At 38.4% G+C, this 60957-nt stretch overlaps 2 protein-coding genes across 7 annotated transcripts; one reads left to right on the forward strand and one right to left on the reverse strand.

Annotated features, from left to right (window-relative positions):
• Window positions 1-6814: 6814 nt before the first annotated feature.
• On the forward strand, window positions 6815-29908 carry SPINT1 (serine peptidase inhibitor, Kunitz type 1). The gene is made up of 10 exons (XM_072427822.1): window positions 6815-7807; window positions 17118-17272; window positions 19028-19172; window positions 20282-20452; window positions 21828-21860; window positions 22410-22535; window positions 23818-23868; window positions 25187-25357; window positions 26973-27032; window positions 27656-29908. The coding sequence occupies exons 1-10, from the start codon at window positions 7411-7413 to the stop codon at window positions 27850-27852; spliced, it is 1506 nt and encodes a 501-aa protein (XP_072283923.1). The 5' UTR covers window positions 6815-7410; the 3' UTR covers window positions 27853-29908.
• Window positions 29909-31917: 2009 nt separating this feature from the next.
• On the reverse strand, window positions 31918-52343 carry LRRC71 (leucine rich repeat containing 71). 6 transcript variants are annotated; one of them, XM_072428178.1, is made up of 17 exons: window positions 52286-52343; window positions 48491-48582; window positions 48057-48092; window positions 46859-46993; window positions 46022-46159; window positions 44382-44457; window positions 43256-43330; window positions 41737-41805; window positions 41072-41231; window positions 40877-40960; window positions 40709-40798; window positions 39761-39892; window positions 38698-38812; window positions 36209-36291; window positions 34623-34731; window positions 33384-33505; window positions 31918-32125 (listed from the first exon to the last, which is right to left on the reverse strand). In XM_072428178.1, exons 2-17 carry the CDS (start codon window positions 48561-48563, stop codon window positions 32012-32014), a joined length of 1611 nt encoding a protein of 536 aa, XP_072284279.1. In that variant the 5' UTR covers window positions 48564-48582; window positions 52286-52343; the 3' UTR covers window positions 31918-32011. The 6 variants fall into 6 exon arrangements, with proteins under 6 accessions (XP_072284279.1, XP_072284277.1, XP_072284275.1 ...); XM_072428176.1 differs by lacking the exon at window positions 52286-52343 and adding an exon at window positions 49230-49309; XM_072428174.1 differs by lacking the exon at window positions 52286-52343 and adding an exon at window positions 49142-49255 and having other exon boundaries at window positions 46022-46156.
• Between the last annotated feature and the right edge of the window lie 8614 nt (window positions 52344-60957).

Genomic DNA, 60957 nt, shown 5'->3' on the forward strand with positions numbered 1-60957 from the left:
CTAGTTTTCTTTATTCAATATATTTTCTATTTGGTGTGAATACCTTTTTCTAGGGAATGCCTGGCAGCATACGCCTAGCTGTGCATGTGCAGCACAGTGTTTTTAAAAGAGTTTTTAAAAGAAGACAGCAAACAGGCAGATAATACTTTAGTAGAGACGAGACATGTCCTGTCCCTTTCTGCAATAAAGACCTGCCTGATTGTTTGTTTGCAAAGCAATAGTTCCGCTTTAGAGGAACTTGGCACCATTCCACTGCAGACTTTGGATGTCTCACCTACTTCTCTCTGTGCAAGTATTCCTGAACTGGAATAATTATGATATGAGGAAAAAAAACGCATATCCAGATGCTAGAGAAAGACATGGGATGACTATGAAGAAGGCACAGCGGGGAACTTGTGGTTTGGAACTGGTTGTCTATTGCCTAGTTTTTTTTTATATGCACTATTTCTGTTTTAGTAACAACTTCCATCCAACCAACACACTGGGTTGATTTACTAAATGTCCAGAACTTGCTAACCTTGCAAAGCAAATTCCCACTTATTCTAATGAATGAGGTGAAGAAAAATGTAAATGGCAAAGATTATTAAATCATCTGCAAGCAAAACAAAAGAAAAACAGGATCTGTGCTCACATGTGATTAGATGGTTGATGATGATGATGATGTGTCAGCACACATTTGTCATTCACTAGGCTAAGTGCATTTTCACTTAGTAAAGAGGAATAGCAGATCAACCCATTGAAATGAAAGTTTAAGTGATGCTCCAGTGAATTTTTTTTTTAAATTTTAATTAGATTGGAGCATTGTTTAGACCTTTGTCAGGTGATTGTTGGCATGTAGAAGAAAGGTGCACAGCTGTAGATCTCTTTAAAACAGTAGATTTCCTGGGATTAGAGAGAAAGCTTCTCCTTAAACCTTGTAGTGTCATTGGATTACAGTCTTTCAATTTCTACTGATAGATGAACGAATGAGCGCTGTACACCCAGAGGGGAGGGGAAGCGGGAGGACAAGTGAATGGCACCGCACTGTCCTCCCCTCTATAGGAAAGCATGATGGTTGTTCTCAAATGGTTGTTCATCAATCTGTCAGGGTGGATTGATGAACAAAGGCAGCAGACAGCTGTATACGTACTACATTTTCAATCATCATTAAACATTGTGTGTACATAGCTTAGGTGGAATAGCAGAAGAAGCCCTTGTATCAATAGGGAACAAAATTGCCGATTTCACACCTGTGTAGTGAGATCAGCAAGATTTTTCCCCATCTACTGATTTTGAGCCTGCACAGTGCGAGATCGGGGGACTTAGGAAGAAGAACATGAAAGAAGAGAGGAGAAGGAGGCCAAAGACGGATACTGGGATGACATGGAAGTCTGATCTGCGGGATTGAAAGTTAAGCTGCGTACACACGGCAAATTTTTCTCGCCCGATAATCGGTATCGGCCAATTATCGGGCGAAAATCTGCCGTGTGTACAGTCGGTCGTCGTCCATCGTCCGACGACCGTCCTGGCGGATCCATGGACGATGGACGACGACCGATCCTAATGAAAGGGAAGGGGAGAGCGCGCAGCAGGGTGCCGCTCCGTCGCTCTCCCCCTCCCCTCTCCATAGAGCATGAACGGTGCTGTATGTACAGCATCGTTCATGCATCGTGCAGTCTTTTCTCGTTGGAAAGGATCGTGAAAGATCCTTTCCAACGAGAAAAATTGCAGGTGTGTACGCAGCTTAAGAGTCATTTGTTTTTTGTTTTGGGTTTACTTCTGCTTTAAGTTTATTGAGGTTTGTGACCAATCATTTATTAATTGTGCTGTTGCATTACCTGATTTTGGGCAAGTTTTGGGCAAGCAGAGGTCATACACAGGTAATTAGTCTACAAGTCAAGGTATCCAAGGGTAAAGAAAAGCAGTCTGGAGCTAAAGGCAAAGGTCAGTCCATGCAGCATACAGTCAGCAACAGTAAATCATAAAGATAACCACACCAGCTGCAAGTCTGTCAGGCCAAATGCAACAACAGACCAGTGGGGACTGTAAGCAGAAAGGGTATACATTTCTGGCAGACAATACCAGGGAAGGATTGAGCCAGGGACTAATCTGCTCCTAGAATCGCCTTTAGCTGTGCACATATATATGCTGGGGATGCTGAGAAGGTACATCTTAAACATCTCATACTGCATGGCTAAAAGGATTAAGAGGATGCTGCGGGTGCTGAGCATGACAACTAATTCATTGATCTCCTTGCTTCTCGAGCACAGCACATGATTGGCCTGGTAAGTCTCACCTAATATTACGCCCCTACAGTGGTGTAGCCTCCAGATCATCCACCCATGTTATTTCAGGATTATCAATTTGAAACCTTCCTTATTGCTCAGAAGCCTGCTTTATATTCTGCTGAACGTGAGACCAGATTTGTTGAGAATGGGCAATGGCTGGAGATTTCCAGCTGAAACTGTGCAAGGAGTTTTACTACAAGCACATATCCTCCGAAAGGGAGAGCACCAAATATGGCATGCTAATAGTACCAAAGTCTTCTCCCCTGGGTGTCCAGTGGCCTTAGTTACATAGAACTGTTGGAGGACTCACAGAGGCACAATGGCACACAGAGGGACAATGGCATAAGCGACCTGGGGGTTTGCCTGGAGGATGTACTGAATGGTGGGGTCCTAAAAGGACAGATAGGGCTGGTTAGAGCTGATTTGTTGACAGAACCCCAACCACACAGTTACTAGGGCAGATAGACTTGTAGCAATATGTTTTATGCTGTGTATGGTCTCTCGGGGTCTCACTATTGAGATACTGGTACAACTGTATTATTGCATCTCATTGGTGGGAGTTGAGGAAGTAGTTATATACATATGTATAGATTTATGTAATGGCAGCAGGAACACCGAATAAAGATGTCTGCTACTAACTACTGTGTGTGAGCATCTGGAGCAGGACCAACTAACTGAACAAGACTGAGGAATGGAATCCAAATACGATCTTGCGAGAAAAGGCACCTGTGACCTGCAGTTAATGCCAAGTCTGGGTTTGCATACAGAACCTCCATTGTCTTGAAAAAAATGTCCACTGAGGAGAGAGCTGGGTCCCTCTCAGACAGGTTGAAGACCCATGTCTGGGAATCACCTTGTAGAAATGAAATGACTAGGCCAACTTTCTGAATGCTGGATGAGAGTGTCCACAGCCAGAAATACAGCTTGCATGCATTCATGAAATTGTCAAGCTTGTGGCGGTTACCTGATAATTTCTTTGGCAAATAAATCTTGGGTTCCATAGAAGGGGCTACCACAGCAGTAACAGAATTCTGTCTTTAAATCTCCTGAGAGGATACACATTGTTCCAATTGGTTTACAGCATTCATCAGCAGCTGGACTTCAAGGAGATCCTCTGTGGCTGTAGGCAGTTTTTGTTGGCCTAACAACTTATTCATAGGATCGTGCATGCCCATTATCACCTCACCCCAAAATGCATAATTTACATAAAATAACATAACACTAGAAACATGATAGTGGAAAAGTTAATATACATATTATGTATCACCAACAATCTTAGTCATTTAAGACTCAAGCACCACAAATCAAATGGATCTGACTATCCTAAATCATATAAAATACCATCCACCGACAAAGTGGGTGACAATACATCCAAAAAACTATGAGAGGGTGGTAAGCTGGCAGCTTGCTGTTACAGATTAAACTGCCAAAGGCCCAAACTACCAACTCTTTGAAATGGCTAGGGGACTTTGTGATGGGATGCTGACTTTTTCACCAAAATATTATCAACCAATCTGATGATTAGCTGTGGTTCACTCTGCTTAACACAACCACCTCCCTCTCCGCTTCTACCCAGCAACTCCAGTCAGACTTTAGCCTGAAAGAGAAAAGAAGAAAGCCAACAGACTGGTAAAAAATGCTAACTTTCTGATGTACTATAAATTACATTTCAGTAAAGAACAAAAAGGGGTTAGGTTGGTGGTGACAGTCCCATTGGGCAAACTCTTTATTTTTCTGTTGCCCTCACATTGTTTTTCAAATTGCACTCTCATTAAATTTAAAATTTATTTGTGGCCTGTAGAGTCTGAGGGTTTTTGCAATTTGCTGATCTTGGGGTGAATTTGCTGTGATGTCTGCTCCTGGAACGATTGGCAACTGTCTTGAATATTTTCCACTTGTGAATGATCTTTCTCACTGTAGAACGATGGACAAATGGAAATGGCCTTATAACCCTTCCTATATTGATGGGCACCAACAATTGGTTCTATAGGATCGTTGCTGATGTCTATCCTTCTTGGCATTGGCACGCACCTTAATGCTCCAGACCAGTAAAGGTGGTCACACTTGCCAATGATCATTTATTCATGTGCATTTGATTGGCAGCACCTAGCTACTGTCTAAATTCTAAGGAAGTGATAAGCATGTACTTATTTTTTCACACGCTGCTTTTGCATTTTGAATTAGTCTTTGGTAAATAAACAATGACACAGTGTAATATGTCATGTGTAGTTTATTAGAGGTTGTATTTACTGTATTTTAAGACGTGCTAAAGACCTGATGATTTTTTTGATGGTGGATGAGTTCCAGTGCTGCACAGAGTGACGCCTATATGTTGAAATGTTGTGGAATGGTAATTTCACCAAGCAGTTTTGGCTCACAGATAGATCACTATACAGCCTTTGCTTCCAGTATAGACCTGAACAGAATGCAGCATTACATTGTGAACCTGTGATGAGCCCAAGGCCCAGGCCTTTGATCAAATTACTTACTGCAATCAGCGAATCCCAGGCTGTTTCGATTTTCCATCTTCTTTCCACTGCTTATTTTAATGTCCATGCTGGCATCTTTTTTCTTCAGGATTCCTGATGGCGTTGCCCAATGTAGCAATGCACATGGGCAAGATCTGGTGACGTCTTTCAATAGGGTCTCTAAATGTAAACCATTAAGATCTCACCCTGCGTATGCATGAGATTGTGAGCTTCATTTTCATTTGAGGCGCACCCCTGATAATGCAGTACGGAATCTTGAGCATACATGTAGGGAGCAGCCTGTAACCTCCTGAGATATGCAACAATCCCAGGAGGCTGTCGGTTTCCTCTTCAGTCTTTATGGTCATAATGGTGTAAATGAAAGGGGCAGGAAAATTTGTAACAAAAAATAGAAAGATAGGTTTATAAAAAATAAAATACAACTTTTTTATTACATAAAAGAGAAAACAACCCTTTTATAGAATGTTTATATGTTAATGGGAAGTCCACCCTTTGGGGTTTACCTTTTGTGTACTGTGTTATAAGTGTGGTGTATATTGTGTGTATTAGTTAAGGCAATTGTCAAGATCAATCAGGGATCAATCACCATCTACACTCCACACACAATTTTCCATTGTTTGAGACACTCAGATAAGCGAGATAAGTAACTTCCATTGACATCCACCTGAACGAAGCCTTAGCGTTATTTTCTTTTTGTGCAGCAGCTGTGGGATTTGTCATTATTGGAAACTGGTCAGCGCAGACCCTTGGAGGAGATTGCACTGCACATTGTACAATACTCACCTTGTAATATCGGCTCAGGTAACTCACAAATGCGTGAAATCTGAAGCTACACACTGACATTGCATTTGGATCTGTCTCAACAGCTTACTACTGCTTTTGTTTCCTATGGAGGAGAGGGCGTCTCCTCCTCAACCGTCTTTCTCTACAGAACACAGCAGTGATTGTTTATTGCTACTGTTACTGGAAATGTTGACAATCACTAATGTGCACCTGTAATAGGTTTGAATATCTCTGCATGCAATTCATGAATAAAAAAAAAACAATCATGCTCATGTCCCCCTGATTCAAAGTGGATTCAGCCAATAACTGACCTCTTAAATTGCAAATACACTATTTCTCAGGTGGCAGACGACCCCTATCCAGCTCCTCACTGTTCATTAAAGTGTGATAAAAATCAAGGTGTACAATTGTGTCATATTACAAGGATAGACAATGGCACTGACATAACGGGAAGCATGTGTGATGGTGTCACCGACTACCCCACCCTACATGTGTAGTCACAAGGAATTCATCCAGGAAGGACCCCCCCCCCCCCAAAACACACCTTTATTTAACCCTTTCTATACCCTCCCCCCATACTCAAGAAAAGCTTCTTCTTAGATTTGTAAAAAGATCTATATATAATATCATTCTAAAAACTACACAAACACACACACACACATATATACACACTCCACCCTTATTTCACACAGAATAGAGATGCGTTAAACCTTACACTCATTTTTCCTCTCCTCATATTTTTGAAATGTTTAAAGCACAGCAACTTTAACTTTCTCTGTCCCACAACTCCATCTTCAACTGAATTCAACTATTGGAGTACCCCACTTGTTTATGTCTTTATATATTTATCCCTAACTCCACCTTAAGGCTATGTTTAAAAAAAAATAGAGGAACATTCAATCCATGCGGTGTGACGACCAGACGCCGGATCTCAGAACTTCTTCATTTGCTCCCATGTTAAATACAGATACCGGCGCTTACTGAGTATTGCTTTGTGATCACAAACGCCTGCGATCGTCTCAGGTGAGTGTGCACAGCTGTCCCTGGTGCTGCTCAGTGGTTCGCTGAGCGACCAACAATCATTGACTGCAGCTGTTTCCTGCAGAGAAGGACAAGTCGCCTGTTCATACAGCGCCGAGCACCGCCTGTGTGGGGTTTAGTCGTTTCTGCAATCATTTCCATCGTCTCATCCAGTATAAGGAGTCATACACAATCATCCATTCTCCAAGGCTGGTGTGAGGTTGGTTCCAGCTAGTTTGTTTACATAGTAATGTCACCTGATCCATCTCCCAGGTAACAGTGTCCATGTACAAGTGAAAGAGCTGACCATTCTCCTACTCCACACCTCCCTCTCCTCCTGTGACTCAGATCTAGGGGGAGGGGGCTCAGGTGTACTATTTCACTTCCTGCCTGGCTCCTCCTTGGCCACTAGCTGCAGGTAGACGGCACACCTGGCTGGCAGGTAAAGGGTTAAAGGTGGATCCCTGGAGATCAGGAACACCCATTTTAGTTTCATCTGAAACCTACAGAGGACACAGCAAGTGGTGGAGGGATTGGTGAGTCCTGGGAGCAAACAGAGGGCATGAGAAGAGAACCCACCAAACATAGGAACTGAAAGCTGTGGAGGCCTGGGACTATAGGAGTTGTCACAAAAGGACGGTTGTACAAAAACCGATGGACTTGATCAAATCTGTGTAGAGCACAGGTAGGGGGACAAAGCTTCTCAGATATCTTGAATCAGTGGTAAAGTTCTCCTTGTTGTGAATTTCCCTGGCTATGATGTGTTCCAGGTTTAGAGCTCTTCTGTAGGGATCATCTGAAGGAATAAAGAGGCAGCCATCACCAGTGTTCAGAGACCTCCCAGCTGGACAATGTACGGCCTGTGCCTCCTCGCTGCTCTCCTAGGAGCTCTACCATTGGGGTGGACTCAGTTGAGTGGCCAGGCCTGCCTGGATGGTTTCACCAAGAGCAAGTCTGACTTTGTGCTTGAGCTCAATGACTCTGTGACTGCTGGGGCCACCTTCCTCTCCTCACCCACCCTGGACAGAGGCCGGGACTGTATGGAGGCCTGCTGCAGGACGCTGGGGTGTAACCTGGCCTTGGTGGAGCTGGTGGAAGGCCATGATGACCTCATTAACTCTTGTTTCCTGATGAACTGCCTCTACAAGCAGGATTTTGTCTGTAAACTGGTCAGGAAAAAGGGATTCCTCAGCTATGTCCTATTGGATGTCAGCAGCAAATACTTACAGCGATGGGATGAGATCGAAGGTAAGTGCTGACTCTATATCCAATGTGGAAACAATGTCCTCCTTGTATCTCTGTCTCTATTCAGCCTGCGCTTTGCTAGGCACCACAGCAAACTTTCAATCACTTGATGAGGTGCCAAGCTTTGTGCTGTCATTCGTTCCAACTCGTCCAGCAACTTGTGGCCCATGTCTCCGCTCAGAACTGAATTCACACATTCAAATACCACATTTCACTTTCTTTTAATGCTTGGTATTTATACACCCTTTACACTGAATTTTCACAATAAATATGTTTTGTGTCTAGTGGGACACAACAAATTCCTTTTTTTAAGTTGAAATTAGGAGTTTATATTTCAAGCAGAGGTATTTATTTGCGCATTTCTGGAAATTTCTTTCCAGAGGTAGACCCTCCCCATTGTTTTTTTTTTTTTTTTTTTTTTTCCTCTCAATGCTCTCAGACTGTAATTCCCTGAGCCTACTGAACACCATTTGGGATGAACTGAATTCCCTTTTCAGAATAGAGGGTGGGAAGGGGGTACATACATACATACATACATATGGTTTGAGCACTTAATTTTAATGCCAATTGAGACAGGCACTGCATACTAATGCCCATGGTGGGAGATAAAGCCACTCCATATCCATGCTTGTGGTGGGCATTCTTTATTGTCTATGGTAAGGGAAAACTCTATAAAAATGCTCATGATAGGGTGCCTCTACATCCCTACACACATCAGTGCCATTGGTGGTGGACATTCTATATTTATGTCAATGGTGGGCACTCCATATGTCCTTTATAAAGAGGGCACTTCATATCAATACCCTTGGTGGTGGGGTCGCTCTAGATTAATGCACATGGTAAGGGAACTCCATATTGATGCCCATGATTATGGTATAGGATGTCTCACATTTCCCTCTAGGTGAGATGGTCAGGTGCCCACTAAGATGTAGTGCCCATCTTATAAAGAATGTGCTGGAGTGCCCTCAATAATTCAGGAAGAACATCATAAACAAACAATGCAATACTTTTTTATATATGGACATCTAAAAAAGTATAAAAGTCACAAAGTATCTCTGCACTTCATAAACTCCCCAACACAAATTTGAGATGATTCCATTTGGGGGGCAATATAAGGGTCGCCCTGCAACATTGACCCCATTCCCCTTCTCATTCAGGTATAGACCTAGATATTACTGACTTTATCAGAAGCTCAGAAAATAAGACATTGGACCCAATTTCTGAAATTTTCAAAACCTGTGTCGAGACATTTAAATGTTTAGAATATTTATAAATTCAAGAGAAAGTGGAATTGGGAAACCTAGTAAAATTCCCAGCTGATGTCGTGTACATCTGTAATGCAATAAAAAGAATGGTGAAGGGTGGAGTTTGGGTGAAAAAATGGGATTTAATACATCCAGACAGCCCTTTATTCATCTCCTGGAATGTAAAAACGTCCACTGCAAGAGGTAAAGACTTGTTTGGGTCTGAAGTAAGGGGGAAATGTTAGGGGTTCAATGATTGTTTGGGTGGAGGAGAGGGGGGATGGAAAGGACTGAATGTTTGTTTTGGTCTAGGGAGGAATGTAGAAGGTGGAATGCTTGTTGGGTCTAGAGGGGGAATTTAAAGGGCATGTCTACTTACATTATCCCTTGCTTCTTTTGGGACCACTCCCCTGACCCTTCCCTAAGGCCCAGGTCACAGGAAATGATGTCATTCCCTGTAATCCAGGACCAATAACCCCGCACTGTAAACAAGGAAACTTAAGGCCTAGGCACAGCCTTTAAGTGGGGCAGGGGACAGGGAGCAAGAAGGGCAAGGTATACTTTTCATTGCTATCCCCTTACCCCAATAATGAATTTGTAACATTAATAAGGATGATGTTAAAAGGTTCTTGTGACGACATGTAGGGTGCAGCAGTTGGTGATGTCATAACACATCAGCATATGTGAGTAATGCGGAGATATGGATAGAATTACGAACTCTTTATTCCACCTGCACAGTTTAGTTCTCTTACAAGATGCCACCTGTTGATCCTGCCAGTGAAGTCCCCCTAATGCAGCTTCCTGTGATAATGTGGAAATGATGTTGCACAGTCCCTGAACTCGGAGTTCATGGTAAATTTTAGGTTAAATTCGTTGACTTTCGTTGAATTCGTTGAGAAATTAATTTAAGGTGTCCAGAGGGCCTGACCAGAGTATTAAGACATCGTCAATAAATCTTCGCCATCAGATGTTCATTGAATTTGGTTAGGGATTCTGTGACTCTTATGTCGGCGCATGTCTGTCGGCGCTCTCCCTGCTGAGCTGCAAGCTCCTGTCACTCAACACCTGGCCATACCCAACTCTACCCACTGCTTGGTGGACTCACAGCACTGCCTGTTGTTGACCCCCTCCCATTATAATTTGAAATGTCTAAAGGGTTAGAGGCTCTGTCAGGTTTTCATTGCTGTGTCCATTTGCTAAGCATCACCTTTGCTTCTTTGGCAGACAGAAAATGATCAGAGATTCATTCAGCTGGGACACATACAAAGCTCCATTATTACTGGGGTGCAGAATGGTTACTGCTATTGTGTCCTTTTGCTGTCTCTGCCTTCCTGGTTAGGTGACAACTACTATCCTATCACTTGTAGTGGTGTCACGGGCAGGGTAAAAGGGTGAAATCTAACTGAACCTGTCCTATACTTGCCTCTCTGGCTGCCCAGTTTGTCTACCTCTTCTCCCTTCCAGTGCTAAAACCTCTGTGGCAATGGACACTTCTAGGATATTGGGTGCTTGTGTACACCGCTGCATGCTGGTCTTCACTGCTGAACTCTCACACAAAAAGAGTATATCCTACCTTCTATAGAAAAGGAAGTGTGTGTGTGTGTGTGTTTTTTATGGGGGGGGCAGTTTTTCACCAGGTTGTAAAGACATAATGGTGATTGTTTAATGTAGTTATAAAACAAATTGGACAGAAACTTTATCTCCCCATTCAAAAAGAACAAAAAGTTGCAGTTTATTTAAAAGGTGATAAGAGGGGTTTGTCCATTGCCAGGGACAAAGCACATATGACCTCCACCATCAGAGATCAATAATACTGTCAGTATAAGTCACTTGGCACTTTTCAGGTTAAATATTGACCAGGGGCCCAGCTCTCTACTAGTACATTGAGCAGTGCTGCTTTTTTTTTTTTTTTGTGTGTGTGCAGCAGGTCTGGTGATATGTAAATTTTGTAAGCTGGTCACAACTTGCATGGGTTGCTGCACACCACAGTGCATAGTAATATACTACATTGTCTTTATACCAGTCTGGTTTCAACATCGACGAAACTTGCTCAAGTAAGAGGAGCTGCTGGGTAATACAAGCCCTAAAAATTCAGGAAGCTAAGTAGTCAGGCTAAAGTTACACATACATAGATTAGAATTTACGCATACACATCCTAGATTGTCGCCTGAGAACAATTACCATCACCTGGGACAAAAATCTAGCATGTGTATAGTTGCCCCCTGTCATTCATAATTCTATTCTGGTGGATCTATGGACGACTGCTGGAGGAGAGAACAGTAGTGTGCCACTTGCTTGTCCCCCCTTCTCCTTTCCCTCCATAGAACAGACCAGTAATGTGTACAACGCACATTCTTTGTAGCGTTTCTGGAAATGATCAGGACCAGCAACATTAACCTAATGTGCGTACAGGGCTTTAAGTTCTTCCTGCTACACAATGATACCTAATCTGTAATGAAAGCTGAGCCTGCTGACTAACGATTTTGCTTTCAGCTACGTCATTCGTCTTGGTCAGATGACTGTCCTTCTACTCCACACCTTCCTCTGCTCCTGTGAATCTTAAGGGGTGGGGGGGGGGAACATGTTTTCTTTCTATCAGTTTCTTGGTCTCTCTTTGTCTAGCAGCTGCATGTAGTAGGAGTGTAAAAATAATTATAGGTGCCTTCAGTCTTTACCACTGCTAATAAAGTGGAATTAAACTTTACTATAAAAATTTGGGATGACCTGGTTGGTCAAGTTACCTGGTACTTCCCAGCAGCGCCTCCGATTGCAGGGGAGAGCATGGGAGTTGCATCATCTCAGGCCCAGCTAATCGAGATGGCCATAGATTGCAAGACAGGAAGGAAGAAGATGGCGGCACCCTGCAATAGAACAGCGACCGGCAAATATATTAGGATTTATTATTAGGATTTAGTTCTACTTGGTATGTTTTTTTATAATGATTGTGTTCAGTAGGGATCACCAGGGTTCAGCCATCCCCAGTGTTCAGAGACCTCCTCCAGCAGGAGAATGTACAGCCTATACTTCCTTGTTGCTTATTGGAATGGTCTCCCTGAAAAAAGTCAATTTTTGTGCAAAGGCTAGAATAGAAAGGGGCAGGAACTTCAGGTAGGACTGGCAATTAGGAAGTGTTGCAAACTGAATGATATCACAAGCAACCCAGGTCCCAAAATGCTCCTACATGCAAGTATATCAACACCTCACACCCCACCTTTTGGGAAGAATAAAAGTGCTTTGTACTTACCAGGTGATGACCAGGTAAGTAGGAGCAGTATTGGAGTCACTTTTAGCCTAATATATATTACGATAGCACACGCCAATTTCGGGTAGCAGCTCCATTCCTCAGTTTGCTGGCAGTGCCTTGCAGAGGGTAGAGCATTGTGTACCTCCTTGGCAGAGGCTTTCTGCAGGTAAGCAAAAACTACGGTAATTCTGGACTGGCCCCTGTGACACTCTGCCAATGGCTGTTCACCACAGAGAGAGGGGTGATTGGCCACAAAAGCTAAAGGCCACAGCTAACCGGTTACAGTAAAACATTATACACCATTCCTATACACCAAAAAGTTTTAGTACGCATGATAGATAGTTGTCTGAAAGGAACATTAATTGTTGTCTTACATGAAAATTTACTGTGTGCATGGTGGTCCCCACTCCCCCCTTTCCCAGCACCTTTCATATAGCACCAACATGACAACCAGGAGTATGGCACCAGTTAAATAGTCTGGAGGGAGCTACGAAGGGTTGCCCCCCACCCCCCTTCATCATGCTTCCAGGCATAGAATAGGCCACTGGGCCCAATCACTGCTTTACCAGTAGGCATTTTGTACCTTGCCAAAATAAAATGTTGCTTTACCTGCCTAGGATAGAACAAGCATTTTACTGACCAGAAGATATTCCCTGACCTAGTACTAACTAGGAAATAATGACTCATTCATGGTCGTAGTGATAGCGAGGTATGACTTCATTTGTTTGCAAACGTTATCAAAACTGACCTCTTTCTATTTACACATTCGGTAAACTGAGGAAACCCAGTTCCTTTCAAGTTTTGCCTTTGTACAGTTGTTGTTAATTATTATTCCAATGACCATTTATTAATAAATGCAGCATATAAGGATTTTTGCTTATCGTTGCTGATAATGACAATTTGCGGTTCATACAATGATATCAAAGATTTGATGACAAACACTAGGGTTAAAAGGCCAAATTACCAATTAAGATGAAATACAAAACAAGCCTATAGTAGTTGTGTGATATGAACAATTGCCAAATCCATTATGATTGGAGGAATGTCATTAAGGAGAATGTTGGGGGGATTACAGCTAAATATTAGAACTGGAACCTAAAATGGGCTCTGCTTTTGATTTATCTTTGCAGACCTGGGTGTGAGTTCTGATAACTAAGGGCTTGTTTATTTGGGTGGTCAGGAGCCATTTACAAGGTGGTTGTACTGCCTGGCAGGTGCCAATCTGCTGCCCCCCTCTCCCTCAACCCACTTGCCTGAACAAATGACTTGGCCTGTGATCCTTCTTTCAATTGCTAGGACAACAATAATAATTTAATTTGATTAGATACAACCAGCCATCATTGTGGCATGCAAATGTGCTCACAAATAACAAACTGACGGGGAAAGAACAGAATGAGCAAAGGAATTTCCTGATCGGTTCACTGTTACTCACTGTTCAGTAAGCAGGGATAGGAGGGATGATACTGTAAATATAGTCAGTTTGGAAAAATCGCATTTGAATCATCCGCACTCACACCTCTGCCCCCACTCACTCCCTAGCATAGCCTAAGAGCCATTTAATAATCAGTAATACTTGTCTGATTCCTTGGTCCTGCAGGCGCCCTCCCTGTGTGTTTCTATACCAAAAAGAAAGTTTTTGGCCTTGCATACACATTAAACCTAGGTTATCCAACATATGGCCTTCATGCCAAAACCTGACCTGGCACCTGGCCAGCCATTTGCTTGGCCCACAGATAATGCAACAGCTTATTGATAACAACACTGGTAAATAAAGCCAGCAGAGATAAGTCTTCCACTACTTGCTTTCTGTACTATGCTTTGACATAGACAGAATCTAACAGAAGTCTGCCAGCTTTATTTGCAAGTTGCAGCAGCTAATAATCAGCTGCTCTGATACCGACGTAGGTCAATGCTGACAGGAGTCTAAATGGGGCACCGTTTCATAACGGCCCAGGGGACAGATGATAACGGGAGTATGTGTAAAGGAGTAAGTAAGCGCCAAGCTGTGCCAGTAAAGGGACTTTAGAGGAAATTAATCAAGGACACTGGGTAGGTGTATGGTGTCAAAATGCCTTATGGGGGTATTGATGTACTATGAATAATTCCACCCAATTCACTATTCATAGGGAGTACATATTGTCTGTTTTGTTTTACTCTCGCCCATTTCGCTCTGTGCACTGGGCTGTATGTTACTTTTTGATCATCTTTAAAAATTATTTTTTGCCACACGTTGTGCAATATACACCTAAGTAGGCTCTTGTTTAGTTTAACCTCCCATACTAAGTTGAAACTTGGCCATACCTAGTTTTTGCCGTGATCTGTTGTGGGTGTTTTTGACCTTTGTCTTGTCAAGTGTTTAAAAAATATGCAATTTGGCCCCTGGGTTAAAAAGGATGGGCAAGCCTGCTTGAAACCTTTAGCACAGATATTGAAGTTTACCATCGGCAACAACTTACTCCAGTCATATCGGTTCTAATTCTCCAAAAAGGATGCAAGCATCAGTATACTCGCCAAACAGCATTTTGGCTTAAAACAAGCAAAAATCTGTTGGTTCAATGGTGTGAAGTCTGCGTTCCCAATTCTGCTTTCTGCAAATTTCTATTGGCCAGTGAGATGGCGGTTTATTGCTCAAGTGGAATCTGGATGGGTAGGAGCCAATTGTGATTTCAGATGCATTTTCTAGAAATGTAGGGGCTTTGAATAGACTGACAGTCAACTGCAACCGCTATGTTTGGGAGGCTGCTGTGAGTATGCAGAAGCACATCCCAGTTGCTGCACATTATACCTGCAACAACTTTGTTTTTGTTTCTTTATTATTGACACAAACTGTTTACTTAAAAAATCAAACACCAAAAAACCACATTGTTTTCTTATTAAATAAGCCTGCGTTATATTTGTAGACTAAATGATCAAGCTCTTGAATAACTGACAGGTTCTCTTTAACAATTAGTCAGGCTTTAGGACTTGCGCCTGGGAATGCCATGCCATTAAATGTAATTGAAAAAGCCAACTGCCTTCTTGTGCTTGTCTAGAGGCAGTGTGCGTTTGAAGATCTGACCTTGAAGATCAACGCATCCAAAATGGCAGGATAGTTTCAAAATGAACATCAGTGCTTCACTGTGGGAATTGGCCCTATTGACAAACAGGTTTTAGGGCCTGTTTGCAGCTAGCAACAAATGCTCCATTACACGTTGCCTTTTTTTTTACCTGGTGATACCCTCCAGATTTATGTGTTTCAATGGCAGTACTTGATTGAGGGAATGTCAGATTCACTGCTTTATATATAGAGCATATAGATGTGAATATGACTTGCGTCTCATGCAGGTAGCAGGAATAAGCCCTGACATACAATTGTTTACCTGCCAAGATTAATGTGTGCAATGGTCTTTTAGCAGTCGTTCACCCTCTTTCATTCCTCCCAAACCTATTGGCAAAAAAATACACCCAACCTTTTTATGGGGGTAATCAATAATTTTTTCTTCCTCTTTTGAATGTATTTAAACCCAACCACTGAAGAAACCTTACAGGGGAAAAAAACGTGTTAAACAAGATTTAGAAGCCTGTTGGTTTACATTCCTGTCAATCTGAGATGGACGTGGTCATGTTAGCACTTGAGCTGAACTAAGTACGTGCTGATTTGTATTTGGAGAGTAATTCCAGAAATCAATTGTAAAGAGTGGATGGACTGGATGGTGAAATTAAACAAAAAGCTCAGGAACATGTATTATTAGTGATATACTTGATTAATATGTATGATATATGTGCAGGCCTGTGAGATAAGTTGTGTCAATGTAAGTCTTTTATTTTTATGGGATTTCTAGTTGCTGAAGCTATTGGATGTACAGTGGGGCACTCCTGATCCTTGTGAAATAGTGTATATCCTGAGGCTCTGAGACTTTAACCACCCCCTTTCCTAATACTCTTCTATAATTCTGTACAAACTAAATGCTTCCCAGTCTAATTTGTGCTCAGGTAGTACTTGTGACTTTTCACTGACCTGAAATTCTATCCAACTCCTAAAAGCAGTCATGATTTGATCTGAAGAAGAGAGTGCTCTTCTGATTTTACCTAGTTGTAAGGTTCCCTGAATGTCATGGGTGCTTCGTTGGTTTACTTGTAGTGTAAAGTTGCTTATGCAGTTTAAGAAATGTTCTTTTGGCTACAGTGCAATTTTTTTCTTTAATATGATTTAATTTCCCGTCCCCATCGCCCTGGGATCTCGGCTATGCGGTTTTAATATAAATAATTTAATATCCCTTCCCCATCGCCCTAGGATCTTGGTTATGCTGCCCATTCTCAGTTAATAAGAGTACAGCATAATTTCTAGTCCTATAGAGTTTCTACTTTTTTGATATTTTGAACATGAGGTCCAGTAGTGGAGATTCTGACAAGACTGTGCAGTGCTGGAATCTCAGCAGATCATGTACAGGTAACAAGGAATAAAATTGGTAGGGGGTTATGAAAATAACATTAACAGCAAACTGTTCAATGGTATTTTTTCTAACAGTTTGCCCAATGTTCAGCTTTAAGGATTCGGCCATATGTTTGCAGTAGAAACTTATGCAATTAGTTTACTTGCACTTTTTTATATTAACTGAAAGAATTCCAGAATAACCCAACTGCACCTTTACAGCTATAACTTTTAATGTTGCCTATAAAATTGCAATCTTTTATCCCTAAACAAGGATTAATTAATTAAACTGATGGGCTATGTGTGGCATATCTGCTCCTTTACATTTTATATATTTTACCTCTGATATCGCTACAAATACTATTGATCTGAATGTCTTTATTGTTTTACAAATTCGTGTTTTTCTTTTTTAAGGTAACGATGATCCGCCTATAGCTAGAGTAAGCAAAGATGTAAAAACACAACCGTCTCAAAATGTGATGCTAAGTGGCGTTGAGAGCTTTGACAAAGAAGGAATTGCCAGCTATGAATGGAATCTGCTAGAAGGGGACCCTGATGTTGTTATGGAGGTAAATTCATAAGATAACTTAGAATAAGTAATCACAGATGCATCACTTTTATGTGTCAGCCATTCCTGCTGCTTGTAAAGGAAAAAAAGTTCTCGGTTACGGTTGGGTTTCAGTTAGCGTATAGTGTGTTGGTTTCTATTGGATTAGAAACACCTGACATTAAGCATAAGATTTAATACCGTAAGGATTCAGAGCCTTATGAGGTGACTGAGTTTCATGAAACATATAAATGATTTTTCTATTAGTGTTGTTACCAAAGAAGTCTTTGTGTTTTTTTTGCCAAAATCACACTTTTTTCAATATGTTTTCGAGCTCCATTTGTAATCTTTGAAGATAATTGCTCCACAAAAAAGCTTGTTTTGAAGGGCTTTTGAAGCCTTTCTATAATAGGCTAAAATATTAATGGTTTTCTGCATATTCTGGGCACAGGTTTATATTCTGGGCTACATAATTAAAGAAACTGATGTTTGTGTGTTTAGCAGTCAATTTTGCATTTTTTTTCCCAAAAGTATGTATGAGTATGAGCACTCTGAGCTACAAAGCCTTTAGAAAGTGTCCCTGCTGGGTCCCAATAATTATGCCCATGTGCACTGTCTACATGTGACTGAATTCATGGCAATGCCATGATGTCTTAAGGGACAACTTCTTCCCTTTCAACTTTTTAATGTGACAGAGGGATATTTTGTGTAGTTCATTAGTATGTATTTTGTTTAAGGGACAGTAGGGAGCTATGCAACTTGTAACATTTATCTGTTGTACCTGTTCAGCAATTTTGTACACAATACAAATTTTACAGGCTGAATAAAGCACTAATTGCAATTTGTTAGGTATATGTGACTCATTTCTTTCTTCAGAAAAGTCACCGTAAAACTATGCTCTCCCTTGCTGAGTCATAATTTTCTTGGGTGTTATTTAAGTTGGCTGTTGGTGTGGTGAAATATTCCCACGACACAAACCACGTGGTCAATTACAGCTAAGTCAGACTGTATGTTTGTCAAATACATTTAGGCAAATGATATTTAACATTTATTTTTTAGTCCAAGCACAACGGTCACATGTCAGTATCTCAAAATCAGCACTGTGGAAACATGCACGTAGGGTCAGAATGTGAAGGATGTCCCTGGAAATTGAGGTTCATCAGAAGCACAAAACATAAACATGTCATTTGCTTCTATTAAGTTGTGTTTGTAGCCACCTACAAAACTTAGGAGGGGTTTTAAAAAGTATTCCTATTGAAATCCATTAAAGTGGCTGACAACTGTGTTAGCCATGAGATGCGACACAATACCTCTTGGCACAAAGACAAAATGCACTACAGCTGCAACACCTACTAAATGCAGGGGAAGATAAAATTGTATCTTTAATATATTTAAAATTATTTTACATATTGTTATAACCTGTATAATCCTGTAGACATCACATCTTCTCTTCTTCAATAAATTGGGATGGGGGGAAAATGTATTCGTAGATTAAAATACATAGAGAGCACAGACCAGCTACATCTGTTTGTGTTGTGTGTAATGCCACCCAGCAGACAACTATCAGTAGACAAACAAATTTCTTGTTGTGCTTGACTGATTTGTCATCTCAAAGCTCACAAATAAATTGGAGGCTCTTCAATTTTTCTTCAGCCAAAATTTAATGTGGTACATAAAGTCTGATGGAAAAAGATCTGGTTCTCAATTCTAGCTACATATTTGGGAAACTGTGTATGTATGTAATTTTTTTTTAACATAAAATATCCTTCCTTTCCAGACCATGACAGATCAGCCAGCATTTCTACAGGTTTCCAACCTCCACAATGGAACATATATATTTGAGTTGGTGGTCACTGATACTGCAAATCATCAGAGTTCAGCCACTGTCACAGTCACTGTACTGACACAGGAGGAGACTGAAGGTTAGTATTAACTTTAAAATTGCAAGTTAAGCACAGAAAAAATAGGAATTGTATTTGTTTAGTGGAGTACTTTCCCCTTTTTTGCATGTGTGTGTGTAAATAGGTTTATTCATAGAGTTCATTCCCTAGCACAAGCTCCTCAGCTCTTTCCTCATTTGCACATAAGTTCTTGCTCTTCTCTTAAAGAAGTGTTGAGGTGTTGGAGCATAGTATACAACAAGCACGTTTGCGGATATCACATCCAAGATGGCGATGTCCAGCAGCAGCCTCAGGACTTTTGTATATACACCTTATGAAAATTGTTGGCTTTTTTTCAATATTTGAACTGGCACTCCTTCCATGCAGTTTACATTGGCACAGTGTTTTGGTAGATTAATGCATTTTGTCACAAATTGTTTTTAAGGTTTCCTGAAGATCTTCAGTAGAATTACTTTGGTATCTTCAGCATCAAATGGCTAGGTAAATTTGCTAGGCTTGTTAGTCCTGCATGAGTTGGCAGGCATTAAAACAATCTTCTAGTAGCATTGGTTTCACTAGTACCATAGATTTTACAGACTTGGTCATCCACCACTTCCATTTTTAGAGTCTGACACAGGTCCCTCACAGTCAACCATTCCCGTGAGGGATGCATTTTCCATTTCACATGACTGTGTGTGTGTGTATACACTGATCCAACTCTGCTGGTTTGTGTGTATGATATATTTGCATGGATGCTGAACAATCCTTCGTAGCTGTGTAGTAAGTTTTTGCTATGTCATACATATGAGAGTGAGCTGTGTGGTGGATTGCAAATCTAACTGGCAGCATGGATACTGAGGAAGGATATGTAAATAATATGGATATGTAAAAATAGGGCAGCAAATATTTGCATTCAATTACTTGGTGTCAGTATAACAATTCTTCACGTTAGGCTTAATTCCCAAAAATAACGTTGGTAAGACACTAAAAATAACACTGTCAACTCTAAATTGTGTAATCCTTCAAAAACGGTGACTAATGCAAATGGTTCACTCTACACTTTTTTTTTTTTTTTTTTTTTTTGTAAAGACGTTCAAATTATTCCTGCATTATATAAATTAATAAAACAAATAAATGTATGTTGGTTTCAGAGTACTGTCTTGCTCCCAAAAAAGTGGGTCGATGTCGAGGATCCTTCCGGAGATGGTATTACAATCCAGATTTTAATGACTGTGAGGAGTTTGTCTTTGGAGGCTGCAAACCAAACAAGAACAACTATGTCAGAAAAGAGGATTGTAGGCAGACTTGTGTCAATCTGTCTGGTGAGTCCATTTGTACCTTGGTGCCATGCGCTAGATTTCAACAGTTGTGCCACAACCAGTAATTCTTGGAAAGTTTTTCATGACCCAGGTAGCTAGGATGCTTGCCACATCCAACCCTTCTCCACTCCACCCATCATTTTTCCATCACACCATGACATACACTCAATATTTGTGGGAAAATGACTGTAAAGATTGCTTTATTGGCACAAAATAAACATTTTCAACAACCAAATCATTTGAAGTAATAACTATAAACACATTAGGAATAAATAACCATAACTATAAATGACAATAAATAACCATGAGTAACAATTACACTTTTATAAACTTTTAAACCTTTTTACCTTTAAATGTACCCTTTACCACAACTTCTACTCTTTCCTGGTTGTGAGCACTTGGAGACACCATCGTCACACCATACCACCTGGAGGAGCTGCCCAGACCATCCCTTTTTTTCTTGGCCACAAAGCCCAATAGCTCAAGAACGAGCAGCTCCTCACATAAAACCACTTAAAGGTAGACTCAATTACCATAACTTTTTGGAGATCCCACGGTTATGATGGTTCTTCCTACTGCTCACTCCCTCTTCTTCCTAAAATTTCTCTCCCTTTTAACTCCTTCTTTCTGCTCACCTTTTTCAAACATTTGCCATATTCCTAAACCTTTCTCTTTGACTTATCACAACCTCCCTTTTTTTTATCCTACTTTATGCTTTTCTTGGCTGCCTGGTCATGGCTGCCTTTCGCCCACCTCTTTGTTTGGCAGCTCCAGGCTGGTCTGTACATTAAAATGTGGTTTAGCACAATATTTTTACACATGCTTTTTTAATGATCAGTTCTGGGAGCAGCGTTGCCATTTCTATTGGTGGTTATTCCCCCCTAAAACCCAGAGAAGTGCAGCCCAAATACAGTAACCCAAATCTACATTGTGTATAGAAATGTTGTTTATTCGCACTCTTAGATAACTTTTCTGCTGTAGCAATGGTTTATATACTAGTATTATGGCACGGAGCACTTTAAATGCTTTTTATTTAGTAAATACATTTTTTTTTTACTTTAAATTTATTTTCATCATTATTTGAAAATTATATAGTTGCCAAATCTTTATACCTCATCTTTATTTTGTTTTGTATACCAATTTCATGTCTTGTTGATAAGAATGTAGTCCATTTTAAGGTCAATAAGAGTTGTCAGTTTTATCTAGTACTGTAACATGGAACTATTCTCTAAACCCCAAGATCTCTGCCAGACCCTAAACCTGTTTGTGTTCCCAAAACATACCTAACTAGGCACAAAAATTGTAGGCAAAGGGCACCCGTCAATCCCCCCAAAAAATGTTTTATTACTGATTTTTCTTCTTATTTCTTCTTTTTCAGACCTTTCTACCAAGGGAAGGAGGCTGGAGCCAGGTAAACTGATTCTTTTTTCCCACAAAAACTGATTACCGTACATACAAGGTGTAAATACAATAGCAAATTGTATATACAAGGTAGCATGCAAATCTTAAACCTTACACAGAGGCCTAAAGATGCAGATTTTACACAGTGAGCTGTTCTTTTACTATGACCATTACAATAGCTGCATTTAACAGCCAATAACAATGTTGTTGGACAGGGAACTTGTCAAAAACAGCACATCGGGAAAGTTGGTCTGTAATTGCCTTACTTGTTAGTTTTAGATTTTATCCTAGACTTTTAGTTTAGTTTTTATCCTGTAAGTTTTAAACCAAGTTACTCTGCATTCAGCTATTGGCTCTGAGGACCTAACATTTTAGCCTGTACTCATAATTTTCTCAACAGAAAAGAAGCTGGTAGAACTTGTAAATTTTAGGTGTAATTTTATAGGTAAAAGTATTCTTTCTTTTGGAGCAAAAGATACACCTTTATGCATGCAGCCATTGTACCTCCTTTAAAGTGAACTCTTTTGTTAAGAACACCTGTATATTTTTCTCTATGTAGTGTGTGATGGACATTGCCACCCTACACAGTTCCGCTGTGCTGATGGTTGCTGCATTGATGGCCTTCTTGAGTGTGACGATACTCCAGACTGTAGTGATCATTCTGATGAGGCATCCTGTGATAAATGTAAGTATGTTTTATGTTATTTTGCAATCACTTTTACTCTAATTTGGAAATTCCTACCCATTGGGAGGAGCCTACTCCAATTTTTATTATATTTTTTCTGCATTTTTGTCCCCATTTTATTTATTTATTTTTTAAGCTTAACCCATTTTTTTCTAGTAACAGCATACATGGTTGTACAACCATCTGAACTCATAGGAGTCCACATCTGAATGGTTGGGCTTGGAAGTAGTGTAATGACTAAACATTTTGAGGATTCGCATTAGCGGACTTCTTTGTACTGTGGTCTGCTTGTGGTGCAGTCAAATCCTGCTTTACACTTCTGTGAAGCCTTGAATCTTTCTTATGGATACATGAAGGCAGTGTATCAGTTCAAAGATCAGATTTATTGTTCTAAAACCAACCATAATAACTGGGAGTTGGGAAACTTTAGAATAAACTTTATACTACCTCCTACAATGAAGGTAACACTTTATAGTACAATCTGAAACCATGCATATAGATGAGGGATGTTTAAGACCTAATAGAACCCAGGGAAACTAGGAGGTGGGGTCATTGAAACATGTGGGGACCCTGGGTAACCTTTCATTTTGTCCTACTCTAAAACCAGCTCTAAAAAAGACTTGAGCAGAGATGTTCCTGCATATTTCCTACTTAAAGCTGACTCATTTTACACAGGTTAGACATCTGCAATCGATTTGTTATGGCTCAATGAGGCAAGCATTACATCCTTTCGATAGCCATAACTACCATTTCTAAAATCTGGTGCATCAATCGGACGTATTTATTTTTTGTCTGTACCATGTTTTTATCATATTGGTGTATGTAATCCAGTAAAAACTGAATTTCCTATGCTAGATACAGATGAACTCTTGACAATACAGACACTTGAATAGTCTTATCTGTTGGTAAGAGATAAAACAAATAATGCTTCCAGGCACCAATACTAAAATGTTTCTTAATGATAGTTGGAGACATCATTTCCATTTACCGATTACAATCCTGTTGAATAAAGAAATGTATAGCAGTACATTATCATGAATGTATTTGCTATTCCTTTGAAAGCTACCCAGACTATGTTGTAATGGAGAATTATTTTGTGCTTATTACCAACACAAATACATAAGGAAAGCAGAAGGGGATTCTAATACATTGTGCAAATGTGTGTTAATGCTCTCCTGGGTGGGTAATGGAAAAGAACAGGAATGACTTAAATTATATTTGAGTTTATGAACTAAATGTTCTCTAGGTTTCAAAAAGTGATGTATGTTTTTCTTTTTACTAGATGATCGTGGTTTCAAGAAACTGCAGGAATTGGAACCTCCCAATAGTAGAGGTATGTGTTTATCTTTGATACAATTTAAGCATGGCATACCTAGTCTGTGACTCTTGCGATGGGTAATATATCTAATTGTTGGAAATATTGGGTAGAACAATACTTAACTGATACCAAAAAAGCCATTTTTAGTTGAGGCAAAGGCCATTATGGTCATTATAAAGCAATCTGCTTGGGCTTTCAAAGCTTACATACATTTGTAAAATTGCCATTTGCAACTTTTTTTGTTGGCAGGGGCTCCTAGGAGGAGGACAGTTTAGAGTGGAGGTTTACCAAAATAGTTTATTTTGAATGGAGCAAGCTAAATCAAATATTTAACTGGTAAACAATTGTGGCCTATTTCTGGATATTGCTGGGGAGTTTCATTTTTTGTTCCTTTTTGTACTTTTAACTTTGTTGCAGTTAATGGTGGCATCTGATAAAGAAGTGAACTTAAATCTCCCCCTTAAGGACATAGACTGCAGTAAAACCACAATGGAAGTGCTAATCTGTTAGTAGAACTTTTACTAAAGGAGCCATCTGGCAAGTGTTCTAAAGAATCCAAGGGAGACATTGACTTAGGAACTGTGAATATTCTACATGTTGGTTTAAGATAAAATTGCTGTTTGACGACTCCATCAACATACTGCTTGGGAAATTAATAATACATTATGCAGGAATGTTTAAAATAAATGTGCACAGGACATTCGGCATTCCAGATGGTAGAGCCGACATTCTGCAAATTTTAGCTAGCCCTTGTATTTGGATCACCTTTGGTGATGCTGTACACTACCAATAATGGTTGAAACAGATTTAGGGAAGGGATTTTTAGGTGTGTAAGTGGCCCAACATTGATTAGGTATATATAGCTTTTACTTGAAATAGCAGCAATATAAATGAAAGGTGTTGAGGCTGTGCTTTCCATTAAAGATTTTTTGTATGAAGAACTTTTTCTGTACTAATGTAAAGTATTACTAGCTATTGTAAAATGTAAAAAGCTTATATATGATCAACCAGCAACTCGGAAAGTTTTATGGCTTTTGTATGGATGTAAATAATTTTGTATGGAAATAAAATGAGGATGTATCCCACACCCACATGTATCAAACATTAATTTGCTTGTTTTGCTTACTTGTACCTTTCTATCCTAACTTTTAATCTGCTAATAATTTTTATGATTCCTATGAAAAAGAGAGCTGAAGCAACAGCATACCTTGTTCTTTGGACATATATAGGCAGTACACAATTCATCTATAAGTGTTTTGTGTGGCCATTGGTAAGCAAAATGTATTTTTAATGTAAAATATAATCATAACCCGCTTTTGCCATTCATCTGTAGCCCGATGTGTGGATTTGCCAGAGACTGGTTCATGTCGAGCTGCCTTTTCCCGCTGGTACTATGATCCTTTCTCTGAGAAGTGCATGGGCTTTACCTATGGAGGATGTCAGGGAAACGGAAACAACTTTATGAATCAAGCAGAATGTGAACAGTTTTGCAAAGGAGTCTCTGGTGAGTTTATAGAAGGAAAATGATAGAACTAGTGGACAGTAGAAGTTGGGGTCTTTAGTGTCAGATTTTAGCATAATTACTGTAAATGTTATGCATGAACCACGATGTCTGTACTTTAAATTTGGCCCATGATTATCATTTTATCACTACTGCCAAAGAAAAAAAATCAGCTCTATTCTATGCTTAAATATAAATTAAATTTGCTTTTTTCTGCCTTCTTGGTGATGGGCAATGTTGTCCCAAATATACCAATATTATAACTTTTTAAATTCGTAAAAATTGGTCATTAGAGATTGACACCAAGATTTCTTACCTTTCAGTCTCACAAAGCCAATCAAACAAGTCCAGTGCGGACTACTTATGGCACCTACCACTATTGATATTAGGATACACAGGTACTATGGTATGAACCATGCACCAGCATGTTAAAAAGCATTTTCTTAAAATACGAAAGTCATCTTAGGTATCGTTGTTGGGCAGAAAGGTCTCTAACAACCAGGCTAATTTCGTAAGGCCTACTATTGTGGTGGTACTGGGAGAGGAGGGAAAGGGGGGTATTAGAAGTTGTAACATTTTGTTATTGAATATTGGGGTTTATTCACATTGCATATAAGGCTGCCTAATGCACCAGGAAAGGTGCATGCTCTGATTTTACCAGCACAGTGTACCATATCACGTGGTAGTATTCTGACCGTAGGCGTGTTAGGAGTGTGTGTGGGTGCTATATAGAATGAACACCATGTCCAAAAGAAAAACTTTGCAAGACAAATCCTCTCTGCACATATGAAGCTTCCCGGCCTTGCACCAGTGAAAATTAGCTTTGTAAGTTAAATGCTAAACCTTTAGGCAATTTAGCCATTCTGGTAAATATGAAGCCTAGGATGCAGGCTGAAAGATTGGACCCTGAGCTGTACACAAGCATGCCAGCGGACAGATGAACTAATCTGCTTACAACACCTAGCAGCTCATATCTATGAGAAAGTCCCCAATCCTTTTTGCCACAATTCTAAAAAGTTGAAGTGTTGGCAACTTAAGGGGGAAAGGTGTAATCCGTGTGTAAGGATTCCATTGAGCAATCAAAGTCTCCACTGTCTCAGCTGTAACTTTGATGACACCTAGCCATTTTATGTTGAATGGCACTGCTGGAGCACATCTGCTGTCCAAACCCCCTTTTCCCCTATGGAGACCAAGGTCATGAAACGCCCCCTAGTGAGGAGACTATTCTTGGGACCCAAGTGTTGTGAGCCAAGTCCCACCTGGAATTTTCCTGTGCTAAAAATGTCATACATGGAGGAGGTGTCCTGTATACAGTTGCACATTTCCTTGGGCCCTAATTTTCTTACACCTTTGGAAACGAAAAATTGTGAACATTGTGCTTCTTCACCTCTGAGGTGAAGTAATCCAAAACATTGTGGCAGGTGCACATTAAATCTGCAATTGCATTAACGCAATCGGCTGTAGGTCTGTTTCACAAAGCTATTCAAAACTTGGTTTCATCAAGCCAAACACCTTTTGTATTCCAAGTTGTTTTATTTAAAAACCTTAACGTGTGTGTGTGTGTGTGTGTGTACATCCCCAACATGCCTAATGCAACGTCCTTTTTTTTTCCCCCCAGAGAATGATGTTTTTGATACAAGATCTAAAAAACAGAGTGCACAAGAAGCAGGAGGTTCAGGTAAGTTATCAAAATATATACACCTCTTTTATGTGCATTCCTATGGTTGGATATTTAAAACATTTATTTTTCAGATCTGTTTTCTTGAGCTAACTATAAACTAAGGCTTGTGAGGGATCCCATGAATGGTCTTCCTCAAACCTACCTAGTCGTGCTTATGTTGATACATGTAAGAATGTATGTATCACAACTGTAGGATACAATATTAATGGACAAACCAGTCAAAATGTAATCTATTGTTACATACCTGCTAATACAGAGTAGCTGTTTAGTAGGTAATATGTGCAATTTAAAGGAAACTATAAATGCTTGACTTCTTTAATTGGTAGGTCATAATTAGAGCCCTCCTATCGGAAGTGTCACTGGGCAAAGCTTTTGACTACTAAAGAGTGTGCCTGAAGCACTACACAACTGTCTATTTAATCATTGTGACCACAGGTATGGCAAGACGAGCCATGATGTGTATTGTCAATGCTAATACAGTTAGAATTGATATTTGGAACTATACTTAAAATGCTTTGAAAAGGTTAAATGGGTGCAGTTAGTGTTTCAAATGTAATTTTTTTTTTATTATTTAAAGTGAATAGAAGGCTAAAACTTAGCTGTATGTTTCTCATTCTCAGCCTCTGCTGAAGTGGCCATTGCAGTGTTTTTGGGGATCTGTATTCTGGTTGTCCTAGCGGTGATTGGATACTGTTATTTGAAGAAGAAGAAGAGTAGTAGTAGCCGCAGGCGGCAGCCTACTGTGAATAGCACTCCCATCTCTACTACTGAAGACACCGAGCACCTTGTATATAACCGCACCACCAAACCTGTGTGAGTGACCAGTGGGATCAGTTACATCTGACCTATGTTAAAGACTTTTTTCTCAACACTCCATGCTGTGCTGTAATGCCCAAAGAAGACATAGAAGCTCAAAGCCAGTAGCCAATGTGGGTTTGGTTGCATTTAAAAGAAGACTAATTTGTACAGATATTGGATTTTCCAGAAGATGGGAGTCCCACATTTTATATTTTTTTGTTCCTTAGTTTTTAAATATAATGTAGTTAAATATAGTTTTGTTGAAAATATTACTTCACTAGAAAGACACGTTCCTTGTTGTCTTGCTAGTGAACCGAGCGTGTTGACTTGGTGCAATTGCTAAGTTTACTGTATGTTTCATATTTCAATGCCAATGTTTTAGAGCCAACATATGTATACTATGGAAGATGTGTGTTTTAACAAATTAACATGCTGTGTGCAACCTAAATAGGTTTCATTAAAGGCAATTAGAACATTTGGTGGCCCTCTTGTTATCAAAACCCACCCCCTAGTACATTCTTAACAGGTAATACTTCTATACCTTTGCACCCTCACTGTGTAACTTGTCAAATTCCATACAGGCTTTGCCTGAAATCACAATTCGGTACATACATGTGCATAGTAGCAGGGTTCATGATACAAAGCCCATTCATTTGCTTGTCATGTGGTTGGTCTTTCCATTGGTGTGAATTGAGTCTCAGACATATACAACACAAGTTAAAACATGAACAATTTAGGCAGGATTCAGAGTGAATATAAAACGTGAGGGGGGGAGACTGGGTTTTAAGATACTATGGCCTATTTTTAAAAGTATGTTGAGCGAGCAGGGCAAAAGTGCTGTTGGACTATTTAAACACCCTCAACAACCAGACAGTGTTCTACATCTGGACTGCTGAAGTTTGGGACAGTGTTTAAGATTCACTGACCTTTTGTAGGAAGACTCTTAAGTGAAGTGTGTGCAAAGCAGCATGAGGACTTCTGTAAATTTAATTGGCTCAGTATATAGGCAAGGGCAGACAAATGGGTTGCCTTTGTGTCAAAAATGCATCAGACTCCCCATACTTTTTTTTTTTTTTTTTTTTTTTTAAGAGCTCTGTGAGCTCTTATACTCTAGTTAATAAAATGCTTGTTTTTTTTTGTAATTCTGGGCTTTGGAGCTCCACCAACTGGAGATTTTGCACTGTAGCAATGACTGGAAACCAGACACTGTAGCTAAAATGTATGTTAACTCAAACAATTTATCTCCTTTCATACTGTTAAATATACCATTTTAAGGTGTTTTCTTTAATATGTTTTATTAGGTGTAAAAAATAAAATTCCAGTTGATCCTGTAAGAAATCTTGAGCTGATAAACTTGTGCTCTCTACTTCCTGAACATTCCCATCCCATTTTATGGAGAGAGGAACACTTCTTGTGTGTCCAGGGTGATAAAATAGAAGTGGGACATTGTCTCTCAATGACAGAGGTGTTACCAGCAGGATCACTAGGTGAAAAAAGGGGAGGTGGGGAGAGCCTGAAAAGTCATTTGGCCACATCGAAGGACTGGGAAGCTTTAAACTTATTCTCTTGCATAAGTGCAAGTCTCTACTTTGATTTATCTTTTGGAATAAACAAAGTATGTTGTACCATTTTTCAACAAAACCTGAGGGTAACTGGTAAAAAAAAAAAATCTTCCAGTCACTTGCTTTAGTGAACAAACACCTAAATGTAAAGAAAATCTAGATTTAACACATTGAATTTCACGCAGTTAGGGGAAAATTTTGTTTTTTTTTCTAATAGCCATACTTTGTATGCTCTGGCAATGAATGTGCTGATGTGCTAGAGATGGACATAGCTGCATTTTCACCCTCATGTTGAAATCTGTCAAATGTAAAATATTATGCCTGAACTATTTAAGTGCTGCTGAAAAGTTTAAGAAAAGTACATTTTTGTATTTTTTTTTTTGTTTTTTGTTTTTTCCTTAATGTAATTTTATTATTGCTATGTGAATTTCTACACATCCCTTACTTTAACAAAGTATTGTTCCATATTGTTTAAAAGTATGGAATAAAGACATTTTATGTGTACCAGCAAAATCTTTTTCATAATTACTTTTGTTGTGGACTGGAGTGAGTGCTGTAGTCTCTGGGTAATATAAAAAATGTAAATTTACAATACATTTCTTTAGGTGTGTTTACTTTTATATGTAAAATGTTCCTGTTGCAAGGAAATATATAAAATAACTAATCTATTCTAGGTTTGCTGGACCACTCAGGTTCACTGATTAAAAGTATCTTATTCAGCCTTTGAGAGTTTTAATAAAGCAGACTCGATATTTCTTTGAATCAATTCTTAATACAAATATCAAGGACTCTGCTGGTGGCAACAGAATCAAATCTACTCAGCAGTAGAACCGTAAGAGACACAGTCTACAATGTCAGGCTTAATCTGACATGAAACATCTTTCATTTTTTTTACTCCTGAACCCTGTTCACATCAAGGCCATCCAAAAGGTCTGGCAATGCCAAATTAACGAACAATAAAGTGCACCTCCACTTTCATAAGTAAGGTGAGGATGTTTGTTAACTCTTGCAGATGCTTAAACAGATTATATCTTAGGAGCATGGGTGCATGTCCCCTACTCAGTTTCTCACTAATTATGCTGGTATGTCGCCAATCAATCAGTTCCTGTTTTAAAAACCTCACTCCAAGCCGTTTGCCATTCTCCCACTAAATTGGAATTCTGTTCCACCATGGATCTTAAAGCTCTGAGAATCTTCACTGCAGCCCAGAATGTCTGTACAAAATCCATCAGGTCTGTCATAATCTCCTTTCGCCAGGGAGAATACCTGACTTCTGTGGAAAGGAGGGTGCATGCCTGCATCTTCCTAACTTCCCAGCACATTATTTTCTACATTTTTCGGTAAGGTTTTTACACTACTAGTTATGGCCCTGACCTTTTGGCCTCTTATGGCCCTGACCTTTTGGCCTCTTATCTGCATCTTGTCTCCTAGATTGTCAGCTCTTCAGGGGCAGGATCCTCTCCTCCTGTGTCACTGTCTGTATTCGTCTGTCATTTGCAACCCTATTTAATGCGGTGATAAAATATGTTGGTGCTATATAAATCCTGTTTAATAACCATAATCTTGTGTGTTCACTTATACCAGTCCTGCTGCGTCTTCATGTCATTCTCAATGTGAGATACATAGACAAAAGACTGAGGAAATATTTGCTCTGGTGTTTTTGGGTAACGTGGTGCTGACAATCTAGACATTAGTTATTTTGATGGATCTTAAACCTCAGAAATCAGTGTTAAGATCAACTCATTTGAAATAGCTGGGCCTGGATGTTTTTCTTAATAAGAAAGGGCTTCTGCACACCACAGTCCAGACATCACCAAAAGAACCAAATGATAAATGTGACCTTTCATTTTTATAGTTATGGAATGTCCTTTTCTTATTTTTTATGTTAATATTAGCTGTTTGCCACAAAGGTTCTATTTCATTGCCTCTTAACCTTATTGACCATGGGAATACATTTGTAGTATTTTTGTTTTAAATGGGCTTAAACATTCCTATTTGTATTCTGTTTTGTTTGAAGACAATATTCCCTCAGAGTCCATGTCCATGAAAGAGTTTTTGCTCTCCTAAAATTTTGTGTTTTTAACTTTCCTGTGTTTGCTTCTGGTTTTCAACTTAGGTTAAATGGAATATTGTGGTTTTAATTTTTTTATTTTGCATCAACCTTTTCCCAGATTCGCAAGGTTGCACTTGGTCTTCTGTTTAAATATTCTCTATGTTCTATCAGATGGAAAGAGCATGTTAACAGAATTGTACTTAAAATCATTTACAATAAGGATTGTTCTGGACCAAAGGTTTTTTTTTTGTCTCTGTCCTCCTGTAAAAGGTATAACCTTAAGGTGATAGATTTGCTGTGTCACAAAGTTTTTTTTTCTGGTTTACTAGCCAATTAGGAAGTCATTTTAAAACCATGACCGTTAACAGGGGCTAGCTATAAAATCCGAGCCCCAGTAAATGAAACCAGATCAGTGGGGGCAAATAAACAGTTTTGTTAAGTTATAAAGGTATCAGGAGGCATCTTGTGGTATCTTTTAGCACTTTTTAAAAACACTTTTAATTTAAAACTTTACAAAAAAATCACAGGTATAGAAAGCAAACCCACATGCACCTTCCATCTAGTTATGAGGGTTGTTCCTCCTCTGAAGATTTGTAGGATTTCTGTATGGGATCTCGAGCCAGCATAATCTCCTGGAGTAGCATTAAAGTTGGGCAATCAGCAGGAAAACTGTTGCTCTGAAAACAAAACAAAAAATACTGTTGGGAAGTTTTATCATTTCGTGAAAACATTAGATGTAGAATATTTATGAGCTTATGGCCTTATTGATTACTGATTTTCAGTCTGTGCTTCCCAATCTGAAATAGTAAAAGGAAAGTATAAGCAGATTGGGTGTAATGGACAGCAAAGATTATCTACCCAGCACATTTGTGTATGAAAGGCACTAACTTTCTAGTGGTTGTACAAGCAAAGGATGTTTCAGAATTGAATGACATGAATAAAGCTGCGTACACACTTGCAATTTTTGTCGTTGGAAAGGATCTTTCAAGATTTTCCCCCAAATGTAATGAGAATTGAATTGTCCAATACATGTTTGGGACATTTCCATGACATACATTTAACTGTTAAAGGTGCAGGCTCTGGGATGGTTTTCTTGGGACCTGTTCCTGGCCTCACATTCTAGTTACTGATTATGTTCATGTATACATTCGCAGGAGCAGCATGACACACCTTGAACCTTCACTTTTTAAAAGCCAAATTTGCAATATTAGTTACAATAGTTAAACCTTCACAAGTTTAGTGAAAGATGAAAGAACTGAATGATTCCAACTAAATTAGAAGCTGTACCGAAAACAAGGCAGAGAGAAAATACAAAAAAATAACAAAAAACAAATCCAAATGAGTATTGATGGTGGACTCCCTTCAGCTGATCTTTTCCTCATTATTGTCTTACATGTTCTGAATTATGTACATGTGCAGAGGCAGCCATCTTGCTAGATGAGAAAAGCTTTGCTTTTGCATGTTATAGCATTCATCTGATTATTCAAACTATATCCTGATGAGGGTATATTTAAACAGCAGCAGGATAAGCTAAAGGTACATACGTCAGATAATTGTTGTCTAAGATGAACGGTTATCATTGTTTCAGGCGAAAATCTAATGTGTAAACTGTGGTCCCTCAATGTTGTTCATCACACCACCCTACAGAATGATGAAGAACTAGATGAAGTAGAAGCAGGAGCAGGAGGAAGCTTGTACTACTAGTCCACAGGTGTAGCTTTCTCTCTGTCAAGCTTTACATAAGTCATATAACCAAACCATACTCCAAATCTCCTAAAATCATCTGTCAGAGGGTAGCAGTGCATCTCACACTGCAGATATGCAGCTTTAAGGTTGATAAATAAGACTGAAAAGATGGACACATTTTGATTTGGTTCTGAATAAAGTACAGTTGAAAGCTTTTCAACAAAATTATATGGAGAACAGATATCTCACCCTCACAGCCAGCCTCAGCAGTCCTGTGTAGCTCCTGCTACCAGGAATGGGCTTTGTCTCCTTTACCTGGGTCTCCACTGCTGTCAGAAAGCCTTTTAGGCCAAGCTCTGAAATCCTATTCCCTGGACAGAAGAATATGAAACATTAGCATTTATGTGATTTATTTGATGTATATACATAAATCAAATTTATAAACATCCTGTATATATACACTATAAACCTTAAAATGCCATTAGAAAAGGATCTCAGTTTATACTTAATGCGGACCTAAACTCAAAATGTTACTTTACATAAAAGGGTAGACAATCCTTTTAAGTAAAATTTTTTAAATAAAAAAAAAAGGTGCAACACCTCCCCTTGCATCTTGATTGCCCAACGCAGAGGAAGCGTTGGACCGAAAACGGATACCGGGACAACGCAGGACCCAAAGGAAGAAACCCCCAACGGATAGACATATCTGCAGGATTAAAGATGTGTGTTTTTTGTTTTGAGTTTAGTTCAGCTTTAAGTAGTGTGTAACAAACTTTTGCCTCCTAAGATTCTAGTGCCATCTAATGGTGGCCAACAAAAATGCTCAAAAAATCATTTAAGAGCAAGCAATCCATCATAATCAAACCTAAAATACTGTAGATAAAACTTGTAAAAAGGAGGAAAAAAAGATTAACAGACCGAGCCTACTTGAGTTTTAAAAAGGTTTAAAAGGTTTAATGTTAATAAATCAAAAATTCAATTTTATTCTGCAACAATATGATTTTTTAAAAATCATAAAATAAATTTAAAAAAAAATGTATCCCCTTTGCATGGTATTTAGGGGTGTTCTTTAAACATACTGCAATGCTATTTCCAACAAATCCAGAACATGTAATGTTTATAATAAAATACATTTAAAAAAGTCGCTGTACTGATAGGGTATGTAGGGTTTCATTGCTGACCTCATTCTGATCCAATGGTTGTACTGTTTATTATTGATGTGGAACAAATGTAAAGTGAAAAACAGATAATTATTTTATAAGCAGGTAGCAATTGCAGGCCCCATATTTCAAAGGCTCCCTTTAAAGAAAACATACACCATAGAATTATGAAGGCTGCCATTGTTAACATAACATTTTCAGTGCAGAAAAGTTTTCAAGGAACATCTGTACAGGTTAGCCTAGCATACAGGAGGTGTGTTTAAAAAAAAATATTTTTTAATTGTTTGGTATTCTTTCTGAATCTTACTGTAAATACTGCAAATCTTACTTGAGATGTTTAAACTGATAAGAACTTTGTTTCCTGGGAGAAACACTTTCCCATCACGGAATTCTGCTTGTTCCAATAACGGACTTGTTGCTTCAGCACGCTCCACTTGCTGAAATTAAGAAAAGTCAAAAATTATTGAAATGGTGAAATCACATATCCGATCTCGATGAACAAAAGATTCAATTTTAAAATCTTTTATATACTGTACATTGTATAATTCATAGTGGAAAAAAATGATGTAAGAGCAGTCAGTGGAATCCAAAATCATTGACCCACAAACCAAGGTTTGAATTCAAAATCACACAGAAAATCAAAGTAAAAAACTGAAACCACACAATGCTCAAATTTGCTTTAATTTTATCATACCAAATCATAACGTGGCACAGAAGTGTGTTTGGCCCCACATGCCTCCTGTATGCACTCCTGACAACTAAGAATGCTTCTAAAGGGATGGCAGATGGTGCCCTAGAGGATCTCCTCCAAGACCTGGCTCAGAGTATCAGTAAGCTCCTGGGCAATGTGTGGTGTTACTTGGTGGAGTTTGATGCAGCAAGACATAATGCACTAAAGGATCTCAATTGGTTTCAGGTCTAGGGAATGTGGGCAATAGCCAGTAGCATTATTGCCTTTGTCATCCAGGAACTGCCTTTGCACTATACCTTCATCGTCCAGGAACTGGCTACAGCCCCAGGCATTGTCCTGCATCAAGAAGAGCAGCAGTCAGGATATAATTAGCTAGCATGTCTAAGCAGTCCTTTATAGATATATCCCTCTGACCATCACTGAGGCACTGCCAAACCAGTCATGCTGGATGATGTTGTTGGCAGTATTCACCACAGTGTTTACAGATTTACATCTATCCCATGTGATCAATCTAAACATGCTCTCATTTGTGAAGGGAATAGGGTGTCAGTAGTAAATCCGCCAATTCTTGTGTTCTCTGGCAAATGTTAATTGCACTGCATGATGCCGGACTGTGTGAACAGATACCTTTACAGGTCATCAGGCCCACATGCCACCCGCATGGGGTCTGTTTCTGGCAATTTGATTAGAAACATGCACACCTGGTGGTCACCTTGTAGGTTTTTGGCAGTGCTCCCTGTTTCTCCTTGCACAAAGACTCCAAGTACTGGTCCAGCAGCTGGGATGGTGCCCTACTATAGCACTGTCCAGCACTCTTTTTGTAAAGGCCTGTCCCCAGGTATCTCCATGCCCTTGAGATTGTGCTGGGAGATACAGCAAAACTTCTTGTATTTGTATGTATAGATGTGCTATCCAGGAGGAAATGAACTCATGAGTGGCATGCAGGTATGCAGTAGAAATTGATTGATAATAATTTATGATTCTGAAATGGACAGATTGATATCTGAGTTGGTGTTATACTGTGTGTACTGAGTGGTTCCAGTGGTGCCACACTAGCTAACCAACTACAAAAGCTCTATAATAGGAATGGCACTACTAATGGCCTGGCGTTGACAATGTTTTTGGTAGTACTTTCATGTAGAATTATCTCATCTCGTGTGTGTGTGTCCCAAAACCAGAATATTGTCACTAAAAGTTCCCTTGAAGTAGAATCTTCATCTTACCTCTTGCTCTGGTACTGCAGCACGTCTGGTGGCAGATTTAACAGATTCTCCTCGTGTATTTTTTTGGTCTGGATTAGTTAACTCTACAAGAAGGTAATAATGACATCCCACATTATGGAAAACTGCTGTAAGAAAGCATTGATTGTTGCACACACAGTATACAAAGCAAAAAAAGGGGCTTTAGCCAGGGTCAAATACTTACCTATGAGTTTGTCAATACTGGGCTTTTTCTACTGCCATAAAGTGCCCCTACAGAAAGCGTGGTGGCAAAAGGAAAAGCTCAAATACTGACCAATTTAGCTCTGTGGAAACAATACTTTCACGATATGTATACATATACAGGAGGTTTATGGCATTTACATATGATGACAAAATCCTTTTTTCTTGGACTTAAAAAGCAGTGGTAGCCAACCTTTCGGACCTCATGGACCACTAAATTCATAACTTTAAATCCAGCGGCGTGTAGTAGAAGCGAGTGCGCATCCGCGGGGAGCTGTGTGTCACTCAGAGGGGAAGAATCTTCCCCCAGAGTGACGTGATGAAGCCAGAACTCGCCCACTCTCTCATCCCAGCCTCAGACCTGCTTGCAAAACATCCTGGGGGGGACTGTAGCGCAACTTTTGTTATGTCCATATGAGGGACGCGATCAGCAGGGTCAGGAGAAGGACCCCATTGGGTGGCGCACCAGCCAGAGCTGCAGACCAGCAACATTTTCTTGCGGACCGAACCAGTTCAACCGCTGCTAGAGGCTAAGGGAGAGCTTGTCACGCTCGGAGAGACAGGACCACTAGGGAGCGCTATGGCTTGCACGGAGGTGGTGTGAGCCCTGAGAAGGTCTAAGTAGTCTAAGGTGGTCTAAGCCCTGAGTTTAAGCAGTAACCAGGTTTTCTCCAAAGCCTCTGATGGTGAGGATGTTGCACCGCTGGTTACTCCCAGGTTGCGGTCCTTGGGCACACCAAGGTGGGAAAAGCACGGTACCAAATCACTAAGCAGAAGATTAGTCATGGAAAGCCAGGGTCGAGACAGGCAGCAAGCAAGAGTGGTCAGGTCACACGCCAGGGGTCAATAGCCAGGGATCCAGGAGACAGACAGCAACTGTCTGTCTGTGGGCATAGGGAACACAGCAGGAAGGTACAGCAGGAACAGGTACAGCAGGAAACAGCAGAAGGTACAGGTGATGCAGGAATATACACAGACAGACAGGAACACAGGAACTACACAGGGAAGTTGGCTGGGAACCAACAAATTTGACAAGGAAGGGTTAACACAGGAGCTGGACACAGGAAACACTGGATTAAGCAGCAGGTGTACAAGAACTAGATCAAAGAACTAGGGAGCTCTTGTTGCACAAACGCAAAATTGAGTCTCTGAGCTAGCTAAATAGCCACTGCTGGTTAAGAAGCTATTTTCTGATTGGCAAGCGGCATGGATTGATTTGATAAAGCTTGGAAACAAAGGCACGCCCAGCATCAGAACTGCCCGCATGCGCAGGGGAGAGATGCCTGTGCTTTAGTGAGGAACAAGTAAATGTGACAGAGCTAATACAACTTTGTCACCCCCACCCATAGCATCAGATTACTGATTTAGTGATGCATTGTTAGCCAATTTCAGTCTGAACTAGTTAATAAAAGTAATCTGCAGCAGTAGACTAAATACATTTTTAACTCTGTAAATCAAATTTTTATAAATTAAATAAGTAAAAAAATGTATACTTCCTATGACATATACCACCATTAAAAAAAAAAAACGAATAGACATTATTTAATTAAAATCTAAATGAAGGTTTAATTTCAGGTACACCAACACAAAATATGTGCGAAGTCTTGCAACTGGTTCTCATTCGAATGCAGCCGCAGCTACCCCCTGCCATCATGCTATGCAGAAAGGCCTTGCTCTCTCTTTGTGCAGGCAGTGGTTTCTTATGCAGAGGTCCAATATGGCCACAGATGATAGCTCTGCAATTAGCAAATGTCATGCTCTCTGTGGATTAAAAAGTTGTAGCTTTACCATATATCTGCAGAGACCAATGTTTCCACACATAGAGCAAGGGTTCTTCTCTACAATATGCTGGAAGAAGATAGAATTTTCTATCAGCTGTTGCGGATTTCTAAAGAAATAAACTTTGTAAAGAAAACTATGCACGCATGTTGTTTTTATACTCCTGGAAATTATCTGATGCCAGTTTAATAATGTGCATATTTTACAGGAAGACAAATGTGAAAATAAGCAACTGTTTCTCCTATTCTAAGTGGTGTAGAATTGACTTTGTAATCACTATTCATGTTATGATATATTTCAGGTTCTTGACTGTAGAAAGGTTGTGATTTCTTTTATCAAAGTAAACTCTGGTAACCTTTGATGCAATAAAATTCAAGAATCAATAATACACTGGTTTGTGTTAAGACCTACACCTACACACAATGCTGTTAAATTCCAAAAAAACATAATAGATGGGATGTACAGATTTGCTTTATAGTTTTACTACTCACGTTTTTTGGCTGTTTTGAGTTCATCCTTCTTGGTTAGCCCTCCTGCTTGGGAAGCTGCATTGGAGTTTCCACTTGCAATGTTGCTAGTTGATTTCTCCTCCTTTTTCTGTGTCTCCTGTTACAGATTATTATTTACTTTTCAATGTCACTGGGCATGTTTACTGGCACAAGTAGAAAAGAAACAATAACTATATGTAAACCCTAAAATGCAAGCTTGGTTTGGAGCTTCAGCTCTGTATCCACACTTTTGGTATCTTTTAGATGTCCAGTCGGGGCCAAAACATAGTGACAATTTTAGCTGTATTTCAGCCCATCTCGCTGCTAAATGCATAGAGTGTTTATGCTGTTCTTGTGTTTGTGTGTGCAAATTTTATCTTATAACCCAAATTTTACAAGTTTTTAAGCTATTGGTTACACAAAAATACACAATAAATATATGTGTTAATGTGCCTTAAGTGATTGTAGTTATATAAGTGATCACACCAACACTGGGTACTGTCTGTAAACCTTTTTTTATTTCCACTGACAGTTAAATTTATTTGCACAGCAGTACAATTTCCTTTTCCTGTTTTGCAATAGTGAGTTCTAAAGTTCCAGAGGTACTTCATATGCTCCCTATATGCTACACAACATGAGGTATGAAGCAAATACAGTCACTTTGCGAATACAATGCATGGCTATCATCCAGAAAGTTATAGTTACTGGGTCATGCATCCATGTCCCCTCCTACTTGTTGGGGTCCCCACTAATAGTGGATGGCTTCCAGGTATGAATAAAAATGTGTGTGTGACATAGAGATGTGTGGCTCTGACACAAGTTAACACAGCACCTCAGAAAGGCAAGGATGCTGCAACAGGTAGTAGGTATAACAGGTGATTATCAGAAGATACTGTCATTTTGTATTGGTTTAGTTTACCGATTAAGTGAATATCTAAACAACTAATTAACATGCCATGGTAGGAAGAGCCAGACTTTTGCACCAAGTTTGGGTTATCTACACTGCAATCCTTTATTATAGCGGCAGCTACTCATGTTCCTATATATAAACCTAAAAATGTAATACCTTCTCCTTCTTCTTTGTTATCCCTTGTTTGGTCTTCTGTACCTGGACTTTGTCCACCTTTTCAGTAGCTGAGCCACTATGGTGGCTTGGTGGTCTTTCACTTTTGGAATCAGCATGCCGGGAGGTTGTTGGCTTTAAAAAATGACAATTGATGAAACCACAACAGTCAAAGAAATATCATATTTCTTCTTGTATTTTAGATTAGAGGAATTTGGAGACATGGAATTTAAAATCTAACATTTACACAAAGTGGTTCATTTAAGTGTAATGCCAGCTACCTGTTTTCTAGTTCTGGGGAAAAAAATAAAACATTTGCCAGGATTTTTCTGTTTGTGTTCACTCTCATTTTTTGTCCTGTTGACTTGGACTGAAAATGATGGTGAAAAACAATTTGGTCATTGGAACTCTTTAAATAGGAACAGTGACAACATGAAATGCCTAAAAAAACCTAGAAAGTGAGGTCTTTGCTAAATCTGCTCTTTACTAATATTCACAACTGTAAATATTCAAAGTTTTCAGATTGGACCAATATTTAATGCACCATTTACCATTTATTGTTTTAACAATGAAACATGCAACAATTGTTAGCGTGCAGTGAATTAAGGATAAATTAGCTGCTAATACACCATAATGTGCCTAAAATCATACATAACCCATTTTTTTTATGAAATGCACGTGTATCATCATTGGCTACAATGCATTAGTGTTCTATTAGTGTGCTGGGGTACCATCCAAAATGAATCGCACCAAAACACAGCAACACGTTACATGCATGCAACTCAAGAATGTAAATCTGGCCTAAAGCAGATGAAAAAGCAAATAAAGGGATATATTTTTCCTAAACCTAAGTGTAACTAGTTGGGGCTGCTATAAGGACAAGATAATTATCCAGTTTAATAATTTCACATGGAATATTCAAATCACAAAAATTAACCTATTTATGCTTACTGATCTTGGTTGTTCCTGAGCTTCCTTGTCCAGTAAGAGCCGCCTCCTCTCAACAATCTCGGCATGTGTTAATGAGAAATGGCCCAACACCTAACCAAAAATGTTACACTGTGAATTGTAAACATCTCCAGGAGGTTAAATAATAGTAAGATATAAATCTGTACCAACCTCAGCCAATGCTAGAGCTCCTTTATCACCTATTTGATTGCTTGAAAGATTAAGTGAAAGAAGAGATCTGTTGAATCTTAAGGCCTAAAAAATATAACAAGCAGTTGATTCTAGAATCTGGCTGTAGGAGTCTGTATATAACACATAATGCATTTCTCTTTGATCAGACTGATAAATGAGTGAACTAAATTTTACCTGTGCAATGTGATTAGCTCCCTCATCTGTAATATGGTTGTAGCTGAGCACAAGAGAAGCCAGGTTTTTGTTGGTCATCTTCAGGCTTTGCAAAGCTTGACTTATTAGTCTTGCCCCTTCATCATTAATTTTGTTGTTTCTCAGCGATATGTGGGAAAACCTGGATTGTGGGAAAATGTGAGTTTATATAGTTACAAAGTAAGTCAAATTGAAAAAAGACATAAGTCCATCAAGTTCAACCCCTAGGGAAATAAACATATCCCAGATATAAAACCCTATATAAAGACACAGCTGATCCAGAGGAAGGCAAAAAAACCCTGATACAATTTGCTCCAACAGGGGAAAAAGAATTGCTTCCTGATTTCATGAGGCAATTGGATGTTCCCTGGATCAACAGTCTCTGCTATCTTTAATTTAAAGCTTTAAAACCCAGTTACATTCTGTTCTTCTAGAAAAGCATACAGCTGTGTCTTAATCCATAGCAATCCATAGTAGTTGCTGAAACTACTTCCTAAAGCAGCTGATTACACATTTTCACAGACCTTACAGTGAAGAATCCCTTCCTTATCCGGAGATTAAGGGTCTTTTCCTCCAGACTCAAAGAGTGCCCAAAATGAATCCAAAATGAATATTTGTTATAATTTTACTAAAATTATTTTACTTACATGAAATCATCTGAGATCAGTTTGTAATAGGACTGCTGAGGCAAGGGATTACCTTCTAGCACAAAGACCCTGGTAAACCAATCAAACATAGACATACAATATTAAACTTTTATGCAACATTGTGTTTTTAACATAACATTTTTACTGAAATACTGAAAAATATATTATTTGTAAGGCCCGGATCTAGGTCAGTATTCCCCAGACACCAATCCCCCAATCTATGCCGCAGTCTTCGCCTATAGCGGTGAGGTATTACCTGAGTACTTACGCCCGGAGGGCGCCTTCTAACATTCTTGACAGCCACTAGTACAAGGATTGATGACTTCTGATTGGCAACTCAAAAAGACAGAGTGGCAACACTTGACCACCAATCGCAGAAGAAAACAGCAATAATCACTTTCAAACAGCAAATACCTAAACATTCACTGAAATATTACCTGGTCTAAAAAAAAATTTAAAGATTTAAAACTTACTTGAAAATTGATTTACCAAACCTTGTATAAGATTTAATTGACTTGGTATGCATATACTTAAAAACCAGAAAGTAATTCTAGTCTGATCCTTTTTTTTTTAATTAAAGGAAGAATTGTGGGTGGGACATAATCATGTCTCTTTAAAATTAATTAGCAAAATGTGATCTTAAACTCTAACTACAGGATTAAGGAAAAAATTCCTTTGCAGTGGGACTATCCCTACATTGTGAGGGGTAAATGCTCCTTTAGGTTGGGAAGGGGGTCTAAAAAGAAATGGTACTGTTTTCTTCCTTCACTCCTGTAGGCTCCTCCCCTGTGCCACCAGTCCCCCACTGGTTGTTTTCTAATCTTCTTCCCGCAATAGTGGTGGGCCATTCAAAATCAATTGGTTGCCTTAATGCAATGTACATTTAGCGTGTGTAAATAACTGCAAAAGTATGAAGGAAGTCTAACTGATTCATTTATTTACCTTTAAGAAGTGAAAACTTTGAAGAAATAAGAACACAAAAATGTTTCATTTTGGTAAATTCATTTAGTATACCTTTAAAAGATAACAGACTGTGGAAAAGAGGTACCTCCACAACGGTAATGGGGCTTTTGTTTACTGCAAAGAGTTCTTCCAAACAAATCTATTGGTATGCAAAACCTGCTTGCAGCACATCAAATGCAGTTGGGAAGAAGGAAACTGCAGGGCAATAAATTTGAACTGATCCCCGAAGCAACTGATGTCATCAACAAAAATCCCATCAGCACTGATCTTTACTATTAAGAATTAAATGTGGAATAGTCTTACAAAATATGAACAGCAACTAATATTTTTTAGGAAATATATTGAAGAAATAAATCCTGCATCATTCCATGAAAAGACCACCCCCACCAAATAAATGTTCTATAAATATATTTACACATGATACATAACATATGCATGAGTATGAATGAAAGAAAGTATCCAAATGGTTGCTAAGCACAATAAATCATTTTGATGAATTAAATATTTTGCTTCTTGCTGCCAATTCTCAAATCAGATGAGTAAGGTTCTTGTTTACCTGATGCTTGGGCAGCGCTGAAGGATGGTGAGGAGGGAAGAAAATGTGGCATCTGTGAGGGCTACATTCCAAAGACTAAAAAAACACAAATGTAAAATATTCATAATATTTATGATACAAATGTAATAAACCTAAAAATAAATGGAATGGAAAATAAAATCGATGTTTAACCTCCACTCATTCCTGCTCATGTTTCTTCTGTTTTTGTATATTTAATTTTTTTTTACTAGGGGATCCAGCAACTTTCTTTACTACTAGTCCTAGGGTGACAACGCTACCTGAGAAATGCCCTAAACAGCAGGATCAGTGTTGTCTTGTGCACTCCCTGTAATGTGATGAAACACACAGGAAATCCATAGGGAGCCAAGATATCACTGCCAACACACAGAGATGCCTGCCCACATAGCATGAATGCAGAAACACAGAAAATGCATTTCAATTAAAATACCGGTAGTAGGAATTATGGAATAAAAGTAAAAACACTACACATCAGATAGGGCCAGTCTGTAACAGTATAGGCATAGTTTAGGGTTTAGTACAGGTAGTCCCTGGGTTACACACCAGATAGGGACTGTAGGTTTGTTTCTAAGTTGAATTTGTATGTCGGAACAGGTACATTATTTTAATGAATGCAATTAGGACAACATATTATTAAGCAGGTACTGTCAGTTACTGTATAAAATCCTCACTGTGAGTTAATCACAAACAAAGCAAAAAAAAATACTTTGTTGAGCCTAGACATTCAAGAACGTCTGGAGTAAGCTGTGCATTGATATGCAAAAAGAAACAACTGCGGAGTTTGTCTCGGTCAATAAAGAGTTACAAGATGTTACAGAACAGCTCAGTCTCAGCTGTGTTTAGCAAATGAGTTCTTCTGCAAGTCATGCAAACTGCCCCCTCCCCCTATCAAGCCTCTGTCCTGCACACGAACAAGCAGGGAAGCCCGTTCATATCTAGGAGTCGTCCGTATGTCGGATGTCCTTTACTCGGCGACTACCTGTAATGCTTTACTAGATATATGGTCTGGTGATTTGAATACTGGCCAAACTAATAATTTTGGGGTTGTAACGCTGATAAAAATGTCGATTTCACAGTGGAACCATCAGATGATAAAAGGTTACCTCACCTGACTTTGCGCAAATTGGGAAGAGTAGGCAAACATTTTGAGAATATTCCCATCATTTTATCATCAATTTTCCATCCTGTAATTAGTGGAACAAAATAAGATCAATATTTCCTTTCTAAATCCAACAAAAACTTTAGAAAGCCTCTGCATTGGCTGTACAAGCTAATTCCATTTTCTGCTACATGTCACCAAATGAGCAACTTTACAGCACAGGTATGTGTATACAGTAGTCTATTTTTGTTTATTTGTTATTGCTCACTATCACTATGTCCCTAAAGCTGGGTACACACGTGCAATAGTTGTTGTTGGAAAGGATCTTTCACGATACTTTCCAGCGACTAAGCATTGCACGATGCATGAACGAGTGCTGTACATACAGCTCGTTCTGCTCTATAGAGAGCGGACGGGGAGAATGACGGAGCGGCACCCTGCTGCGCGCTCTCCCTCTTCACTTTCATTACGATCGGTTGTCCTTCAGATGATGGACAACGGGCGCTGTACACGGCAGGTTTTCGGCCGATATCGGCCGATATCTGCCCTGAGCCGATTATCGGACGAGAAGCATCGGACGTGTGTACATAGCTTAATTTACATTAATTGATGTATGTATTTGTCACAAATAACCAATTTGTAGTGAAACTCTGGATTATATTACATCTCATTTTTTCTTTCTTTTTAGTGCCCAGGGACGTTGGTGATGAATCAATGTCTTATTTTACTAAGCACAATGGTTTGGAGGCTCTCAAACACAAAATGGCCTAGGTGCTTTTGACAAGGTGTCACACCAATGGTGTTAGGTTCAGAAATTATCTGTTTAATCACTGAAATCTAAAACAAATGACTAGCATATTTCAGGGTTTAAAAAAAAAACTTGCTTACTAGCTTCAGAGTTCATTTTGTAATTAAAAAGGTCAGAAATGGATACTAAACTCCTAGAATGAATGAAGAATGTAGAATGAATTCTCATTTATGACCAGATTTCAGTGGTTTTAAAACCACTAGCGCTGTGTTGTTTTTTTTTTTTTTTTACCGTATTAGCCTCAGAATGCTCTTATATTGAAATCACTACGTGTGGAAACTGAACAAATGCTTGGCCCTTGCTAGTTTATCACCCAGAAAGTTCAAAAACAGTAAAAGTCCTTGCTATTTTTATATTAGCTCAGTGTCTGTTGTCTCCACAGCTAGATCACTATTATTGGTCGCCTTCTAAAATTGCCAGTTGTCCGGCTTTAATACTTAATCACTAATGGCTTTATTACCGAGTCACAGATATGGAAGAAGTAGGGTGCAAATGAAAGTTATGAAATGTCAGAATTCCTTCTCCTTATATTTGTTTCATTTTAATAACACAGACAACAAAAAAGATATTAACATTATAGATCAACATGACATGCAGGTAAAAAGAATTTGGGAGGAGTCAGCAATGACATCTGACCCATGACCGGTTTTCTGACAGGTTATGTCATATTAATTGCTTCTAATTATTTGTTAAACATCCCTTTTAATCCAGCTTCTCAAGTTGTTTTTTTATTGTGACGTGCCATTATTCATTGTTCTGTTTGTTACAATGTAACCTGTCAATATCTAAAAACAGAATAAGAACAGAAGATACAGTACAAGATGAATATTGGGAATGTCACCTCTAATAGAAATTTCTCGTACAGATTTCCCGTCTTCATTGTCCACGTCTATTTGAATGCTTGGCTTGAAGTAAGAAAAGCAATCTTTGATGTGTGCAACTTGGCTGTCTTTGTCCGATGTCCAGTCTGGGTCATCTGCTGATATATTAAAATTTGTACACTAGTTTAGTGTACTGTTGGTCTTAAAAGGGCAAAAAAATGGTTGATTTTAACAGTAGCCTGGCCAGCAGTTCCCTTTCCTGTCTATTCACTTACCAAAGGTGAGAAAAGGAACGCCTATGTGAGCTTTAGGTGGTGATATGAAGCTTACACAGGACTGAGGACTATTACCCTCTCCCCATTTGATGGTTTTGGCCCAAGCACACAAGCTGTCACTTAGGAGGAAAAATGTGGTTCACATGCTTCCCTGCATTCAGGAATGAGCCAATAAAAGAGAAAAGAAAAGCTAAAAATGTTTTGCTGGGGTACAGGGCATTAAAGAGCCACTGCAAGTGGCGGTGAGGCACTCAAACACAATTCAGAAGCATTCTAAAGTCATTTATTTTTGTAATAAAGCAATTAAAAGAATGTCGTATTTAAATTCTGAGCCTAATACCAGTTTGCCCAATTCCTAACTTGCAAATATAAAAAAACTGAACAGCAAAGTATAGTTCTTGTTAATCTTGGTCATCAGCTCCTTTGCACTGATTCACTTCACACAATATTAAGCCATGAGCTGCTCAATGAATACCACTTCAGCAGATACTGAATTCTGACCATCTGCACCTATGTAGCCTAAATGGATGTTATGCAGTTGGACCTCTCACTGCAAAGAACCTGGATAAAGGTAAAGCTTACCAAAGGCAGTTTTCTCAGATGCTGGTGTACTGGGCAGTCTCGGTTTGTTCACAACTCTGGGAAATTCTATATAGCCTAGGCGGCTACAGAGCTCAGAGAAGTCTTGTTCAAGATTTCCAGTGCATTGGTAGTCATCTGTAATTAAAAGTGTTAACAGAAAAATACACCAAATTAATTCTAGGCATCGCCATGTTAAAAAAAAGTATTTACTTGCTGGGTTTCTGCTGAATGACTGACCTCTGATGTGGGCTGCTTAATCCGTGTTTGTCAGGTAAATTGTGGGAAAATGTTATGCCCACTCATTTTTCTGTTTCAAATGTCTCTGTGGATATGATAGTCACTTTATTTTAAAGAGTTAAAAAAGCCATATATCTCACTCTGGTGGGAAAAGGCACAGATGTACAGCTCAGTCAGTTCCTACCTTCCTAGCAGTCCCTGCACTAATGTACTGCCACATCCTCAAAAAATACAAAGTATTTCCTGGTATAGGGGAACAAAGAATTCTGCTTATTAGGAGTTTTACCTCTATGGATATCAAAATACCAGGGCAGTTGATCATATAGACCACAGCTGTATTGTACATTCTCATATTTCTTATTTAGTTGTTGTTTTGGAGGGTTTTTCAGCCAGTATCATAATACTATAGTAAGTATTGTCATCACCAATATAAAAGGCTATAGTAATTACTGTTATGGCTTAATGCTACCACAGATGTTATTTTTTATTTCACAATAGCAAATGTGATGTTACAGTCGGTATTGTAATATTAGACATTATTATCCGTGTCAAAATAATCAAACTATAGTAGGTAATGTGATAGCATAAATTACTCCAGTAATATCACTATGTTATATGACACATCATATGTTCCGATTTGAGAAGTAAAAATGTATTGTCACAGTGACATGTATATTGTCACAAAGATACTAGATTAATATTGTTATAAATCCACTATGGCCTTTTTACAGGCAATTTCTGTCTACATCGACTCTATTACGAACCAGCTTTCTGGCAATGGATGGATCACGCCTGTACAATAAGTCAGTATGGTCACTTTAATGGGAGAGGGTGTGACAAGGTGACTATGCAGGTGAAAAATTAGAAGACAGAACACTATAAGGCAGGAAGTGCGTACAGAAGAAACTGTCTGGTGGGATCGTTTGGTAATTTAAAAATAAAAGCTGCATACTGTTCTTACCAGGTGACAATAGTGTTTTGTCTTGGGGTCCAACACCTTTAACAAAAGAATAAAACATATTACAAAATATTTAGGATTTATATATAGCAAAATAATGCATATCAGCCTGGCTTAGGCTAGGTACATACATTCAATAATTATCGTTTGAAAACGAACGATCCACGATTATTCCCGATGTCCATAAGGTATTGACACCTTACCTACGACAATGGCCTCAATCAGTGCAGTTAAACTGTAGCAGATACAGTTGATTTTCACATAACTGCACAATAACTGTGCAATACAGTATGCATGCTCAATATCTCATGTGCAGCTTCTATTTGTGCTTTGCATTTTCCACCACCAGGTTTTAAATACAGAACATTTGTCCGTGAAATATTTAAGTTCAGCAATGAAACATTTAAATTATAATTATTTGAAGGGGTTTATAGTACCTGCATTTTGGGAGTCATTCTCATTCTCTTTAAGAGCTTTGTCTTTCAGAAGTTTCTCAGTCTTCTTTCCCATGGCCACAGTTCTAATGATCCTGTAAGGGACACAGAATGCAAATAAAGTGTATCCGATATGGAAGCAAAAGTCTATATGTAAAGTTGATATGGAAGCAAAATGTATTGCAGCTTTCAGTCCTTAGATATGGTGGCTTCATTGTTTCCTCTTTTCAGGCGTTTTCTTTCTTTAAGACATTTAAGAACAATTCCTCTTTTCTATGCAGAAAAGTCATATGCCACATCCCTAATCAAGATATACATATACAAATTCTGGTGCAAGTGGGCAAACCTTGGGACCTTTAAGGCATCCAATCAATATCGTATACATGATTTGTAGAAAAAACATAAAAACATTCATTTAAAAATACATTAAATCATCAAATCCATCATAACATTCACATGCTTAGTCTGTATTGTCAGTAAGTATTAAACGTTTGAAATGTTTCACGGAACGGAGTCCGCTTCCTCAAGAACAAAACAGCATCTGTCTTTATAGTGGCTCCCCGGTTCCATGACCCAGACCAACAGAACGATTTTTTCTTAGAATGTAACAATGCAGACCAGAACCATATCCAAGGGATTGAGGGCTTTACTTACACCAATTGATCAGTTAATAGCATGGGATCTCTTACATCCTGTTCTTGGTCTCCTGCATCCTCCTTGCTAATCCGCATGTGTCACGTACCTTGCATGTGGCCGGAGTCTTTCTTTATTTTCATCTAGTAACCCTGGCAGTAACTCACTTCCCATCTTAAGGTGACAACACACTGTGTTTATGTTGGAGAAGTGTTGCCTCTCTAATACAGGAAGCTCAAAAAGGCTAGGGCATACTTCCCTCTCATTTCCATAAGAATGTGACAGTGCTTCTGTAGTTTACAGGATAACAATGCTTCGAATTTAAGCACAGCAGTTGAAGAGCTGTAATCTACATAGATGCTGACAATTTTTCATTTAAATCACTTATTACAATGGATTAAAGAATTATTTTTAAGAGCTTCAAATTTTATATTTGAACCTAAATACAATCCAGGACGTGAATGCTTTCCAACAAATCCAATTGTCAGCATTTTTACACCATTTGTTTTGATTCACCGGAAATGATTTAGTATTTTGTGTATTATTCAATCGCTGTTTGTAAATATCAAGGATAGCAAAGGGGAAGGTGGGATGAGTAGCTGTACACAACAGAAAATATTACAATATAATTATAGCTGTCAGAACATGAAAGCAGAACATGGTGTGCAGTAAGAGACTAATTCACAATAAATATGGAACAAAATATGTGATTTTTTGTAACAACCAATCTTGCTTAGATGATGTTTCAGAAATCCTAAAATTGCAGAGTAATGCTGACAGTCTTGCGTATCTGTACACGTGGTACAGAGAGATGTAACAAAAAGCAAATCTGCAAAAGAAGACTCACCTATTTGTCAGGCAGTGAGTCTGAATAATACCTCATTTTAGTACAACAGTCTTTAAGTAGAACTCTAAATCAGCAAACAGGGAAACTTTTTATCACAGAAGAAACATATTGGGCCTGATTTTAATTTAATTTAAATTTACATTTTAATTTTAGCTACCTAAGACTAGAGAAGATAGAATATCATGGGTGAACCTGAATGATTAAGCAAACCTGAAATGGATTGAAAATATTTGCCATATAATATATTGTCCATGTTAGTCTATCTTCTCCAGTCTTGGAGAGCTTATTAAATCTGGTCCATTGTCCATATGTCTCTTCTGCAATAAAAATCTTCTTATCCGCCTTTCTGAAATCTTCATTAAAATATACATTAAGCTGCTCAGTTTTTATATTCAGCATGCTTCGATGCCAGGATTAGTAAACCCTAATTAGTATGCATGGGAATTTTGTCATCCCAGCCCATCTAGTTGGCTGAAATCAAATCAGAAAGAAGATCAGGTGATGATGCCAACCTTTACAGAAGTGAGGAGAGGTGAGTATAGTTCTGCTTAAACATCAAACACCTATGGGCTTGGGGAAACAACTGTGGTATTGTGAGGACACAACATGCATTTGTCTCTCCTTGAAGTGTTGTATGTTATAGTAAAATCGAACCGCAGTAAAGGAATTTTTAAAGAACTGTCAGAGCTGACATCTTTGCTATTCATATGTTATAAAGGAGGCAGTGCTGGGAGAACTTTGGACTCAATAATCCTTGGAGAGTTAAGTTTTTATAATCTTTCAATGCCACAGAAAGAAGCAAGAAAAGACGGGGATTAGAGGCTTGAGTTTTTGAAAATTAATTATGCACTCATAAAAGATTCATACATAATTACATAGCAATCATCTGATATATCACCAAGCCCATTGTTCCATCATGGTGTTGGAATATTCATCCTATACAATGGTCAACTATCAACCTCAAGTAACTGTTCCAGTGTAATTCAACCAACACGTTTCGCCTCGGGTTAGCTGGGACGGTTTTTATGCAGTTGTTGGTCAATTGTTAGAAAAAACAGCAAAGGTCAAACAAATTAACTTGTCAGTGCATACGTTGAAGGATTTTAAGATATAAACTTGTACAGGAAACCTGGCTGTATCTCCTTGTGGCATCTCTGCATAGCTCTGTGGGAGTCCCTGTGTTCAAATGGAGCCATGTAAACCATCCACTATCATGATCAATATCTTTGGATGTTGGATACACAGCTGTATCTTCATTAAACATAACATTTAAGGGTTTATGGATCCCATGGAAAGGCAGCAGTATACGGCTGAGTAGCTGACTGACTTACCATTTGGGAACTTTCTCGTATTAGTTTATATCTTATAATTACTCAACCATTGCATTAAGTAAGTTTTTTCTACGTTTGCTGTTTTTTCTAACAATTGACCAGCAACTACATAAAAACTGTCCCAGCCAACCCCTAAGGAAGCCTTTTAAGGTGAAACGCGTCAGGTGAATTAGACTGCAACAGAAAATTGACGTGATGATGGAACAATGAGCTTGGTAATATATGAAATGATTGTGTTAGGAGATGCTCATCTGTCCAGCGACTCTGTGTGGTACGCCATTGCAGTATAAAGCACTGATTATTCTGCCCAGCAATGTCATTTGCAGCAGCCACTAAAACAGCAGCAGCCCCTGCTTCATAAATAATTTTCCAAAACTCAAGCCACTAACCCCTGTCTTTTCTTGCTTCTTTCGCTATACAATTTTTTTCAGAACAATCTTTTTCTATTTGAATGCCACTGGCCAATGTTTTAGTTTTCAGGTGCAGAGTAAAGTTTAAAGTGAGTTGCAGGCAGCGTGTGGTCCCGAGACCTTGTCAGAACTTCATGTTTTATTGTTTTTGTGTATTTCTCTATATGGTTTCTTCTTATACTGAGCTCATATTTATATGGATTAAGTTTTAAATGATTATCCATCTACGGAAAAACCAAACTGTAATTAAAAACACTCTCTACATAAATAAGAATACAATTTGTAAATCAATATTGATATTACATCAATATAAAAAATTGCATAATAGGTATAGAGCACGGTCATCTATGATGCACCTAAACACATATTTAAAGTTATATATGATCACATTCATTATTTGTTAATTTGTGTTTTTTCAGTAAAATAATGCTAATACTAAATAATCTGCAATGACTAATAATAATAAAACAACCACCAAACATGAATATTTAACATGGAATAACGGTCATTTGTTCAGAATAATCAGTATTGACATTGTATATAAAGAATCTATAGGAATATGTGTGTAAACCTTTACCTTCTCCCTGTCACCCGTCCGAGATTTTACAAGTATCGTGGCTGGGTGCCTGGAGACGCTTTGTTTACATCGGTTGTGCGTTCCACCGCCTTATGGTATTTCCGGATAGCATGCGTTCCAAGATGACGCTCGGCTGTGCTGCCATCTAGAGGCGGATCTCTTTTATACACGTGTGGGAGTGTTAATAGAGGTCGATTTTACAATCTTCTTTCTTGCTGCAAGTGTAATTTATTGTGCTCGTTTTGCTAATTTTACAATATATAATGTTAAACAAAATAAAGGTATCTGATGCATACTATAGTGGCTACATTTGGTCTGTACTTTTAGGCTTAAGTTGGAGGAAACATCATAAAAAGCAGGTTTAATTTTGTTATTACTGCTCAGTATTTATATAGCGCCATCATATTACGCAGCGCTGTACAAAGTCCATAGTTGTGTCACTAACTGTCCCTCAAAGGAGCTGATAATCTAATCTCTCTTCCATAGTCATATGTCAATAATGTAGTCTAAAGTCAATTTTTGGGGGGAAGCCAGGAAACCGGAGACCCCAGTGGAAACCCACTCAGACACAGGGAGAACCTGCAAAACCCAATGCAGATAGTGCCCTGGCCAAAATTCGAACCTGGAACCCAGCACTGCGAAGGCCAGAGTGCAAACTCCTGAACCACCATGATCTTTATTATTATTAAAGAGTATTTATATAGCGCCAACATATTATGCAGCGCTGTACATTAAAAAGTGATGTATTTTCTTAATTTTGCTTTGAAATGTTACAACTTTTAAAACTTGTCTTTAGCCTTCAGGACATGTCCAGACAATTGCAGGTAACACATGGGCAACATTTAATGCTGGAAAGAAGTGGGTGTAAAATGTGTCAAGTGTAAAAGCATTTGATATGTGGATTGCATGGTGTATTATAGCTCAATTAGTCAATTATAATCTTCTACAGCACAGAGCAGTTTTAAAGGAAACATTTATTTTTTTAAATATATGTATAAATATGATTTTAAATATTAGTGAATATTTAATAGTGAACAATAAGTTGCCTAATAAAATACAGACAAAACGATTATGTTCAACTTTGTGTGTATATATATATATATATATATATATATATATATATATATATTTCTTAATGTAATATTAGGCTGTTTTTTCAAAGACATACATTAAAAGATACAATACACTTAATTAGCCTTAAATTGACTCATTATTGATTTATTAGCTATCATAATTTATGTTTTTTTTCTTACGTTTGCAGACAGGTTTATACACATATAACGAGTCCGTTAATGTGTCATTTCAGTCTTTAAAATCATTCAAATATAAACTCTATATTTTCTTTTTGTAGTTAAATCATGTGAAACCATTTAAACAATTAATTTTAGGATACATAACACAGTGTAGATCAGGAGTGTCAAACTCAAATACACAGTGGGCCAAAATTAAAAACTTAGAGAAATTCTCGGGCCAAACTTGAAACTGAAATAGCACCGCTACTACAATTCCCTGCGTCAAGAAAACAGTCCAATGTGGGGCCACGCATAGGCAGAGAGGTCGCTGGTCTATAAACGCGAGTGATGCCACTACTACAATTCCCATGATTACTTGGGTCTATAAAACAGTCCAATGCGGGGCCACACATAGGCAGAGAGCCTGCTGGTCTATAGACGCGAGTGATGCCAGGAATTGTAGTAGCGGTGCTTTTTCAATGCAGTGATGGCCCAGCTGCAAGTCATAGTTAGGATTCCTTTGGGGGCCAAAAAAAAGGATGTTGCAGGCTAGATTTGGCCCGCGGGCCAGAGTTTGACAGAGTATTTATAACCTCAGCATTCTGCCAGGGTTCAGTGCACATATAAGCAAATGATTCTACATACATTTATAGTATCAAAACTCTTTATCTAAAGAAGGGAATATCGGCTATAAAATTATGAAAATTCTGATGTTCCTTTTTTGTAAAAAAAAAAAACAAAAAAAAATTATCAATGATAATTTTCTATTTTTAAAAAATCCCTAAAAGAGCAGAACCTTAGCTCTTTTTTCCCCAATATATGCCAATAAATAACAATCATACTTTTAGGATAGTGTATCTATTGTATAATCCCAGAACAAAACTGCACTAAAATGCTATCAAGAAGATGTTTTTTATTAATATACAAACTCACACACACACATAAATATATTTACAAAATGCAAAACACAGTGTAATAACGTTCTACCCCCTCCAAAAAAACCAAAAACACAGATGACCAACCTTGGCTGAATAACGACAATGCAACTAATACAAAATATAACATTACAATATAACAAATACAAACAAAAGGCAATATAGATGATACCCCCAAAATATCAAGGTTACCATAGGTGCCCCAATCACAAGCAAAATAATAATAGATGCTGCCTGACAAAGCTTAACACATTGTAGGATAGTGAGAAGATCACCAGCTGAAAAGGTATAACCTAAAGCGTGGTTGCAACTGAGCTCATTACCATGTAAAGAGAAAACTATTGCAGTTATTTTATATTACATCCTAATTTTGCTAATAATGTAAAAAAAGTAGTTAGATGTTAATTGTACATTTTATCTTTTGGTTTCGGTAACAGTAGAGCTCTGCTGTACATAACCTGGTTCCACAGCAGATTTGCATGCAGAGTTTATATATTTGCCCAGTATAATTGCCTACTTTGTTTTCTTCCACCATGCATTTGATATTTTACTTACCATCTCCACTTATCCAGAGAAGTCATTTTCTGCAATCTTCTTTACAAAAATAAAGCCATATATTTTCTTTTAGGAAGTTAATGTGTGTCCTGCATGCATCAGTATGCTTTGTTCATATTCCCATAACATCACAGTTGTGTTTAGGGTTCTGCTGTTCACCCGCCATTCATTGTAAGGAAAGAATACACCTGTCTGTGTTCCCAACTTCTTTCAGCAAATGTCTGACTTTGGTAACATATCAGTATCTTGTCCCATTCAGGTATTGTTAGCTGGCAAATGATTAGAGAGCAGACCTACCTAACATATTATTTATTCATGAATTTGTCCTGATGATTAAGTACTCTTTTTATTATAACAGCTTCCTTTATAGAAGACAAAAGACTTTTGAAAACAAACACAGCAACATGACCTTCTGTGTATTTCTTCCTAACCCTGGCTGGTTGTATTTGAAAAACCTCATCCACTTGAGTTTAGAAAATAAAAACTACTGTTTTAACATATACTTTAAAAAAGGCACACATTGAACAGTATATTTCCAGTAAGTTATGTTAAGGATATATGATACCTTTAGGCAGTTGTAGAATTTAAAGTGCATGTTCATAAAGCTTGGTTGAACAGTTTGAATTCTTCTTTCAGACTTTCAGAACTAGTTTGAAATGACACCTAAAACCCATGTCAGATTTATAATGCTGTCTCTGTCACCTCTCATGAGTCATGAGAATTCCAGAATATTACAATTTTTATCAAAACATGGGGCAAGGGGAATTATTTTTTACTTAGGATACAGTAAACTCAATTCACAAAGTCCTACACAAGGCTAAGGATATTTATTTTAGTCACATATCTGTAATTCTCCAACTTAATGGGCTGAAGAATAACACTTTAAAAAAAAAAATATTTGACTTTTAAAAAAAAGTTTTGACTTTGGAAATGAAACATCTCCCTAATCAGACACAGACCACAAACATCTGGTTTATGGTTTTAATTGTTTCCTTCTTTACCCATAACTTCAAGTTCTGGTTGTATCATCCTAAATGTTTTGAATATTGATTTTGTGTATGTTCATGAAGTGCCCAAAATGGCTTTATGGCCTGACAGTATTTATTGTATTTGATACGGCATCATTGTACCCCGATTTTTAGAAAAGCTACAGTCCCCTAACATATATTTAAAGCCATACCTTTTTTTAAACAATTTTAGGCAGAGCAGGGAATGGTATAACCCTTGTTTAATTTGTTAAATGAGTCCTATTAGGAGCATTTCCTGTTACTGTGGATATGTAGTTTTTTTTAATGGAACAGGTGCCCCCACTGGATACTATGTTTCCTCTGCTATTGTTTGACAGCTCTTTTTTTTCGATTTTCCAACACTTTCAAAGCTACGGTAAGTGTTTCACAAAACAAATAGGATAAACCCCCTATGGTGAACATGGAAAGCAATGAAAAATCTCCAGCAACAAAAAGAGTCACAAGAGACTCAAATTTTTACTATATCTTACTAGGGTGATAACCAGCCAATGCATTGTGGGGGATCTGGCTTGCCAAGGACAACACCAGTCAGTCGGGTGTTACCTTTCAGTTAAGATAATGGCTTTTGGCAACCTGTTACCTGTCTATGACAACAGAAACTGTCAGCAACCTGTTACCTGTTCATGCCAATCAGTGGTCTGTTATATGCCAATAAGGGCAAAACCAACTACCAGCCCGTTGGGATTAATGTGCAAATATACCTAGGGAATGACCCAAAATGCTTTATGCCCTCTTTAACCTTGGCTAACAGACTCAGAAAAGCTAATAATGTTCTTAATTGTAGTGAGTGAATCAACCTGGGTTTAAAACCATGGGTTCAGCAAACATAAACTTAGCAGTGAATCCCATAGAAATGTATAAGGGGCAAATGTGTGGCTATTTTCTGCCTATGTTTAAGGATATAGGCAAACTAGCAAAAAATGCACAATATGTTGGGCATTGCCATAGAAGACATTTAATAAACAAAAAGGTGAACGTCTTTTATTGTAGCTTCAAAGGTAACATAAAAATACATTTTAATAACAAATTCCAGGGTGCTGTAAAGCTGTGATGGTAGTGGTGTTATGGTGTCTATTTCACCGGCAGTCTCAGTGACAGCGTATTCTGCCAGTGATGTGAATTTCTTTTTTTTTTTTTACAATGAGCTTGACTTACATACAGCAGCACCTCAATTTGATTAACAAAATAGCCCATTTGATCAGCAAATAGAAATTAGCCAGCAGTTTGTGACTGTACCTGTTCTTGTTGATGCAATACTGTTTTGCAGCTGAATGTCAAGCTCTTATTAGAAATTACTAGGCTGCAGGTGAAAAATTGGCCAGGAGCAGGACATTTTTAATGAGGGACAGTTGGCCAAATAGTATTAAAGGAAAGGAATACAGGCAGGTCTAATATCATAGAGATTATACAGAAGCACCAGTAAGGCCTAAATTTACTATTACCAGTGGACAGGTTGTGGTTTTACTAAGAACTTTCCAAGAATACAGCAGTGCAAAACTGTCCAGAGACAGGACCAATTTTAATCAGTGATAATAGGCTTAATTGGTGTATAACCTATATTTATTTTATCTATAGTAATAAATGGGGTGCAGTGAATCTGAGAGATAAAATGCAAGGTGGTTTAGGGGTCCACAGGTCATTCACTTTTTTTTTCTTTAAACAAGGTAGAAACTGACTGACATCCTGTGGAATATTTTACTTACCTCTGTGTTTGCCACTTTTTACATAGATACCCTAACCGACCAAGATTAAAATGGATGCATATATCCATATCTTTCTCAAACACTCGTATTTACAAAGCTAAAGCTATTTCCAAATGTTAAAATGAGTAACAACCTTTCATTACCTGTAACTGCTTCTATGCAGAATTGGTCCCAAGTTTTCATCCCACACTTGGTCTGTTTCTTTACAAGCAACTTATAAAGCCACCAAGTGCAAAAACCACTGGCATCTTTTTCAAAGCATTTTAAATCAATAGTACCTTACACCCTACAAATTGAAAAAAAATTCCACAACCACCCATCACAATACTGGAGAGATTGTGAATTCAACTCTCCTACATTTATTTTGGTATTGCAAATCCCTCTGTTTCTTCTGGAATTTAAAATTAACTAAATTTTTAAAATATCATCCACAATAATTCTACATTCCTCTGAATTTGCAGTACTCCACCTAAATATAGGACAAATCCCAAGTAAAAGGAAGAATCACAGCTATCCGTATTTTGGTACCAGCTAAGATACATATCACCAGACTTCGTCAGACTAACCAAACGCCTAGTTATAGTGAAGTGGTGTCCTTGGTTACACATTTTATGTACTTTAAAATAGGCAATAACTTTTATTCCTTGCTGTTATGTTGTATATATTAGACTGGTATGTTGTTCAGGTAGGTATTCACCCTGTGTTTTTACCCACTTTTTTTCTATTTCCCTCTCTCCTTCTTCTAGAATGTAAAGCCCAAACCTACAGCGGCAGCAAAAGTCATCCCTAAAGATTAGCACTAAAATATGAAATATAGTATATTGAAAACTAATATTGCTTTCTTCTTTTCAACCAGTAGGTGGCACTTTAGTATCCTTTTATGTTTCACAGGCTTTCTGATTAATAGAAGAGTTTATATTAAAAGTAAATAAATCATCAGAAATGTGATAATTATTATACTATAATATAATAATAATAATTAAAAAAAAAATAACACTAATAAGCAGTTGTTATCTGAGGGCTCAGTCTTTGATGTGCTGACTTTAAACACTAAAACTTGAAACTTTCCTTTAAAAAGTCTGGAACATTTTTGAATAAAACCAGGAGGGAAATTGTTACATGAGAGAATAGAGACATTTTGTGGTTAAATGCATCCAACACAAGATGTATCATTTTTAAAGGAATCCTCCACTGGGTCAATAGGAAGCCCCCCTTACCAAACTACCCTTCTAAAAATACTTGCTGTCTTACTGAATTGTATAGCTTTGTGTTGGGGTCTCAAAAAATCGTTGGATAAGCCAGGCAGGCACTTACCTGCACAACCACGCAATTTGACCATTTATCTGTTTTGTACCAACCTGTTACTACTTGAGGTAGTTTTCTATATTTTTTCTATGTTCATTAGTATCAAGGCTAATAAATCAGGACATTTTAAAACCATTCTTGTTTTTAATTAGGCAAATATTAAAAAATGCATATAATGTTCGTTTTCAACCTAGCAGGTAGTGCTAGTTTGTTTTCCATTGATTGTTTAGCCCCTTTGTTGTCACTGCTCTTCTCCCCACTAGGAATAAAGGCCTGGGCATTTTAAGTGTCCTTTGTCGTGCTTGTCTTAAGCTGCATGCAAAGGCTCCCATTCATATTGAAAGCATTTCCTAGGAGCTTAATGCAAACTTTTCAGGGTTGCTAAAAAAAAAACATAAAAAGGTTATGCCAGGACACTTAAAAATACAAAAAAAACAAAATGAGACTGCAATGAACAACAGCTGTTTTGCCAGACAGGGGACACCAGAAAGAGATGCCTGCGCAACAGGCAACGTTAACTGACTACTTAGCCTGGGTTTATATTGATTTGGGTGATTACTTATACAGAATATTTTTATGCTTAAACATAACATTTTTTGTTGGAATTTATAAATTGTGAAAAAAGTGCAAAACAAGGCCTGTCAACAGAAAATTAGCAATGGGTTCAGAGAAAAGATAATGTGGCAAAAGAGTTAGGCTAAGGATAAAAATCAATACAAGAAAATACATTGTAAGGCTTATTACTCTACAATGCTACGCAACGCAAACATTTTGTCTGGGTAGACAGGAAATGATATCTCTATTGTTTACAACAGCATGGATTAGAAGGGCACTAGGCCGCAACTGACAAATAAAGAAATAAAAAAAAACCTAAGCTCAAAGTTTACACAAAGCCAGTGGGCCAACCAAACAAGTCCAATATAGCACAGATTTTTATTGATATGAGGGTAAGCCCTGGAGCCAACATCAAGATCAATGTTTTTCTGGGGTCGCTGTGCTAATAGTGGGAGGTTAATGCATCCTAACCAAACAAGGAGCACATTTACAACATGAGTCATATGCTGACGGCATCCCATTAGGTTAGGGCCCATAGCCTTAAAGTGGAACTACACCTAGTGGACTTGCCCATCCCCGACCCAGTGCCGGGTGCTGCCATTTTCCTTCTCTTCTTCCTTTTCTGGACGATCTTAAGTCATCTTGATTTTCCATTATTTGCCTGCAGCAATTAGGCAGGTAAGACGCATTATTGCAGAAGGGACATGGTCTGTCCCTTTTTGCAATTATGACCTGCTTGATCATTCACCCCTAAAAGTGGAACTTCTTTTAGTACTGGAATAGTTCCACTTAAAAAAGGTTAGTTTTTTGTCTTTTTTGAATATGACCCCCATTCATGTGCTTATTGTTTAATTAGGATGTGTTTAGATTCCACCATTTGCGCAGGAACCCCAGAATGAGATTGGCCTTGATGAAGGCTCTGGGGCTTACCCTCATATCAATAGATAAGTGGAGCTAACAAATCCCAGCTATAAAGGAGTTGTTTGTCTGCAAGCTTCATGTAAACTTTGATTTGTATCTTTTGCTATGCTTTACTAATTTCTCTGACCTTTGTGCTCTTCACATTTAGGGTATTTAGCTTGACTGACTGGACTACTATTTTTCTCACAATGGCCATATCTCTATGTTTGGACATTCCGAGCGAGTGGGGGGGAGCATAGATCTTTGATGCACTTTGGGGAAAAAACAGATAAATGTTTTTATATGTGTAAGTAGAGTTAAGCTGCGTACACACTTGCAATTTTTGTCGTTGGAAAGGATCTTTCACGATCCTTTCCAACGACAAGGGGCTGCAAGATGCATGAACGATGCTGTACATACAGCACCGTTCATGCTCTATGGAGAGGGGAGGGGGGAGAG

This window comes from Pyxicephalus adspersus, chromosome 12, assembly GCF_032062135.1.
Source record: "Pyxicephalus adspersus chromosome 12, UCB_Pads_2.0, whole genome shotgun sequence".
Taxonomy (NCBI): Eukaryota; Metazoa; Chordata; class Amphibia; order Anura; family Pyxicephalidae; genus Pyxicephalus; species Pyxicephalus adspersus.

What these genes read in the sequence shown, in the direction of transcription:
- SPINT1 (XM_072427822.1), top strand. Translation starts at nt 7,411, where the DNA reads ATGTACGGCCTGTGCCTCCTCGCTGCTCTCCTAGGAGCTCTACCATTG. An exon ending in ACCCTGATGTTGTTATGGAG is followed by an intron (nt 17,273 to 19,027) that starts GTAAATTCATAA and finishes CTTCCTTTCCAG; the next exon opens with ACCATGACAGATCAGCCAGC. An exon ending in GTTTTGCAAAGGAGTCTCTG is followed by an intron (nt 25,358 to 26,972) that starts GTGAGTTTATAG and finishes TTTTCCCCCCAG; the next exon opens with AGAATGATGTTTTTGATACA.
- LRRC71 (XM_072428173.1), bottom strand. Translation starts at nt 49,218, where the DNA reads ATGCGGATTAGCAAGGAGGATGCAGGAGACCAAGAACAGGATGTAAGA. An exon ending in GAATGACTCCCAAAATGCAG is followed by an intron (nt 48,093 to 48,490) that starts GTACTATAAACC and finishes CTTTTGTTAAAG; the next exon opens with GTGTTGGACCCCAAGACAAA. An exon ending in GAGCTAATCACATTGCACAG is followed by an intron (nt 40,961 to 41,071) that starts GTAAAATTTAGT and finishes TATATTTTTTAG; the next exon opens with GCCTTAAGATTCAACAGATC.